This window comes from Furipterus horrens, unplaced genomic scaffold (assembly GCF_987537825.1).
Source record: "Furipterus horrens unplaced genomic scaffold, mFurHor1.1.pri manual_scaffold_2, whole genome shotgun sequence".
Lineage (NCBI taxonomy): Eukaryota > Metazoa > Chordata > Mammalia > Chiroptera > Furipteridae > Furipterus > Furipterus horrens.
In genome coordinates this window covers 43,324,018-43,394,759 of record NW_028327172.1, presented here as the reverse complement: position 1 = coordinate 43,394,759, position 70,742 = coordinate 43,324,018, and the positions used below count along the sequence as shown (strand labels likewise).

The 70,742-nt window shown below is 36.8% G+C and overlaps 3 protein-coding genes and 3 pseudogenes across 3 annotated transcripts; 2 read left to right on the top strand and 4 right to left on the bottom strand.

Annotated features, from left to right (window-relative positions):
• The first annotated feature begins 10,791 nt into the window (after positions 1–10,791).
• On the top strand, positions 10,792–11,728 carry LOC150018366 (olfactory receptor 51A7-like). Its single transcript, XM_090267739.1, is given in 2 exon segments — positions 10,792–11,552; positions 11,554–11,728. Coding segments are annotated over 2 exon segments (936 nt in total).
• An 11,279-nt stretch (positions 11,729–23,007) lies between these two features.
• On the bottom strand, positions 23,008–26,262 carry OR51G2 (olfactory receptor family 51 subfamily G member 2; annotated as a pseudogene).
• Positions 23,525–25,334, top strand: LOC150018365 (pyruvate kinase PKM pseudogene; annotated as a pseudogene).
• Positions 26,263–32,158: 5,896 nt separating the features above from the next.
• Positions 32,159–33,118, bottom strand: LOC150018363 (olfactory receptor 51G1). Its single transcript, XM_090267738.1, has one exon. The coding sequence runs from the start codon at positions 33,116–33,118 to the stop codon at positions 32,159–32,161; it is 960 nt and encodes a 319-aa protein (XP_090123864.1).
• A 9,726-nt stretch (positions 33,119–42,844) lies between these two features.
• LOC150018362 (olfactory receptor 51A4-like) lies at positions 42,845–43,779 on the bottom strand (annotated as a pseudogene).
• A 14,626-nt stretch (positions 43,780–58,405) lies between these two features.
• Positions 58,406–59,341, bottom strand: LOC150018361 (olfactory receptor 51A4-like). Its single transcript, XM_090267737.1, has one exon. It carries the CDS (start codon positions 59,339–59,341, stop codon positions 58,406–58,408), a length of 936 nt encoding a protein of 311 aa, XP_090123863.1.
• Positions 59,342–70,742: the final 11,401 nt, after the last annotated feature.

Here is a 70,742-nt window from a genome sequence, read left to right as displayed (position 1 = left end):
TTGAAATATAATTTACATATAGTATGATGCAGAAATCTGAAGTGATCAGCTCAAATGATTTTTACCTACATATGCAACCAAGTACCATTCAACCAGGGAAGTGCTAAAATCTCTAAATCTGATTATGAATTTATCTTTTTTGTTTTGCTTCTGTTACTTCTTTTACATTTTGAAGATTTTTGATTGCATGTGTAAGCATTAAGGTTGTTATGAGTTCTTTTATCTTTACAAAACCACCTCTTTTTTCTTGGTTATACATTTTGTGTTAAATTCCATGTGCTCTGATAATAATATGGCTACATTCATCACATATATTTGCATGTATTACATATTCTTTTATACTTTTAACCTATCTGTCATTATAGTTCACATGCAACTTTTGTAATCAGAATGCCATTTAAATCAGTGTGACAAGTGCTGTCTTGTAATTCAGTTCTTTAGCCAATTTCATTTATTATAATTATTACTATATTTATTTTATGTCCATTATTGTTTTGTTTCTTCATTGTCCCATCTGTTTTCTCTGTTATAGCTTTGTTCACTTCTTTTGAATCTTTAAGTCAAATCAATACAAGTATGTTTCGGTATTCTATTTTATTTACTCAGTTGGCACTTTGACCATATGTTTTTTGTTTGTTTTATATTGCTCCTTGGATTATGGTATGAAACCTTAATTTATAGGGTCCATCATGAAATAATATCATACTGCCCCATAGGTAATGTAAACACTTTCAATAATTTAATTCCATTTATCTAATTTTTAACCTGTATGCAATTATTGCCAAATACATATTTTTACATATGTTATGAATCTCTCAAAACATTGTCATTATTTTACTTTAGAATGTAAATTTTTTTCCCAGGAATTAAGAATAGAAAATAATATTTTATGTTTAATCACATTACCATTCTTAACATTCTTCATTCTTTTTTGTTTATGAGATTTCACCTTGTATTAGTTTACTTCAGCCAGAAAACTTCTTTAGCATTTATTGTGTGCATGTCTAACAGTGATGAATTTTCTCAGGTTTTATTTATCTGTAAATGTATATTCTTTCTGAAAGATAATTTAAAATATTTACTAACCTTCTCCATAGAAAAAGAAACTCCCAAACCCATCTCTTCCAGTAGTTATTAGTTTGGATCTACTATTTAAGGTAGGGTTCATTAGAGAAAGGACTCTTAGATAAAGATTAGCATGAAGAATTTTTTTCCCCTTTCTCTCTCTGTCTCTTTGTGTGTGCATATGTGTACACTTTCAGTAAAAACACCTGTAAGGATGTGGAAAAATTCCCAAGTAGGTCACTGGAAAGGATGGTAGGCGGGGCCACCCTTACCTTCTATATCTTTGTTCCTAGACACATGTGTGCTAATTATTGAGATCTAGTTCCCTATAATGATTGTTGATGTATTGTATGAGGTCTGTCTGGAAAAAGTCCAGCCATGGCAACTGATTGTCAGCTTTGTCACAACAAAACACCTGCTCACACATCACATCTCATGCTGCGTTTTTTTAGAAACATCAAATCACCCAGGGGACTCAGCCTCACTACAGCCCAGATTTGGCACCCTGCAACTCCTGGCTTTTCCCAAAACTAAAATCACCTTTGAAGGGAAGAGATTTCAGACTGTCCATGAGATTCAGGAAAATATGCCTGGGCAGCTGATGGTGATTAGGAGAACTGTGTGAGGTCCCAAGTGCTTGCTATGAAAGGGACTGAGGCATCATTGTACTATGTATAGTATTTCTTGTACCTTCTTTAATAAATGTCTCTATTTTTCATATTACATGGCTGGATACCTTCTGGACAGACCTCATACATACTGTATCTGGAATACGTTGTCCCATCTTTATAAGATGACAACTGAACTGCACCTGTTACATTTATGTAACAGCTTAGAAATTTAGGTGGTGCAATATGTGATAGGATCATAGCTATGTGTTGACTATTGCAATTATTTGCTCTAAATTGTATCTCTTTGTGTGAGGTAATGTTACATGAGACCTGTGTTAGCAGACCAGACATTCTGGATCCTAATTGGCTGTTGCCTTGCAAAAAGAAAAAAGATGTATATTCATTATGTGTCAATTCCTGTCAAATTGATTTACTGCCCCTTCCAGGGTGAAATAATTTTCCATAAAGTGGCTTATTTCTACTCCATGGAGAATGCTACTGTTACATTAAGTGCTTAACATGGTTTTTCGTGACTGCTACATTGATGGTTAGTTGAAAATAAAATTTGATTAGCCTTGTACACTAACCATTTATGCTATCATAGCTACTGCATTGTGCCAGCACTGGGGTTACTTAGGTTAGAAGCTAGGTGATATCATTTTTCAGACCCATTCTGTGTACTTGGTTGTTTATGTCATTTTCTATGATATAAAGAACAAGATAAGCATCAATCTGCCCTATTTAGAGATACAGAACATCATTATGACAAATTCTCCTCTATCACAGCTGGAGTTAACCACTGTTTTACTTTCTGTCATTATTGATTGTATTTGTCATTTCTAAAGTTTCATATAAATTGAATTAAGCACCATATAACCTTTTATGTCTGACTACTTTTACTTAGCGTCAGGTTTTTAAATTTCATTCATGTTGTTGCATGTATTTGAAATTTATTCTTCTATATTATTGCAAAATCTTTCATTATATTCACATACTATCTTTTTCAAAATTTTGTTGTATTTTGCATCATTAAAAATATAAATTTTATAAATAAATCAAACATTTTTTTAAAATATGAATTTTAAACAGACTTTTTGACTGATGGCTAAAACTCATCAGCTCATTCAAATTTAGCATCTGTCTCATCTTCAGTAGCTTTTTCAGAACTTCTGCCTTCACCATGAAGCATTATGAGATTTCCCCAATTCAAACTTGGGCTTCTTCAGCATTTTTACTTTTCTAATGAACATATCATAGAAAAGGTAAATAGATGGTCAAATCTTTTTCTATGTCTTTTCTAATGATGTCTGGAATCAATTTGTTGATTCCCTGCTAGCTTCCGTCTAAGGGTCCTTTAGCTGGTCTAGGTGGGTAGAGAAACCTTGCTTGTGTCACTATCATCAGTGTTCTCCTGGGTTTGCTGTCTATTTCTATGACTCCTGGTCTTTCTCCGTACAGGCCTTGGCTTTTGTAAGTCAAAAGCTAATAACAGACTTCATTTCTTTCTGCCAATTAAATAAACAAACAAATAAATAATTAGTTAATAAATTCTATCAGCTTCAATCAAGGTCTGCCACATTTTAACTAGAGAGTACATTTTGTCACAGTTAAGATCTACACTATGGAAGATGGTCAGGTAGATTTTGCCATAAACATCCTCATAATTAGCTTAAATTTTCTAAATGCAACTCCATTGTTCCACACAGCAGGAAGACTTGTTTAAAAATATGGACTTTGATACCATCAGACCCAATTCTACTTGTCTGAATCCTTGTGACTATTTATTTCTAGTATATCTAATATTGAACCTAATTGGTGCTTTCATATCATACTGATATTTCTTAGAAAATGGATCAACAGCTTTCTTCTTGGTTCATTTTTTGGTGCCTTTTTAAAGTTACTTATTCTTGTCCATTTCCATGGCACTTCTCAGAGAACGTCTCACATTTTTTATATTCACCTATCAATGGCTTTGACTTATTTCAAGTTTTTGAGTACTCTTCATAAATTTGTTGTAAATATTCATGTAGAAGTAATTGTGTGCACAGTAATTCTGTTAATTTCTTTTGAGTAGATGCCTAGGAGTGTAAATGCTGTGTGACATGATAAGTTGATACTTAACTTGCTTGATTTAAGTTTATATATCATAGTGAAAAGAAATTATTTTTCTATTTTTCTTTTTACTGGTACCTATTGTCATTATTAGTCAGTTATTTTGTAATTTGTGTTAAATTTTCTTTGTATGATAGTAAGATGATTATTGATTTCTTCTTTACTTTTCTATTTGCCTCATAATCATTTTTCTTCCTTTCTTTTTTACATTCTTTCAATGTGCTTTTGTTTTAATGTAGTTTTTAAAGACTATATATTATTACATATTTTTTATTTTGTTTTTAGTTCAGTACCTACCTCTCTGTATTTTAACTAGGAAATTTAATACATTTAAATTTCCTGTGGTAATTTATTTATTTAGAATTCTTTCTGCCATTTTATTTTATATCCTTTATTTTATTTAATGTGCTTTCTTTTATTTTCCCCTCTTTTTTTGCTTTCATTTGAGTACCTCAAATCATACTCAAAACTGTTTATTATTTATTCTCAAAGACACTTCCTTAAATTCAGATCCAAATTCAAGTTTATTTTTCCTGTTGATTTGTTGTTACTATTTAAAAATTTCCTAATAGGTGCCGATTCAGAATTAGGTTTTATCATTTTGCTTCGGAGTTACTCTTCAGTGCTGTTTTTGAATTTACCGATTGTCACAAATCTACACAATAGCCATCTTGAACTTGGTTCAAGTGCAGGAAAAGAATGTGTTTATTTCATTAACTAGGTAAGACTGGTGGCTTATGTAAGCAATATTGATCACTCACTTTACAGCCATCTTTTATGAACTGGTAGCATATAATTGTGAATCCTCTGTAGAAAAAAAGACTGTGAAGATAATTTGAGAGCAAGTTGAATTTTTGGTAGCTAATCTCAAGAAATTAGGGCATGGAAGAGAGTTACATAGTAAAAGAGAATTAGCCAATAAATGATATGTTATCAGGCAAGTAACCACTGAGTCTTACTCCTTCTGGATAACTACCAGAGCCTGTTCCGATCATGTGCCTCAAAGTCATCCCTCCGAAGGGATAAAAAAGCTGGATTATTTATCAATTTTCATGTGTGTGTTAGTGGTTTAGAGCTGTTCCAGGTGTATTTCTATTCTAAAGCACTTGAAATATAATGTTAAGTCAAAAGAGGACAGGATGGTCAGCAAAAATATCCTCTAGAATGGCCCATTCTGATTTTTAACAAGATAGTTTGGTTCAGATGCCTTCATCTCCCATGGAGAATAGTTCATCTCACTTATCAGGTGATAGTTGATTGTTTTGTCCAAAAATGAAACCCAGCAATGAGTAAGCTTATCCCTGTTCATTGTTTTTAATTTCTATTTCTTTTCTTATTCACAGAGAAGTGTATCATGTATTTAAGCCTTGTTATGTCTTTTAAAATTATACTTTTGATTTTTATCAAATACCATTCTAATTATTATTAATATATGACCTGAATTCATTATTCAGACCAAACTTTCTCTTAAATAAGGAACATCTATATGTGTTTTTAAATACCTAAAACAAATATAAATCTGCATGTATGTATATTTTACTTAAACTCTCATCAAAATTTCATACACCTTCTTTACCTCCACAAACTATTATTTAATTTAGGTACTGAAACACTATATGACTTGTATAAAATTATAAAGATGTAAATAAAACACAAAAGATAGCCTTTAAATAGCTTTTAGTGGATGCAATATATAATGTAAAAGCCATGTAATTTTGGGCTACCTAGTTGGAAATCCAGTAGCGAATGGCAGGACATGTCTATTTCAATGCTTATCTAATGACTTTTGCCAAACACAGATCAAAGGAATAAATTCATTTTGCCAAACATGTATCAAAGGAATAAATGCATTAATTAGTAAGTCATTTTATAGTTTGTGAAGTGCTTGCATAAATATTTGATACTTGTGTATTATGATGTCCGTTTTGTAGATAACTTAACTGAGGTAAAAAAAGTAAAGTGTATGACCTCAAATTGAAACTGAAGTATTTGGATTACAAATAATCTGCTCTTTTAACTATGTTGCATAATCTCAATGAATGCTACATGTCCTGCTTCCACTATCAATGTGATTTCTAGCATTTACCTCAAGCTGAGTAGTTTTCCAATGTTTTACCTTACAGATATTTTTAGTTCTAGTTGGAGATCCTGGGTATCAAAAATTATAATATTAGGCTCAATCCTTTTCCTGTAAATTCCCTGGGAGGTCCTAGGAAGCAGGCTGTTTTTCTATTTCTCCCAAGGGTTAACACCCCTGAGAGAAATAGGAGTAGGTACATCTATATAAGGTGGAGGTCAAAATAAACAGATCTTGCCCTTACCTTTCAGGGACATATAGAGCATCCAGTTTTGGTAAGCGCAAGTAGCTAAAAATCCCTTTGAAAACCTAAATCTAGGGCTTTGTTAAATAGTTTACATCTGAAGAAATGACTATTGGGTGGAAGAGGAAGTGATCTCAGTGTGTGTGTGTGTAAGTGGGGATGGGATTGCATGGCCTGAAAGTTAAAAAAATATTTTATTAACCCTGATACCAACATGGTCCCATTTACTTGATAATAGTATAAATAAAAGTAACTCTTATTGTTAATTAAAAAAAGAAAAACCCCTCTTAAGCTAATCTAGGACTTGATGTGGGGAAGGAATGTTTAGGGAATTTTTTTTGAAGTAATTATTAACTCTGGTAGTCACTGGTTATTTTCATTATGTTAAAGAATATATCATAGCATCTAAAATAACTATTTTAGGTAAACATTGTTATTTACAACATTTAACAGAAGAACAAACATCTGCTTGGAGGCTTAAACAGCTGACCCAAATTCAGTTGCCAAGCTGAAATTTATACCCAGTTTTTTGCATCAGACTTGCAGGCTGATTTTTTTACCTTAACAAATGGGAATTCTAAGAGGTCTGTCTGGGCAATGCTTGATTTAATGACTATCCTCCTTGAAACACTTTCTTCTTTGTTACCCACTTCCTCCTCTCTCCAGAGTTTCTCCCACATTTCTGGATATTTTTGTGCAAGATGCTCTCAACAATATTGCTGCTCCTCATGGTTCTATATGAAATTTAAATTTTGTACTTTGTACATTTTTCCTGGGTGATCTGACCCATTTTCATGACCTCAGGTACCAACTATAATGCCAATATTTATGAATTGACAGCTCTGTTAGGTTATTTCTCCTGAAGTTCAGACTTCATGTCCAGAAGCATACTATGTGTAAGATCAAGTTTACCATTGAAAATGTTGGTGAGTAGAGTGACCATAAGTCGTCGTCGTCGTCGGCAGCCGTCCGTCTCGAGAGACGATGGTGTAGCTTCTTAAGAGTCTATCTGCACCGCCAAGAATGGCTGTGCAGTCCGACTGGGGAGTGACACGGTATCTGTCTCCTCCCGTGTTGAATTGACATCTTGCGACGACGCTGGAGTGTCCTCTCCAGTGAAGCTGAAGCTACAGAGCCTGGGCAGGGTGATATGGAGGGTCTGCTGTTGCCCATGCAGCAGATCCCCCCTCTCTTCGCAGCTGAAGGGTCCAAGGGAAAGACGGAGTCAATACAGCTTGGCTTCAGGTGCGCCGCAGGAGTTGCCGGTGTTGACTACAACGTCAAACCGCCTTAGGGACTCCGGCTCCGGATTTTCTGTTGGGGTTTACTCCCTTAGCCTTTCCCCTGAAGAGGTATGCCACAAGGCAGTGGAGGTTTTTTGGAGTCAGAGTTTTCCTTCTCTGATGTACCCTGACTGGAAGATCGAACCAGCGACACTTAGCTCGCAGGCCGACGCTCAATCCACTGAGCTAAACCAGCCAGGGCAAAAAACAGTCTAATACTGGCATAAGAACAGACATATAGATCAATGGAACAGAATAGGGGGCCGAGAAATAAACCCAGGTCTATATGGTCAACTAATAATTGACAAAGGGGGAAAGAATATCAAATGGAGTGAAAAGAGCCTCTTCAACAATTGTGTTGGGAGAACTGGACAGGGACATGCAAAAAAACGAAACTAGACCACCAACTTACACCATACATGAGAATAAACTCAAGATGGATCAAAGAGTTAAATGTAAGCCATGGCATCATAAAAGTCCTAGAGGAAAAAATAGGCAGGAAAGTTTCAGATATCCCACGCAGCAACATTTTCACTGATGTATCTCCTAAGGCAAGGGAAAGAAAGGAAAGAATAAACAAATGGGGCTACATCAAACTAAAGAGTTTTTGCTCAGCAAAAGAAAACATCAGCAAGATGAAAAGGGAACGAACCATATGGGAAAATATACTTGCCAATGATACCTCAGACAAGGGATTGATCTCCAAAATCTATAAAGAACTTATACAACTCAACACCAAGAAGACAGACAACCCAATTAAAAAATGGGCAAAGGAACTGAACAAACACTTCTACAAAGAGGACATACAGAGGGTCCATAAACATATGAAAGAATGCTCAACATCACTAGCCATCAGAGAGTTGCAAATAAAAACCACAATGAGGTACCACCTCACATCATTCAGAATGGCCATCATCAACAAATCAACAAACAACTTGTGCTGGTGAGGATGTGGAGAAACGGGAACCCTGGTGCACTGCTGGTGGGAATGCAAACTGGTGCAGCCATTATGGAAACAATTTGGAATTTCCTCAAAAACTAAAAATGGAACTGCCTTTTGAACCAGCAATTCCATTGCTAGGATTATATCCAAAAAATCCTGAAACACTAATTCAAAAGAACCTATGCACTCCAAGGTTCATAGCAGCACTATTTACAATAGCCAAGTGCTGGAAACAACCTAAGAGCCCATCTGTAGATGAGTGGATCAAAAAACTGTGGTACATTTACACAATGGAGTACTGTGTAGCAGAAAGAAAGAAGGAACTTCTACCATTTTCAACAACATGGATGGAACTAGACAGAATTATGCTTAGCGAAATAAGCTAGGCAACGAAAGAAAAATACCTTATGCTATCACCTAATACAGGAAACTAATGAACAACACAAACAAATGAGCAAAATTGAACCAGAGGTATGTAAACAAGAAATAAACTAACAGTAACAAGGGGGGAGGCGGGAGGGAGAGGAGGGGGTAAGAAGGGCAAGAGTCTATTCAAAGAACATGTCCGTGGGGACATGGACAACTGGGTTGGGACTGAATGTGGGAGAAGGGGGGCAGGATGCAGGGAAGCAAAAGGGGGAAAAAAGTGAGACAATTGTAATGGAAAAACAAAGAATTTTTAGTGGGGGAAAAAATGAAAATATAAAGAATGGAAATGCAAATTTAGTGAATATTAGAAGGACAAGGATTTTCCTTTGCACTGTATATTTTTCTTCCTACCTGGTTTCTCCAGAGTTTGGCATTCTAAAGAAGTAAGTAATGACATAAGTTTCTTTGCACAAAGCTAGTAATACCAGTTGTTAATAGAGGTTTTTTTCTGACCAAGACTTTGACTGGAATTTCATGCCTAAAGCAGACATGCTTGGGCTCCGGTTGTTACCAAAAAGTCCTGAGGAGCTGGGATTGACTTTTGAAAGTAATAAAAGCCCATGAGATAAAAGGCCTGGTACCTTGGTTGGTTGTGTGTTCCACAGCAATCTTTCCAGGGAAGGAATGAAGGTTGTTTTCCTGAAAGATGGCTAGAAAAGACCTTAAGGCACAATGGAAAACCAGAATGACTTGGAAAAGACAGGTGTGTACAGGCAAGGCTGCATGCCATGTATGTGGCTCAGCTTCTGTGCCCTGAAGGGAAGACTGAAGGTCACCCTAAATGTTCCTTGCATAAGTTTTAGCAAAGCAGAACTAAAGATCATAAGTGATCATTTGCTGCTCTTGTTGTGTTTATGCAAATGAACAAGATATATTAAAAATGGCCTTAATGCAGTCCCTTTAATGACAAGGAGGGTAATCTTAGGGAGAAAAATCATGATTCAAGGAAAATCACAATGCTCAGTGGTAGACTATAAAGTAGTGTAGCTAACCGTCTTTAAACTTTCTTTTCATTTAAAATATATTTTCATTTGAATGTTAAACTATGTCTGTGGTATCATCAAAGATGTTTAATTTACAGACAAGAAGAATGTCAAATGCCTTGCAATTGGATGTCTTTCCAATAAGACAGTCCTACAGATTTAGCGACTTGTTTGTGGGTTATGTTGCATAAATTAACATGTGTTTTCTGTTTTCATAGAGCATAAGCCTATGATCTCATTTCTAAGTGATTTCTGTACGTATAAGCCTCAATTCTGTTTGCATTGCTGCCTTATGAGACTCAACTGTTTGGCTGAACTAAGTGGCTGGGTTGGTGAAGTATGTAGTGGTCTGAGGGCTTCACTTTAAAACTGGTTTCTCTTTTCTGTCCTAATGGCTTGGACAGAAAGAGCCCAGAGGTCTGAGAGGGGGGAAACCTAAGCTATTTCCCTCAGCCCAAACTAAGTATAATGGGCAAAAGGGTTTTGGACAGGTGAGATGTGCCTGGCACACCTTCCTGCAAAGAAGCCCTTTTTTTCCCTAATGAGGGACACTGAAAAATTAATACCTGCTTTTTGTCATCTAGTGGTTATGGATTGAATGTCTTTTAACCCTGTTGCCAAACCTGTTGTTCCCAGAATACAACAAGGATGCCAGCCTGTTAAACCAAGCATGCCGTTGTCCGGGGACAGCCTACTGACTTGGAGTCTGCATGATTCTTCCCCATGTGGGAAGGCCACAAGTTTGATTCCTGATCAGGGCACATGCCTGGGTTGTAGGCCAGGTCCCTAGTTGGGAGCATGTAAGAGAAAACCTATCGATTAATCAATGTTTCTCTTATACATCAAGGTTTCTCTCTCTCCCTTTCTCCTTCCCTTCCTCCTTTCTGAAAATAAAATCTTAAAAAATTACAATATGCTAAATATGTTTCTGAGTACAATATATAAAAGAACTGCTTATTCCTACCACACTGAATTTTATCCAAAAACTTGACTGGTTTTTGCTTATGCAATTTCAAATCTGGATAAAAAGTCATATGTCCACTCATGTCTATTTTCAATAACTCCGAGGTCCAGGTTTTTTTTTTTTTTTTTCTGATTGGAATCCCAGGACTGGAACATGTCCACATCTGGATCTCCATTCCTATTTGCCTCATGTACCTGGTTGCCATCATGGGCAACAGCACCATTCTCTTCATTATAAAGACAGAGCCTTCACTTCATGAGCTCATGTATTATTTCCTTGCCATCTTGGCCATCTCTGACCTGGGCCTCTCCTTTTCCTTCCTGCCTAATATGCTGAGAATCTTCTTGTTTAATGCCATGGGAATTTCACATGATGCCTGCTTTGCTCAAGAATTCTTCATTCATGGATTTGCTGTCATGAAATCCTCAGTGCTTCTAGTCATGTCTTTGGATCACTTTCTTGCCATTCGTAATCCACCGAGATATAGTTCTCTCCTCACTAGCAGCAGAGTTCCTAAAATGGGAATGACCTTAGCCATCAGGAGCATTCTCTTAGTGCTTCCATTCCCCTTTACTCTAAGAAGACTAAAATATTGCCAGAAGAATCTCCTGTCTCACTCATACTGACTGCATCAGGATATCATAAAGCTGGCCTGCTCTGACAATAAGATTAATGTAATATATGGCTTCTTTGTTGCTCTCTGTACTATGCAGGACTTGACATTAATTGTTGTGTCTTACATGCTAATCTTGAAGACAGTGCTCAGCATTGCATCTCTGGCAGAAAGACTCAAGGTTCTTAATACCTGTGTCTTCCGCTTCTGTGCTGTGCTTATTTTCTATCACTGTGGCTGCCATGAACCACTTTGCAAAGCACAAAAGCCTCCTTGCTGTAGTTATCATTGCTGATATATTCTTGTTGTTACCACCCCTGATGAACCCCATTGTGTATTGTGTAAAGACTCAACAGATCTGGGAAAAGGTCTTGGGGAAGTTGTTGACCATATGCAGGAGATGAGAACTTGAATATTGAGGTAATAAATGATCAAACAGTAAGTATTTATTGTCACTGACTATGTTTTCAGTGCCATGGTGGTCACTATTTCATGGAAAACTAAGGCAGAGTGTGAAAAGCTGTGCTGTATAGAATTTATAATAAAGTCCAGAATATGATTTTAAACAGAAAATATGAAACAACCAAGGGATATATAATATGATTCACAGAGGTTTAACATTTTAAGAGTAGTTGAAACAAAACACTATGTAGTAGAGCAGGTAGATTTGTGTCATTTTAAAGAAGGGATAAAGTTTGGACAGATTGAGATTATTTTTCAAGTAGTATCTATTAAGTTTATAAGTATGCAATGCACAGTCAGTACACTGTGGGGGAGAAGTAGACTAGCAAGAACATAGTAGCTATTAAGGATGTTCATCTGGCAGGTATAGAAAGTATAATTTGGTGAATAATGGAAAATAATTTTGCATGATATAGATGAAGCAGATTTTGGTGTGCTAGGAAAGTCTTGAAATGTCTAAATTAGGAGGTCCAGAAGAGACAGTTTCATCTCTATAGCAAACAACTAAGATGAAATATCAAAATTTAAGAATGGCATCTCTGCAAGCATGAGTAATATGGACAGATTTGAGAGAGATGAAGAAAGGAGATAATTCTACTAAAGTGGTGATTCTGGGAATGGGAAGAAAAAAAGAGAATAAAATCATTTAGGGTTTTTGTTGCTGTTGTTTTGCTTCCAGTCTGCTGTCTTTCTGACCACAACCAAGAAAGGTTCTCTGGTCTTAAGAATTCTTGTGATTATATTGGATTACCTGGATAATATAGGATAATCTCCCTATCTCAAAAATCTCTAGTTTAAGTACTGTGCAAAAATTATCTGTTGTAATGTAAGGTAATATAATCACAAATTTTAGTGATTAAGACATTGAAATCTTTTGGGGGGAGGAGAATGAGAAGATTTAATATGCCTTAGACAACAGCATTTCCTCAACTTCTCTTTCTCTCATTAAGCTATTTTGCAAGATCTGGCTTAAATATACTTCTATTATTACTTTGCTAACATCTGCCTGCTTCAAGTATAATAATTTCATATCTCAATTTTGTTTCCCTTCACCATGTACTGATTTCTACAACATAATTTTAACAATCATTAACCTTTAATTGTTTAAATATTGCTTTCCTTTGTCATCTTATAAGTTCCATGACTTATGAATTCCTGTATATCTTATTTTTTGCATTGCTTAATGCATCTTGGGCAAAGTAGGGCTCCATTAATATTTGTTAGCCATTTTGGAATTTCATGAGTTACCAGCATTTAATAAAAGTACTGATCATTTCTAAGCTCAAAATTTTGAGCATCTCTGTGGACAGAGGCCTGGAATACTGTCAATCATCTCAGGTTAGAGCACATAATCACTCACTTAGGCAGTTCCTTTCCTGCTGTTACAATCATGCCAAACCTAAATCTGTCTGCCAGATTTTGCTGTCTGCTTTGCTAAAGGCCAGGAAATTTACCTCCCCTATTACTCCTCTCAACCCAACTTTATTCTTACATCTGTGTTTACTATCTCACCTTATTTTCCATATCCAAACTGACACAATTTCTGTAGAATTTTTCTCCCGACTATTTATCATTTTTCTTGTTCTCTTTATTTTTTCTACAAGAATCTTCATCTCCAATCATCATCCTCCCTGTGCAAGAACTTTTTAATGGCCTTCTAATTTGACCCCTTACATCGATCTCAGCCTCCAATTTGTTCTCCATTTTTCAGCCAGTTATCTTTAGTAAAACTAAGAAAGGTTACTCACTCACTTAAAACACTCTCATTCTCTCCTACTATAATTGGGGTCAAAAACAAAGGCCATGCATGGACCCTCCCAAAATATTCATGATCTGGCAGCTTCTTCCTTATCTCATGCCAAGGGTTTAAAAACTACTTGACCTCTTTCATTGTAGGCATTATAAAAATTTAGGGTGCCATAAGCAATAGCCAGAGAACAAAGACTTTTACAAGAGGGGAGGAGCCATAGAATTCATAGATTACAAATCCATCATTTTCAGAGTAAGAGACCAGATCACAGAACAGAGCAGTCACGTTCCCAAGCCCATGCAACAAATGGTAATCAGAATGGAACTCAGGAAGATCCAAGATGGCGGAGGAGTAAGTGGAAGCTACACTAACCCCCTCCCAGGACCAGTCTGGATTTACAACTTAATTTTGGAGAAATCATCTGGAATAACCAACGGAACACTAGCTGGAAAGAAGTCTTATAACCACGGAGAGACAGAAAAGGCCGCTACATCACAACGTGACCGGTAGGGAGTGCGGAGACGCGGAAGGGCTGGCTGGGCTCACACGGGTGGCTGCTGAAGGGACTGAGAAACAGCTCAGCAGCCGGGGATTCCCCCTGAGAAGGGCAGGGTCTAAACCCCCAGCTGGGCTTCCCAGCCTACAGCGACAGAGTGGAAAGTAAAATAGTATCAGCTGTGAAAAGCGAAAAGCCACAGGCTTTCTTGCTAGCCGGAGAGAAACAGCAGGAGAAAAAGAGCTCTTAAGTGGATCACATACGAAAATATTTTGGCCGCCACTTACCCTGGGCTCAAGCAGAGGGAAGGCAGAGAGGACTGGAGACACTTGGGGAGAGTTTGGCACGGTGGCTTTGATGGGAGACCTGGAGGAGCAGCTGACTGGGTCCCAGTGCTGACTCATCCCCAGTACTGCGGGAAGACCATTCCCCTCCAAGTGGCGTCAGCCTGAGGGGAAGCAAAAGCCCTGCCTGCAGGAATTAAGCTGCCACACCCACAGTCCTTAAGCCTGACAGCTAATCACAGATTGAATAGATTAACAATCAAAGAAGACAGACAACAACAGTAGATCCCTGGAAGTCTCCAACAGGCTGCCTAGGGCCAGACTGGTACATGATCTGATGCCACCAGAGGCAGATCCAGGAAGTGCAGATCATTCCAAGAAGCACCAACAAACAATAGGAGTCAAAAAAATGGGGAGACAGAGAAACAACCTCCCATCAAAAGGAAAGGTAGAATCCCCAGAAAGAGTGCTAAATGAAATAGAGGGGAGCGAACTATCAGATATGGAATTCAAAACATGGATTATGGAGAAGCTGAATGAGCTCAGCGGAAACTTCAAAGAACTCCAGAAAAACTACAAGGAACTCACAGAAAATTACGTGAGCATGAAAAAGGACATAGAAGCTATCAATAAGAGCCAGGAGGAAATGAAAAATACGATCTCTGAATTGAAGAACACAGTAGAAGGAATTAAAAGCAGGCTAGAGGAAGCAGAAGATCGGATCAGCGAGCTGGAGGACAACCTACACAAAAACTCCCAGACAATGCAACAAAATGAAAAAAGACTGAACAAGACTGAAGAGGTTCTAAGACAGCTGCAGGACAACATGAAACGTAATAATATCCGTATCATAGGAATTCCAGAAGGAGAAGAAGAAGAGCAAGGGATAGAAAACCTCTTTGAAAAACTAATGACAGAAAACTTTCCTAACATGACGAGAGAAAGAGTCACGCAAGTCCAGGAAGCACAGAGGGTCCCAATGAAGATGAACCCCAACAGGCCCACCTCAAGACACATCATAATTAAAATGGCAACATTCAAAGACAAAGAGAGGATCCTAAAAGCAGCAAGAGAAAAACAACTAATAACATACAAGGGTACTCCAATAAGGCTATCATCAGATTTCTCAGCAGAAACACTACAAGCCAGAAGGGAATGGCAAAAAGTATTCCAAGCAATGAAAAACAAAGGCCTACAACCTAGAATACTATACCCAGCAAAGCTCTCATTCAAAATGGAGGGTGAAATAAGGAGCTTCCAAGACAAAAGAAGGCTAAAAGAATACATCTCCACCAAACCAGCAATGCAAGAGATGCTAAAAGGTCTGCTCTAAGAAGATAAAGAAACAGAGAGAGACAGAGAAGAACACGAGTACAAAGGGGAAAAATGACAATGAATAAGTACTTATCGGTAATAACCTTAAATGTAAATGGATTAAACGCTCCAATTAAAAGACATAGGGTAGCTGAATGGATTAGAAAGAATGACCCACATATATGCTGTCTACAAGAGACCCACCTTAGAACAAAAGATCTACACAGACTGAAAGTAAAGGGATGGAAAAATGTATTCCAAGCAAATGGACATGAAAAATAAGCCGGGGTAGCAATACTTATATCAGACAAAACAGATTTCACAGCAAAGTCCATAAAAAGAGACAAAGAAGGGCATTTCATAATACTTAAGGGAAAAATCCATCAAGAAGATATAACCCTTATAAATATATATGCACCAAACTTAGGAGCACCCAAATATGTAAGGAAACTTTTGAAAGACTCCAAGAAAGATATAGACAACAACACACTCATAGTAGGGGACTTTAACACCCCATTGTCAACAATGGACAGATCTTCGAAGCAAAGAAACACCAAAGATATGGAGGCACTGAACAACACCCTAGATCAAATGGACTTAGTCGATATATATAGAAGTTTTCACCCCAAAGAAGCAAAATATACATACTTCTCAAGTGCACATGGAACATTTTCAAAGATAGACCACATGGTAGGACACAAAACAAGCCTTAACAAATTCAAGAAAATTGAAATTATATCAAGCATCTTCTCAGATCACAATGGCTTAAAATTGGAAATCAACCTCAAGGAAAAAACTCAAAAACATTCAAACTCATGGAGAATGAATAACATGCTATTAAATAATGAATGGGTTAACAATGACATCAAGGAAGAAATCAAAAAGTTTCTGGAAACTAATGATAATGAACACACAACAACCCAAAACCTATGGGATACAGCGAAAGCAGTCCTAAGAGGAAAGTTCATAGCAATACAGGCCTACCTAAAAAAGCTAGAGGAATATCTAATAAAAAATTTAACCCTACAGCTACAAGATCTAGAGGAAGAACAACAAGCAAAGCCCAGATCAAGTAGAAGGAAGGAAATCATCAAGATCAGAGCAGAATTAAATGACATAGAGTCTAAACTAACAATTCAAAAGATCAACAAAAGTAGGAGCTGGTTCTTTGAAAAAATAAACAAAATTGACAAGCCTTTAAGCAGGCTCATCAAGAAAAAAAGAGAGAGGACCCAAATAAATAAAATCAGAAATGAAAGAGGAGAAATCACAACTGATACCACAGAAATACAAAGGATTATAAGAAATTTTTATGAACAACTGTATGGCAAGAAATTTGACAACCTAGAGGAAATGGACAGATTCCTGGAAACCTATAGTCTTCCCAAACTGAATCAAGAAGAAGCAGAAAGTCTGAATAGACCAATAACAGCTAGTGAAATTGAAGCAGTAATCAAAAAAACTCCCAGCACACAAAAGCCCTGGACCGGATGGCTTCACAAGTGAATTCTACAAAACATTTAGGAAAGAACTAACTCCTATCCTTCTCAGACTATTCCAAAAGATACAAGAAGAGGGAAGACTGCCAAACTCATTCTATGAAGCCAGTATAACCCTAATTCCAAAACCAGGTCAAGACACAACAAAGAAAGAAAACTACAGGCCAATATCGCTGATGAACATAGATGCTAAAATCCTCAACAAAATATTGGCAAACCGGATCCAGCAACACATTAGAAAGATCATACACCACGATCAAGTAGGATTCATCCCAGGGATGCAAGGATGGTTTAACATTCGTAAATCAATAAACGTAATACACCACATAAACAAAATGAAAGACAAAAACCACATGATAATATCAATAGATGCGGAAAAAGCATTTGATAAAGTACAACACCCATTTATGATAAAAACTCTCAGCAAAATGGGAATAGAGGGAGCATACCTCAACATAATAAAGGCCATATATGAGAAACCTGAAGCCAACATCATACTCAATGGGCAAAAACTGAGAGCATTCCCCCTGAGATCAGGAACAAGACAAGGATGTCCGCTCTCCCCACTCCTATTCAACATAGTCTTGGAAGTTCTAGCCACCGCAATCAGACAAGAAAGAGAAATAAAAGGCATCCAAATTGGAAAAGAGGAAGTAAAACTGTCATTATTTGCAGATGACATGATAGTGTACATAGAAAACCCTATAGACTCCACAAAAAAACTACTCGACCTAATAAGTGAATTCGGCAAAATAGCAGGATACAAAGTCAATATTAAGAAATCAAAGGCATTTTTATACACCAACAATAAAAACTCAGAGATAGAAACTGAAAGAAAAATTCAATTTACCATAGCAACAAGAAAAATAAAATACCTAGGAATAAACTTAACCAAGGAGGTAAAAGACCTGTACTCAGAAAACTACATAACATTGAAGAAAGAAATTAAAGAAGATACAAATAAATGGAAGCATATACCATGCTCATGGATGGGGAGAATCAACATCATTAAAATGTCCATACTACCCAAAGCAATTTATAGATTCAATGCAATCCCTATTAAAATACCAGCAACATATTTCACAGACCTAGAACAAATACTTCAAAAATTTATATGGAACCAAAAAAGAGCCCGAATAGCCACAGCAATTTTGAGGAAGAAGAACACAGTAGGAGGAATCACAATACCTGATATCAAACTATACTACAAGGCCACGGTAATCAAAACAGTCTGGTACTGGCATAAAAACAGACATATAGATCAATGGAACAGAATAGAGAGCCCAGAAATAAACCCAGGTTCATATGGTCAACTAATATTTGACAAAGGGGGAAAGAACATCAAATGGAGTGAAAAGAGCCTCTTCAACAAATGGTGTTGGGAGAACTGGACAGGGACATGCAAAAAAATGAAACTAGACCACCAACTTACACTATACACCAGAATAAACTCAAAATGGATCAAAGACTTAAATGTAAGCCGTGATACCATAAAAGTCCTAGAGGAAAAAATAGGCAGGAAAATTTCAGATATCCCACGTAGCAACATTTTCACTGATATATCTCCTAAGGCAAGGGAAATAAAGGAAAGAATAAACAAATGGGACTACATCAAACTAAAAAGTTTCTGCTCAGCTAAAGAAAACATCAGCAAGATGAAAAGGAAACCAACCATATGGGAAAATATATTCGCCAGAATGGAACTCAGAAAGTTTCCATAGGTTCATATATTTGACTCTTAACATCAACCTATTAAAAAAGATATTATTATAAGCCCTGATAAAGTCTGAAACAAAAATCTGATGTGCAAAAGAAAGGGAGAAATTAGACCAAAGGGAAAGAACTTTTTTGGTTCAGAGAATGTCAGACATGCTCTTCTTTTCTAGGACTTACAAAGGGTAGGGCCCTGTAGGTTTGGTCCTGGACATGCTAACTGGAAGAACTGAAATCATAAACAATGAGATAAGAGAGGACTTGGGATTTCACCCTCATTTTTATTTTTGGTAAGACTGGTAGAAGGAAGTAAAATCATGGATGGATAAACTTATTGCTCTGAAGAGAAAAGGTCATGGAACTGAGACACAAATTAACTGCATACACTTAATTAACAAGGTATTATTTTTCCATATATTACCAAATATAGCATGTATAATGTCTCATTTATTAACAAAAATTATATGAAGTAGACACTACTCTCATCTAAAATTTATAGCTCAGAGAAATTGAGCAATTGCTAAAATTGCAGACCTGAGGACTGGACGCAGGCTCTTTTGGGGCAACTGCCTTTATTATAAAGTCTCATCTGAGCCATTGTGTTCCAGGGAGGGAGCTCCTATGATGCTAATAAAAAATTGTTGATCAACAGATAAAGAAGTACTGGGAAAATTGCCCTGGACTACAACTATTATCCAATTAACCTTTTTTCCCCAAATCCTTCACCTACTCTTTCTTTTCCTTATAAAAACAACAACTTGAGATGAGATGTTAAGACAGTTTTGAGAGTACATGACCCACCATCTTCTCAGATTGCAGGCATCTGACTAAAGCACCCATAAAGATTCAGTTCAATCTTTGTCTCTACTTATTGGTTCTAGTAGTGACAGGCAGCAAGAATGCTGACTTTTCTGGTTTCATCACCAGAGTGATCACTTTGTAAGTTATATAAATATCTAATCACTATGTTGTAAACCTGAAACAAATACAGTACTGTGTGTCAACTCAAATTGGAAAAAAAATAAAACCAACGCATTTAGTAATATCAATCCCACATTCTGTAGCTGAGTAGCCATGTCCCTTATGTTAGAGTTTGCCACAGATCACAGCCTGGCTCTTGTTATTTGTCTTCCACCACTTTACTTCACTCATTTACCTGACTGCACAGTCTCTGAGGGATTTGTGTTTATCATTCAAGTTTTAGGCCTTCTGTGAGAGAGGGAAAGTTTCTTTGGTCTTGCTTTCCTACCCACTTAATATCACCAGTCATGAATTCATTCCTATATTATTGCCTTCTCTTGCAAGCTGTTGGTTTATAGATAGAAATGCCTTATCAAATCTACTTTTTAATAAGAATAGTAAGAATTATATCTCACAATTATTATCCATTTATCAAGTACCATATATTGCACCGAAGTCTATACAATATGTGGTACAATACCACATTTATTCCTGTATTAATCTATTAGGAAAGTATTGTTACTTATCTCTGTTTCACAGATGAAGAAGTAGAAGTTTGCAGAGGTAAAAAAAAAAAAAAAAGTTTCCTGGGACACACAGCAAGTAAGTGATGGAATTTGGATCCCAGGAGATCCTGTTAGTTGACCCTATTGCAGAGCCTGAGGTCCTAACCACTTTACACTCTCCATGATACATAGCCATATAGAGCCCAGTATTTTCAAAATGCAATTAATTCCTTCCTTTAAGCCTGTTCCTTATAAAGTATTCTTTAACTTACTAAGTAGTACTCTTATACACTTAATTTTTCAAAACTGAAACCAGGGACTAATCTTCATTCATTCTTTCCTCTTAGTCCACACATCTAATAAACAGCCAAGTCATGAAATTCTTTTTCTCCTAAATATCTAATAATACTGTTCTCTTTATCCCCCCACTCATTCTCTCATGGTACTTATAACAATTTCTTGTTTGGGTGGCTGTAACATTTTCCCTTTGTCTCTTCCTTATCAATGCTTTTCACCTCTTCACTAACCAATTCTCTACATTATAGACAGAGTGAATATCGTAAAATGTAAATGTGACTATTTTACTTTCCCAGCTAAATGCTTCATTGGCTTTCCATTACCTGAAGGCATAGTTCCTAAACTTTGGTTTGACTCATGTATCTTATCAGTTTTTGCCTCACTCATAGTCTAGTCTTCTGCCAAACTCTTTATTCTTTCTGCTACTACTATCTAGGGCTTATCTCAATTCTATAAATTTGTATACTCTTTATCCTTTTATTTATTCCATCCATTCTTCCATTTCTTTTTTGGAGTAGAAAGGGAGGAAAATGTAATGATGTAAGAGCATCTGATAAATAAGAAAAGGCCAAAACCTATAAGTTCTATAAAACACCATTAATTAAAAAAAATAACAACAGAAGGCTATTGAGGTTACAAGTAGAATGAGAAAGCATATTTTCACTTTCAAATCTATTGGGTAGCCCTGGCCAATTAGCTTAGTTAGTTAGAGTGTCATCCTGATATGCCAAGGTTGTGGGTTTGATACCTAGTCAGGGCATATAGAAGAATCAACCAATAAATTCATAACTAAGTGGAACAACAAATCAATTTTTTTCTCTTTCTCTCTCTTAAGTAAAAAAAAGAAATTATTCAAAATGTGATGGGAAGAGTAAGAGAGAACTAAAAGAAACAGGCAGAAGGCTATTACACTGATCTTGGTGAATATGTCAGGTAATGGAGAGAGTCAGAGATTCACAACTAGGTGGAAAATAGTGTCATGCACTTGAGGTAGAAAATAATAATTCAACTTTAATTCTATTGGGCAGAGGTGTCTAATAGCTTTGTTTGAGGGTCTGTGAATTTGTTTTTCTTTCTGTCTAGAAGTTTTTGCCACCAAGTCCATACTATCTTATCTACATAAGATAGTATGGACAGGGCCTATTCCTTGTATAGAACAACACCTGGAACAGAAAGTATGCATTCTGTACTTGCTATGAGAAGAGATAAATAAATGAAATAATGCATGTGGTTAATGTTGGTGTCTGGAAAAGTATCCATGGGTCTCCTTAACCTTGGGGCTGTTTCAGGGCTTCCTCTTTTATTAATCATACATTGCTGGTGATATGTTTTACTCTGTGTAATTAAGTTTTATTTTAGGAATAAAGTAGTTAAATTTATTGTGAGATGAAAAACATGCTAAGATTTTTCTTTTAAACCTTTATATATATCATATATTTAAATTGTGTAGACAGCCTTGTTGGTTAGATGTTGGTAGGTTTCTTTCAGCAACACGCTCATAGTGGGGGAATTTAACACCCCATTGTCAACACTGAACAGATCTTCCAAGAAAAAAAACACCAAGTATATTGAGGTATTTAACAACACTCTAGATCAAATGGAGTTCATTGATATATACAGAATCCTTCACCCCAAAGAAGCAAAATACATATTCTTTTCAAATGCCCATGGAACATTTTCTAAGATAGACCACATGATAGGACACAAAACAAACCTCCACAAATTCAATAAATTTGAAATTATATCAAGTATTTTCTCAGACCACAATGACTTGAAACTGGAAACCAACCTCAAGGAAAAAACCCAAAGCTTTTTTTGACAGCATCTTACCTAGACCTGCTTTCCTCACAATACCTTTTTATCTGGGGCAATGTGGAGGTACAATTGTAATACAAAGTTAAGTGGGTATAAGAAATCATCTCTTTTTGGTTCACTGACTCATGGCTTTTCTGATATGAGTAGTGTCTCAGCCTATTTCCACTTGTCCCCCACTCTCTACCCATGTTTTCTGCTCTTTCCTGATATGCAAGAGGTCAACAATGACACCCAAAACAACTTCAGATATTTCTCTGAATGTATTTCCTCTCTCACACTTCTGCCTCAGCTTGTCAAAAGGTGTTCCTTCACTGGACCATAATTCTTTACTTTCACTTCCTAATTTCTACATGTCCCTTAAGGCTCTGCAGTCAGGGAAACCTTTCTTGACACTCTCTTCTCCCTACTAGAGTGCATATCTCTCTTTTTGCTCCTAAATAAACTTCTTTTTATTATGAACAATACAATTTCCTGTATATATTTGTTGAGTACATACGTATCAACCTCCTTCAAACATGCATGCTTGATATCATAAGGATAGAGGAGTACATTTAAGGAAATAGTGTCTCTGAGGCTAGACACAGCTATTAACAGAAGACATTGGTAACATGATCTTGGATCTGTTTGGTCTTCGTGCTATAGATGATGGAGTTCATCAGGGGAGGGAATAGAAGATACACAAAGACCATGATCACTTGGACCAGATGAGGTGCCTGCTTCCCAAAACAATGGATGATGGACAAGCCAATCATGGGATAGGAGAAGAGGAGCACAGCATGGATGTGGGAAACACAGGTGTTAAGAACTTTAAATCTCTCCTCCCTGGATGCAATGAATAGCACGGTATGCAGAATCAGGGCATAAGAAAAGAGAATGAGCAGTGAGTCTATACCCACTATGGAAACAATGACAAACATACCATAGATGCTGTTGGCTTTGATGTCTGTCTGCACAGGCTAATTTCATCACTTCTTGATGCAGAAAATAGGAATCCGAAAGGACCAGGGAACCACAGTAAGGGAATCTTTTGAACATAAAAGGCAATGGGAAGCACTGAAGCGACGCTCCCGGAGACTCCAAATCTCTCTGCAATAGCTCGAGGCGGAGCACGCCAGAGGACTTCAGAAGCCATGTTGAAGCCCCATAGTAATGTCGGGACTGCCTTCATTCAGACCCAGCAGCTGCATGCAGCCATGGCCGACACATTCCTGGAGCACATGTGCTGCCTGGACATTGACTCCGCACCCATCACAGCCCAGAACACTGGCATTATCTGTACCATCGGCCCAGCTTCCCGATCGGTGGAGATGTTGAAGGAGATGATTAAGTCGGGAATGAATGTGGCTTGTCTGAACTTCTCTCATGGAACTCACGAGTACCATGCAGAGACCATCAAGAACATGTGCACAGCCACAGAAAGCTTTGCTTCTGATCCCATTCTCTACTTGCCAGTTGCTGTGGCCCTGGACACTAAAGGACCTGAGATCTGAACCGGGCTCATCAAGGGCAGTGGCACCGCAGAGGTGGAGCTGAAGAAAGGGGCCACTCTCAAGATCACTCTGAATAATGCCTACATGGAAAAGTGTGGCAAAAACACCCCGTGGCTGGACTACAAGAACATTTGCAAGGTGGTGTAAGTGGGCAGCAAGATCTACGTGGATGATGGGTTCATTTCTCTGCAGGGGAAGGAGAAAGGTGCCGACTTCCTGGTAATAGAGGTGGAGAATGGTGGCTCTCTGGGCAGCAAGAAGGGTGTGAACCTCCCTGGGGCCGCTGTGGACCTGCCTGCTGTGTTAGAAAAGGACATACAGGATCTGAAGTTCGGGGTAGAGCAGGATGTAGATATGGTGTTCGCATCTTTCATCCACAAGGCATCTGATGTCCATGAAGTCAGGAAGGTCCTGGGAGAAAAAGGAAAGAACATCAAGATAATCAGCAAAATCGAGAATCATGAGGGGCTTCGGAGGTTTGATGAGATACTAGAAGCCAGTGATGGGATCATGGTGGCTCGTGGTGACCTAGGCATTGAGATTCCTGCAGAGAAGTTCTTCCTTTCTCAAAAGATGATGATCAGGTGGTGCAACCGAGCTGGGAAGACTGTTATCTGTGCCACTCAGATGTTGGAGAGTATGATCAAGAAGCCCCGTGCCACCCGGGCGGAGGGAAGCGATGTGGCCAGTGCTGTCCTGGATGGAGCTGACTGCATCATGCTGTCTGGGGAGACAGCCAAAAGGGACTACACCCTGGAGGCTGTGCGCATGCAGCACCTGATTGCCCGCGAGGCAGAGGCCGCCATCTACCACTTGCAATTATTTGAGGAACTCCGCCACCTGGCGCCCTTTACCAGCGACCCCACAGAAGCCGCTGCCGTGGGTACCGTGGAGGCCTCCTTCAAGTGCTGCAGTGGGGCCGTAATCATCCTCACCAAGTCTGGCAGTCTGCTCACCAGGTGGCCAGGTACGGCCCCCGTGCCCCAATTATTGCTGTCACCCGTAATCACCAGACAGCTCGCCAGGCCCATCTGTACCGTGGCATCCTCCCCGTGGTGCCTAAGGACCCAGTGCAGGAGACCTGGGCTGAGAGTGTGGACCTCCGAGTCAACTTGGCCATGAATGTTGGCAAGGCCCGAGGCTTCTTCAAGAAGGGAGATGTGGTCATTGTGCTGACCAGCTGGCGTCCTGGCTCTGGCTTCACCAACACCATGCGTGTCGTACCTGTGCCGTGATGGGCCCCAGAGCCTCTTCAGCCCCTGTCTCATCCCCTTCCCCCAACCCATCCATTAGGACAGCAATGCTTATAGTTCTCACTTAGGGCTGTAGTGTGGCATTGGTGGGCTGGGACACCAGGGAAGAAGATGAATGCCTCTGTAAAATATGGCTATTTTTAAGCCCCTGCCCAGGTGAGGTATCCCAGAGCCAGGCTGCCCATCTTATGATCCCACCAAAGCAAGAGAGGCAGGGCTGCAGGACTGGAGGCGCCAGAGCTTAACATAGAGGGCAACAGCTCCTGCTGCTTCTCCTTTGTGCAGTCCGTCCAGTTCCTGTAGAAATGTACACTCAGAGAACCCCCAAGCCTGGCCTGGGGCCAGGAGTTAGCCAGCTAGAGAGGGCAGTGGTTCCAGATTCAGCAGACTCTGGCCCTGGCCTTCACTTGCTTCTCCAACCCCATCAGCCTTCCCCACTCCCACCCTGTTGTGCACTTCTGTTCCTGCATTCTACTCAGCTGTCACTGCAGACGAACACTCCACCCTCCACCTTCATTTTCCCCACTCCTGCAGCCACCTCCAGGCCTGTTGCTATAGAGCCTACCTGTGTGTCAATAAACAGCAGCTGAAGCAAAAAAAAAAAAAAAGGCAATGGGAAAATGAGTGCTACACTGCAAGCCAGGGAAGCCAGGCCAATTCTGCCAATAACTGTATTGGTGAGAGTGGAAGTGTAGTGCAAGGGGTGACAGATGGCCACAAAGCTGTCAAAGGCCATTGACAGTAGCACAGAGGACTCTAGGAAGGACAAACAATGAATGAAAAAGAGTTGGGCAAAACAAGCATCATGACCAATATCTCATGCCCCAATTCAAAAGATGCTCAGCACTGTAGGAAGTGTGCACAGAGAAAGACCCAGGTCAGTCAGAGTCAGCATAGACAGGAAGAAGTACATTGGCTCATGGAGTGAGGGCTCTGTTTTAATGACAAAAACAATTGTACAGTTGCCCAGGATGGAAACCAGGTATATGAAACATAATGGAATGGAGATGCAGAAGTGCATGTGTTCCAGCCTGGGAATGTCACTCAGCAGGAAGGTGGAGGAAATGTTACCGTTGTTTTCCAGAGATCCGAATGTCATTGTGTGTGAAGGAAAGGGGGTGTTGAATTCCTATCAAATTCCTGAAGTAATTGAATTGAGAAGAAGCTGCTGATTGCACCTGGAAATAAAGTAAAAAAAAAAAAAAAAAATTAGAATTGTACAACTCCTCCAAAGGTCATCTGCTTTTGGATTCTGGTTCCCTCTTATAATTTTTTTAGAAAAATTATTTCTTTAGATTCTTGCTCCTTGAGAATAAGAGATCTGATCATCTTTACTATTTCTGTTGGTTATACTTAACTTTGCCTACCTCTTGTTAGAAGATCTTTAATTAATTTTTCCTCACATGTATCTTTCCTGCCAGGACTCTCACTAACATTTCCAACTTTCTTTTAACTTCTCTTCATTTCTCTTCTCTTACCTTACTTCCTTTGCTATTCCTTCTTCCTTTGCTATTCTTTCTTTCTTTCTTTTTTCTTTCTTTCTTTCTTTCTCTCAAACCACATATAATTGTTAACCTTAAATGCAGACAAATTCTTCACTCACCTGTTATTGAAGTCTAGCTTAATCCAGATGAGCATAAGTGTTACTCAACTCACCAAATTCCAAAGAGAACTGGAGAATATGTGAATAGCTGTAACATTATTCTTGATGGCTGGAGTAAGAAATCAAAGCTCTGATTTTTACAGTTGTCAGTAACAAAGGCGGATTAAGGTCAGTTGAGGCTCTAGGTGCAGAAGAAAAAAAAAAGAGAGAGATAGGGAAAATAAAAATACAAGTTTACCATATTTTTAAATAAATAAAAAATATTATGTACTTTTAATGTTTTATTTCCAATAAAATTTGAATATAATACATGTATAATGTAATTAATAGTAGTATAATAATAATCACAAAGTTCTGATATTTCATTTTTCTAGCTATCAATGAAAAGAAAAATATAAAATTTAATAGTCTGAATGATTAGAATACTAGAGAAGAGATTTTTCATTATAATGCAATAAATAAATGATTAATTAAAATTAAAAAATTATTCATAAACTACAAAAATCCAGGCACTGATGTAATAACAGGAATTAATTTTATCTTAATATAATTTCAACAACAGGAATTAACTTTATTTTAAAATAATTTCAACTTACCTGAATATTTATTTATATACACAGGAAACTATTTTTAAAAGCATAAATGAAACAAGTACATATCCACAAACTTATTTACATCCCTGCATATTTGTGTATATCATAAGTCTGCACTGCAGAAGAACCTTTGTAAGTACAAAGTAGCAAATAGGATCCTGTTGCCCTGATGAGTGGCAGCGCAGCCGCGTGGGGCCTATGCAGTGTAGTATGTGTATAGTATGCAGCGTAGTAATGAAATAATGAAAATAAGCGAATATAAACATATTATCAGGTTTTACTGCTGATTGTAAACTTGTATGTAATTAAAATTGCACATATGAAACCCAACTTGGTGTCATTAGAATAAAGTGTAAAGTTGGGGTTTTGCAGGGCCTTTCAGAAGTCAGGGCCCAGGGCGTGGCCTTGTGCACCCACGTTAAATCTGCTTCTGGTCAGTAACTGGCATTCTCTACAGGTCTAGGAATCAACTGATGTGAATGTTCGGGAGGAGAGACTGAAGTCCCATCAATGATGGGCACGATGCCAATAATAAAGCAGAGTCCATAAGGCAATGATGCTGGTAGGGTCATTCTTCTTCAGATAAAGAAAAAAGGCTCAGGAGGGGACAGTCACGAGGCAGAGGCCACATGTTGTTTTAAGCCTCCTGACTTCTAGAGCATTGATCATCCTATTCCCAATTAATAATCCCATTAGAGTAAGAGCTTAAAGTGAGCGGGGGCTTTGCTTTGTTTATTTCTATAAAGACAATGCTTAGAATGTGCCCTGGTATACAGTACGTGTTCAACAACTTTTAAAAATGAATAAATAAGAGTTAAGTTTTATTTTGCTAGCTGGTGCTAACTTACTTGGTCCATGTTTTATCTACTTAAAATAATTCTATGAATAAGGTTCTATCAATACTATGATATTTTATATGAGGAAATAAAGACTAAGAGACAATTAATATTTCTTAGATCAAAGACAGTACATGGCCGAAATGGGATGTGAACTGAGATCTAATTTTTTCTAGACTCTAGGTGCTAAAAATCAAATACACTTTCTTCTCACATTGATGACAATTCACCATCAGCTAGCAGCAGTGAGCACAAAATGAAGGGCTTAGTAAGGACAGGCAAACTACGTGGTGGTTAACAATATAATTCATTAATACTAAGGCAGAAAATATTTTTGACATGAAAATGAAGTAGGATGGTGAAAAAGAACTATAATATCTAATGAACATTCACTATTTATTGGAACATTGTAAAAGAAATAGCATGAGACCTTAGAAAAGCCTTGCAGGTTAATATTATTACCTCAATTTTCAAATGAAGAGAGAGAGGCTTAGAAGATTTGATAGTACAGTATATGCCTAATGTCTTACAGCCATCAGTGACAGAGTTGAAATTCAAAGGCACATTCTGAAAATTTGGAAGCATTTAGGTTAACAGATCTAAGCAGTGAACAGATATGAGAAAGCTGTTGTCTCCTTTCTCAGCCAGTGTTAAAACCAGACCTGGAATGCCATGAAGTCAGTTCTCTCTCTTTTTTTTTTTTTTTGTAATTATTATTATTTTATTTTTTTAATGTGTTTTATTGATTACAGTGTTACATTTGTTCCAATTTCCCTTCCCTCTGCTCCCCTCCACCCGGTGGCCCCCCTCCCTCCCCTTGTCCCCCCCTTTTAGTCCATGTCCATTGGTTGTACATATAGTTCTTCTCAACCTCTCTCTGTCTATTCCATTCCCTCCTACGATGTTTCTCAGTTCTCTCTGATTACAGCAGTCTCCACCTTGGGCAGGCAACCTCTACAGCCTTTCTTGTGCCTCAAACTTCTTTCTCTTCTCCCTCGCTCCAAATCTCTGGCTGAACCTTCTGAGACCTCTTCTTGGTCCACAGCTCTGCCCACTATACTGACTCTTCTCATACCAAGGCTGGGTCCAGGGGCTCCAGGTCCTGCCTGGGGAAGAAGGAAGGCTAAAACTAGAGTTGCTGGCCCTGGAGTTATGAAGAGAATGGAGGGTGAATGCTCAACTCCATGATTTTTATGCAGCTGCCTGAGGTCCCCACTGAGAACCTTTTAAGGATCTTTAATCAATTCCCTTCTCTGACTATCTCTCTCAACTTTATTATCTCAGACCTTGGGAATAGGGGAAAGAGAGGAGAAGAGAATGATCTTGTGAAATACGGGGAAAGGGAGCCCAGAGGATGTTATGCTCTTGTAGCTATATCTGAAAGATCTGGAGAAAGTTTTAAAACAACCTCCACCACTTCAGAAAAGCAGAGTAGATGATGTTAATAGTGGTTTATGTGTAATGTTTTATAACTGTATAGTTTATGCACATTGGATGAGACAGTGTGCATGTTGTACATATATAATCATATGCAACATTTAAGAAGCTTTTAATTAATGGCTTTCCTATCACTAAAGAGGAAGCAAGAAGTCAGGCTGAGTTCTTGGAAATATTATGATAGTATAGATGCTTATTCTTGGTACCCTGTGTAACCCCATGCCTGCATTCAGGAGCTCCATTTCCTTTTCCTGTCTCTGATCTACTCAGAACCTAGCCCTGTGTTTCTAGACATCAGGGGGCTAATTAGAAAAAGTCATATATTCTCATAACTTTTGGGCAACCTAAGCCCCTGCAAAGAGTAATTAAATCCAAGAAGGAGTTTTATATGTTAATACAGGGATATGAAGAGTTATTCCTCCATTTTCAGACTCTGAAACCTGATGGAGAAGACATTTTAGAGAGAAGAATCAAGAACGATTTAAGTTTTATTATCTTTCTTATTGGAGTCCTTTTGGTAATACAAAGGTTTAAATAGTAAGGAATGCCCTAGAATCCCTAATCCAATCATAAGAGATTATTCCAATTTATTGGCTTGACTAGACACTTTGGCATGTGGTGGGCATCCTTTTGTGGCCACATTTTATTAATCTCTGGTTGAGCATGTACAAACATTTATGTATTATGAAGCAGTATTTTTCAAATCATAGTCCCCAGATAATTAGGATCAGAATCACCTGGGATGCTTGTTAACATGCAGATCTGTGGGCCTCATCCTTACAGAATCAAAACTGACATATGCGACAACTACAAAGGTTTAGGCATTTTCATATATCTTTTTTATGATTTAGTTTCAACTCTGATTTCAGAATATTCTATTTTCTCTATAATTAAAAAGGCATCTTCACTTTCAGCCTGGAATTTATTCCAAAATACAGTTACCTCTTGTATGAGATTTCTAGGGCTGCAGTAACAAAATACCACAGACTGAGTGGCTTTAACAATAGAAATTTATTTTCTCACAGCTCTGTAGCTAGAAGTCCAAGATCAAGGTGCCAGCAGGTTTGGTTTCTTCTGAGGCCTTTCTCCTTTGCTTGTAGGTGGCCACCTTTTTCTGTGTCCATACATGACTTTTCCTCTGTGTATCAGTATTATTGGTGTCTCTTCTTTTTATAAAGACACCAGTTGTATTGGATTTGGGCCCACCCTAATAGCCTAATTTTAATTTAATCACCTCCATTTTAACTTTATCTTTTTAAAGACTTTACCTTCAAATATATTTTGAAGTACTGAGGGTTGGAACTTCAACCATTTTGGTGGTGGTGGGGCATAATTTAGCTCTAACACATGTTTATCTATACTTTCTATCATTTTGTTTATCTAATGAATATTTTATGATATAACTAATACTCCTACTCGCAAGTAATACTTATTTACAACCTCTGAGCCAAGCACTGAAAAGAGACAGGTAATATTAGATGTGTTTTGGTAGAAAATACCTTTGAATCATTCAGATGTTGTGGAGAGAAAGAAAGAAAAAGAGAGATTGAGATAAAAACTGAGAAAGAGAGACTGAATTAATCTTATGACAGCTTTGATTAGAAGGGCCATAGAGTTTATCCTTTTACAAGGAAGACAACTCCATCTACTTTAAATTTTAGGATGAAGCTTCTTAAAGGAAAAGTTATATATAATGTGTAAAGAGATAAAAGAAAAATCTGTCTTCTAGCCAAGAAAAGAGTGGAGAAAAGAAGCACAGTTGAGAAAGAAAAGCAGACAGAGAATATCTAAGGGGATGTCTCATACACAAAGATGGTTCCTTGAGGAGACACAGAACTAGGGGAGAATATAAAAATGATCTGTAGGAAATATTATTGGATTGGACTGGAAGAACTGAAACTAAAATGAGCATTTAAAAATTTTTCAGTATCGTTTTTATTGTTATTATTACATCATTTTCATGATCATTAATTAGTAGAAGTTTATGAGGAAGACAGATGATTTAAATATAAAATAATTAACATTTCCTCCCTGCACATTCTAGTTGTAGTGTGAGTAAAGTTGTTCTCATCTATATTTATCTGGTGCCTGCAGTATATAGTTCTCACAAACACTCCATGCTATTTTCACATTTCTTTGTCTCTTTATCTCTATTACTGCAATAAAGATCCCTCAGTAATCCCCAATGTTAGGACATGTGGTAAACTGGAGTTCAGAAATACTAAACAGCAGAAAGTCTAAATATTTGTGGAGAATTGATATGTGCTAGGCACTATTAAAGATTAGCATGAATTATCTCATTTAACCTTCATAACATTCTTCCAGGAAAGATATTGTAATTATTTCCATACTCATTCTTTATTTGAGGAAACTAAAGAACAGAGAGGTAGATAATTTTCTTAAGGCCACACATGCATTATGTTGCACTGTTAATTCACTTTTTTGTTGATCATTGGAGTTTGTTATTTTGCTGTAGCATAGCTAAAACAAAAAATATCTATGTACTTTATGCCGCAAACTTCGTCTTTACCGAAAACAGCTAAGTGATTTAATAAACTCAAACTTCTTAGCAATGCGTTGGCGGATTTGCTTGGTCTTGATGCTGTAGATGATGGGGTTCATGAGAGGTGGTACCAGCAGATACACATAAGACATGAGAAGGTGAACAATGTGGGGAAGATGTTCACCAAAGCGGTGCACAAGAGACAAGCCAATCATGGGGATGTAGAAAAGTAGTACTGCACACATATGGGAGACGCAGGTGTTGAGGGCCCGAAGTCGCTCCTGGCGGGAAGCAATTTTTAGTACCGTACGGAGGATAAGGGCATAGGAAAGGAAGATAAGCAGTGAGTCCATACCCACAGTGCAGGCTACAACAAAGAGTCCATAAATGTGATTAACAATGATGCTAGAACAGGCCAGCTTCATAATCTCTAGGTGCAGACAATAGGCATGGGCCAGCACATGGGAGTGGCAGTACTGGAAGCGCTTCAGGAGGAATGGCAAGGGTAGAATGAGCAGCGCACTTCTAAACACTGAGCTCAGCCCCATCTTGACAATACGTGCAGGTGTCAAGACTGTGGAGTAGCGCAAGGGGTTGCAGATGGCCACATAACGATCAATGGACATGGACAATAGAACTGAAGACTCTACTAGAGACAAGGTATGGATGAAGAAGAGCTGAGTGAAGCAGGCAGGAATACCAATCTCTCTGGCATCAAACCAGAAGATGCCCAGCACAGTGGGCAGTGTAGAAAGGCAAAGCCCCAAGTCTGTGAGGGCCAGCATGGCCAAGAAATAGTACATGGGTTCATGGAGGGTGACATCAGTATGGATGACATGGAGAATGGTAACATTTCCTACAATAACTGTCAAATAGATGGAGCAGAAGGGAATAGAGATCCAGCCGTGGAGATCTTCAAGACCCTGGAAGCCAGTCAGGAAGAAAGTGGCTTTTTGGAGGCTGCTATTATAAAGAATTGTCATGGCTTCACAATCTTGGATTCACCAACCTTCAATACAGAATCAGATTCCTGAAGAATGACAGATCACTCACCTAAGTATCCTGGGACCTGAGAGTCAGGATGGGTCTGCAGATGAAATGGGAAGGAATTGGAGGACCTGATATACTAGCTTTTTCTGGAGGGCCTAGGAAGGGGACTTTTAGAGGAAATTTATTTTGATTTTTAAAAAATATTTATTTTTAGAACAGTTTTATGTTCACAAAAAATTGAAAAATAATACAGTGAGTTCCCTGAACCCAGACTCTTTAATTATTAATATCTACATTTGTATGGCATATTTGTTACAATAATTAAACCAATATTGTTATTAATTAAAGTCCCTACTTTATTTATATTTCTAGAAGGGATTTCTATAGCTCATGATGCCATGTGATCACCCCTATGGCAGTAGGTCCAGCACTGTTGGGCTCTTAGTGGTTCAATGAGGTCATCTCAGATGGAACATTTTTCATGTGTTCTTCCCTGAAAAAAATTAAAAATCTCCAGTTCAATCAGTAAAGCATTCATTCAGAATTTATATTATATATATGGGGGAATTAGTACTGCACATTGTTTTTCATAATTGACTACTAAGATCAGGTGCATATCATGTGCCTTCAAATGTATTTATAATTTAGTTGGGTATTGTGTTTCATTCCATGAAGCCTAGCCTGCAGGGGAGTGCAAAGGAAGCACTGAGTAAATGTTTGTTGAACTCCTTGAACTTGTCATGTGTGACCAGAATGATGCCTTTCCTAAATCTACATAAAATCCTTTCGTGGCTCGGGAGGAAAATGATGACATGCAAATCTGAAATCTGGAACTGAGAAATGCCTGAAAAGAAGTAGGGCCTCCACAAAACAAGTAATTCTATGAAAGGGTTCTTTGGGACTTACTTTTGATAGATATCAGGAGATATATGTGTTTCTAGCATGCGAGTGGTTAAGCTGGGGCTAGATGTAGACATGGGATGATATGCACCAGATCTGAAACAGAAATAACAAAAAAGAAACCTGAAATGGCCATAAAAAGCCTCTAGTCTTTAGCTTATAAAGAGGAAATGAAACCTTTAGGTTCTCAGAGTGAGCTATGCCTCTGGGCTTGGATCAATATGACATGCAAGTATTGATCTGTCTCTCTAATAACTGACCTGGAATCTCCTTTACTTCTGCTTTTGGACCTTTTATTCAACTACACTTATTGCAAGTCACACTGCAATGGGTTTATGTATGTTAATATGGTGTGACAAGTATATTTTATTGCACGCATAAAGAGCTTAAAATAGCTAGTACTTATTTAATATGTTTATGACTCTTTACTAAGTGCCTAATGTATATTAAGCATTTCTACTCTCACAACACTCTGAGATGAGTTCTACTCTAAGGAGCATATTACAGGTGAGAAAATGGTGGCACAAAAAGGTGAAGAGACCTGAGTGTAGTTACAGAGCAAGGAAGCGATGAAGATGGAATTCAAACCTTGTATACTGCAAAGTTTGTACTATTGTCCTATATTATATTTCCTCCTCCTACTGAAAAGTCAAGCAAGTAGAAAATTAATTTAAAAAAAACCCCAAACTGTAATTTTTATGCCTTGGCACATCTGGATAGGCATTTCCATTACATGCAAAATATTAGATGGACCAAAATGGGTAACAGTAGAGGAAACATATTTTGGGGATTGAGTTTAGTTTGGAACATTCTGAATGTAAGCTTAAAAAAGAATTCTTAGAGAGAGTATCTAGAGAATGTTACATGTTGCGATCTTTGGTTTACATGAGGGTTTAGATACAGGGCATCTCCCATGAATAGGCAATTGCTAGCAGATGCGGTGTGGAAAGGAAAGACAAGAGTTCAGTCCATAAACCTGGAAACCATTTTAAATGAGGATAAGACATAAGACTTTAACTAGAAAAACTCTGGAAACTATTTTAAATGAGGACAGGACATAAAACTTTAACTAGAAAAGAGACAGAGAATGGAGAATCAGAGAAACAGGATGGGGATAGCAGTCTATAGCATCACTAAAGTCAAATCACCACTGCTGGTTACAAAAAAGAGATGATGTAAGATGCAGGTTTTTTAAAAAGAATTCCACTTAAATGATGGTGAGGTCATTGTTGGTTTTTCAGAGGACATTTTAATAAATTGGGAAAAGACTCTAAAGGCTTAAATTATTGGTGGGTAGGGAGGAGTTAGTAAAAAGTATATATTATTTGTAATTTTCTTCTAAGAGAAAATCTATAGGGTGGGTGAAGATGTCAGGTATTTTAAGAAAAAGAGAAAGGAAGTTGAGAGTACTCTTTCAAAAGACTTCCTTTTTTTCCTCATTAAGGTAGAGGGACATTGAAGGGCTGAGGATAAAAATAAATAAATAAAAGAAGAAAAGTCCACATCCAGATTTTGCCATTCACACTTCAAATCAAAGCAAATAATAATAATATAATGATTAATATAGTAATAAAACCCTTCTTGTGTTATGGTTCAATAGGAGAAACAGATATAAAGAGAGACATCTAAGAAAGAGGAAAAATGAAGGAGAGAAGTGGAGACTTGAACAGAATATGGGCGGTGGAGAAAAAGGAACTATTTTAGGATTTAGAGAGCAAGCTATTGATAGTATAGACAACAATGCAATCTTACTCTAACATTGAGAGAAAAAAATGACAAAAATTTTTTGAAAGGAATGATAATAAAGAAGGGGAAATTTCCCATCAATTGAGGGAGATGCAAACAAGAGTTTAAATATATGAGTGGCTTGTCAGCTACCAGTCTTACAGTAAAACTGGTTTCCACGCATTGCACACTGAGCCATTTCAGAATTTGTGAAGTAGAAGGAACATGTAGTGGTCATTTATTTCATCCAGATGGGAAAGGCTCATTAAGCCTGTTTAGTGAGCAGCTGCTTTCATAGTATTCCATCTCAGTTATTATCTTTCTTCCACATATATTCCTTGCACATTATATTTTGGGTCTGAGGAAGAGGCAAGTGTGCCAGGTAGGGGGTTGAAGAAAGAAATCAAAGGAAGACAACTAGCACCAGAGAGATGGAATTACTCTATTACTGGAGTCTTGCAACCCATGCACAGGTCTGGAACTTAATACAGTTTGCTGAATAAATGTATGAATGAATGGATAAAAAAAAGAGATGAGATGCAGTAAGGATTAAGTAGAACAACTTTAGTGCAGTGATTCTACATATTCTTTTCTAAAGCAGTCACCTGCATGTTAATGGATCAGAGAAAGTGTCAGCTAATTTCACCACTAGATGATATCATACACCCTTGATTCTCCCTTCCTTCAGTTCCAATTTATTGAGGTAAAGGGATGTCACCCCAAAGTTTATGGCAGAAGCAGAGGAGAGATAGGCTGAGCAGTGATTTTGATAACACTCTGACTCTTATATAATTGCAGAAAAGCTATTTAAGGTTATCAGCATCTGTGTTGATGACAATTTGCAAAATTACTGCCAAGGACAATCATGACCTTATATGAGTATAAGCTTGATTGTTAAAAAATACTGCCAAATCCATTTTAATATTTAATTGTCTTAATACAATTTAAAAGATGAAAGAACTAATGTTCCCAAAGATGAGAAAAAAGATCAGAGGTAGCAAGGATTAAGCCAAATGATTAAGATGACTTTTAAAAAATTGAATTTATTGGAGTGACATTAGTTAATAAAATTATGTAGGTTTAGGGCATACAATTCTATAATACATTATCTGTATATTGTATTGTGTACTCACTGCCCCAAGTGAAGTTTCCTTAGAACATCTCATACAGGGACAAAGTAGGACTAGACCAGCAGCTCTCCTATCCCCAGTTTATCTGCCACTAAAAACTCTTCACTAATTTGATGTGGGGATTTAGCAAGTAGCTAAACTGAGATCTCAGTGAATGGTCCTGGTTACATGTGCCCCCAGGTACCTCTGTGTTCCTGGCTGTTCTTTGTGATTCTTCCTATACATACCTGAGCATCAGCAGCTGGAGAGAAAGGGACAGGAGTGCATACTTCCCCTCAGTCAGAGTGGGTGGTAGCTCAGCTACATGAATATTCCCTGCTTAAAACTCAGAGTCTTTTTGAAGAGCCCAGCAGTTTCACTCCAGGAGCCTTTGCTGTGGCTGAGAATTCCCTGAAGAGGTCTCCAGACTCTTAGCTGGGGATAGAAGTCATGAGAGGCTGAGAAATCCCAATTCTGATATGTGGTCTAGGAATACCTTCAAGATGTTGGGATGTCTCTATTTACGGATTTCAATTTCTGAAACTGGATAAGAAAGACTTAGCTAGGCCTTGAGAGCAGAATTATGAGAGAGAGAGAGAGAGAGAGAGAGAGAGAGAGAGAGAGAGAGAGAGAGAGAGAGAGAGAGATTGATTTTGATTCAGATTAAAGGATAAAGTTGATTCCAACCTTATCTTCGATACCTTCTAACCATGTGTCCATGCAACCTAGGACATGTTACTTAATCTCTTAGAGTATTTCCTTATATCTTAAAAAGGGAGCCTCTTCCCTCTTTTCACACAGACCTTGGTACTATCAGGCACTGTCATATGTTTTAGAGTCAACTGCTAGTGTAATTTGGTTTGCACTTAGGGAGAACGATGGCCTTTGGTCTTAACTATAGGCTTCTTAATTGTTATTGACAATTTCTTGTGTTTCCTCCCTAGTATACATGTGGTCTGGGTCATAATTCAGACACTTGTAATCCAAAATGCCAGTTTAATACCTTCAAATGGTTCACCAACCCATTTTATCTACCTGCATCTATACTGAGAGTTCTTCCAAAATTAACTTAAACAATTGGAGGAAACACCTGAACAAAATATCTGATAGTGGAATCTCAGGAAGCACCATTATTAAAATAATTGGGAGAATGACCATAATTCTAGTTTGCCAAGAATGGGCCTAATTTACACTTACTGTGTTGATTTCCCATCCAGTTTAGAATCTGTCCTATATTTTTCATTTTACCACAATTATTATATGTAACTGTATTAAAATCAGCCAGGATGGGCTTCTAGATCTTCCCTTTGTGCTTCAAGTTTCTGCTGCAGCTTTATCCAATGGCCTATGAGATACATGTACAGTGAGCATGGTTTCTACTTGAACACATTTCTAAACCTGATAGATAACCAGTGTTTTCTCATCTCTCTTTCTTTGACCGTTTCCAATGCAATATTAGTAAAGCTGCAAAGGCAGCAGGCAGAGCCACTGCTGATAAAATAAAATTCAATGGTATACAAGCTTGCAAATACAGCTAACTCCTCCTAGTTTTGATTGGTGGTAGGAGATATATTTGACAATGCTATGCCTTCCAGATACTCTCTCTCTTTTTCTCCCTTTTAAACCAATTAGTGATATGCTTTTTGTGCCAAAGCCTGTAAAATGAATGAAACCAGTAGCCTTGAGTTAATAGAAAATAATTTGAATACATGAACAAAAAATGCTCAGGGAAAATTCTCTCTTATGACTTTCAATTATACAGAACATTATTGTTAACTATAATCACAACACTGTGTATTAAATCTCCCGAAATTATTCCTCTTCTAATTGGAACTTTGTACCTTTTGACAAACATCTTCCCATTTTGCCCTGGAAGCCACCAGTCTACATTCTACTCTCTGTTTCTACAAGTTTAGTGTTTGGTTTAAAAAAATTTTTTTTTTTATTCTACATAGAAGTGATGTCTTTCTGTGTCTGACTTATTTCACTTAACATTATACCCTCAACGTCCATTCATCTTGTCACAAGTGGCAGGATTTCCTTCTTTATCATGGTTGAATAATATTTTATTATATATGTATATACCACTTTCTTTATCCATTTATCTATTGATAGACACTTAGGTTTTTTCTATATCTTGGCTTTTGTGAATAATGCTGCAATAAATACTGGAATAAAGATGTCTTTTTGTTATCCTGTTTTTATTTCTTTTAGATATACACCCAGAAGTAGAACCACTGTGTCATATGGTAGTTCTACTTCTAATTTTTTGAAAAAACCTCCATACTGTTTTCTATAGTGGCTCCATCAATTTATATTCCCCCCAAGAGAGCACAAAAGATCCTTTTTCTCCACATCTTTGCCAGCACTTGCTCTCTCTTATCTTTCTGTTTTAGATTTGTATTTCCCTGATGATTGGTGATGTTGAACATCTTTTCATGTACCCATTGGCCTTTTGTGTATCTTCTAGAAAAAATGTTATTCAGCTCATCTACCCATTTTAAAAATCAGGTTGCTTGGTTTTTGTTACAGAATTGTATGCATTTTGGATATTAAAGTTTTATCAGATGTATAGTTTGCAAATATTTTCACCCATTAGGTTGGCTGTCTTTTCATTATGTTACTTGTTTCTTTTGCTGTGCAGAAAATGCTGTGACTTGATATAGTCTCACTTAATTTTTCTTTTGTTGTCAGTTGGGGAATCTGCACATGATGCTTTCCTATTGGCTCATGGGAGGACTTCCTGATGAAATTTACAACACAGTCACACAATGTCCCTGTAATGTTCTGTGAGAATTTAATTTTCTTTTTTCCTGATCTCTTTCCTCTCTCCAGTCAAGGAAATTCTGATTTAGTATTCTGGGTGCTGTAAGAGTAATGGCTATTTTTGGCAGCATCCTGCACAGCTATGGAAGCTTAGCACTTACCACCTGATCTTCTTTTCCTTTGCAGAAGGACCCAAGGGCTAAGATGGTCTTGCTTAGTCCTAGACTTTGCTGCTTTGGGGAGGGGTGATGTGGACAAAGTCAAGATTGTTTCTCTTACTCCCTTTCATCTAAACTTTTTTTCTCTCTAGTGGAGGGCTGGAACTTCTTCTCTGGAAATTTGAACTTCTTCTGTCTGTGATTGACTGCCATGGTCAGTGTTTTCCAGGAACTAGCAGACCAAAATCAAGAGGGGTTCACAGGCTGTTGGGGAGCCAGTACTAAAGTCCATAACCTATAACCCAAAGCACAAGTTACTGCAACCCTTGTGAGTCCCTTGGCATATGGTATAGGATCCCACAATTCTATGAAAACATGTTTGTTCATGGGTGAATGCTTAAATTTTTTTGGGGGGGGGATTCTAAGGAGAGACCTCATCTGTCACCATGATGCTGATATAACTCCATAAATCAATTAGTTATTTAAGTTGTGAATTATTTATTCCAATACATGACTAAAGGTAAAGTTTTAAAACATTTATTCTATTTTGATTTTATTCTGTAAAACACCTGGCCTTATTGTGAATGCTCTTTTGAGTTCAGTCAGGAAGCTCAACAGTAGATATACATTTAAAAAAATGTAGAGATGTAATCAATACACTTTATTATAGTACAACAATATGGTAAAACAATGTCCTTATGAAACTGAGAAACTCTACTTGGAATTGTTCAAACATAGTTTATGATTATAGCCAGGCAATTTTTTTTCTAGTCTATTTTCTTTGCATACATATTTAGAGTAACTGATTTAGAAAATTTTTGAGACAAAGCTGATATTTAATTTAAAAATATAAAAATTTTAGTATCATAGTACATACTTTCTTTTCTGCTGATTACCTTCAATCAGATTTTAAGATAGGTGAGCTAATGAAAGAATACTTGGTAAACCAGACTAATTTGGTGTGACAGATGTGAACACATACTTTTCATCTTCCACTTGGACATAATTTCTTGGGGTGACCCGGCAATCAGTGAACAAGTAGTGGTATAAGTAATTTTGGATCTTTCTGATCAATGGGAAAATCTTTCATAAAGCAGTCTTTTCCCTGAGCCCCCAGTCAGCCTGGCAGAGACTTCATTATCTGTGAAACATTGTCTAATGTCTCCCTTTACTCAATCCTGGTTTTGTCCCTTCTCTTTCACACATTTAAATTCTTTGCATACTGATTCCATCTTAACATCTGCTTCCTAGACAACCCAGATTCTAAATTTTTACATGTATTTTGTTCAAAGTAGTTTAGACATCTTTAATCAAAGTATTAAAGCATTGGAATACCAAAACATTTAGCTTTTATGTTTTCAGCAAGTGGAAATTATTTGCTAACCCAAAGCTTGCAAACAGAGCTGTACATGGACTACAGATTGCTTTATTTTTATAGAAAATTTTATATTTGAAAATACCTTCAGTTTAAAACTGTTTCACTGGCCAACCAATATACTAAAATAATTTTCCAATTAATATTCTAATATATTTATATAGAAGTACATATATATAATTATTAAATATGTATATGAAGAATTATGAAATATATTATTTTAAAATATGAATATATATTATATAATTGTATTTACTTCTGTAGTCCTGTTAATTCTCAAGTGTCTAATTACTACTTTTAAATGTTTTCATTGAAATAAAAGCTAATGTGTTTTAAGAAATTAGAAAACTAACACAAAGTATGTCTAGACAAAATTAGAGATTGTTAATAAGTTGAAGTTGATTAACGTAATTGAAAAAACATGTAGTAGAAAGCTAAAAGTATACATAATTGCCAAATAAGGAGATTATTGCACATCTGAGTTGAGAAATGCAAATATTGTTCAATAGCATAAATTCCATCAACATATATGCCATTCTATGATTATATAAGTATAAACAGAATATGAGACAAGATTTGAAAAGGGTTCCCACCATTGCCAAGGGTCTGGGTGAACTATTGGAAATTTGACTGTGGGTTGTTAAACATCCTGCAATAAGCAGAATTCCCAGTCTGTTGATTTCCTGACTTAAATGCAGGGAATGCATCTTTTCAGAAACATTGTTAGCTGTTAATACTAGTTGCCTGAAGGACTAGTGTTATTTGTTCATGTCTGGGGTATAAACAGATGAAAAAGAAAAGAAAAGTCAAGAAACAAAAGAATAATTTTAAATAATTGTGTAACATGTATTCAGTTTAAATGCATGCTGATATATATATATATATATATATATATATATATATATATATATATATACACACACACATATATATCACTATACATAAATAAATTAATGATGAATTCATGAGAATTGAGAAAGTTTAGGCAGAAAATGTATGGAGCTCTTAAAATGTTTCTCTTTTAAGAAACACACACTTATAGGCTGAGAAAGAGTAGCTATTAATAGGGAGATTGAAAAAATGGAAATATATAGAAGGTATATCAAGGTCTGAAAATGCAGGAAGATATGGAATTTCTTTTTTAGGAGTTATGATTAAATTTTTATAGGGAGGAAAGACTGGCTTGTTTGGGGGAAGAGAAATGGAATAAATTGGTAGAATATATACAGAAGACTTTGGGTCAGATGGTAAAAAATGAGAGTAGTCATGTTTCATTGCCTTTTTTGAATAATCAAAATGCATTAATATTTATAAAGAAAACATGCAGATAAGGAATAGAGTAGATATATTAAAGAACCTGACAAATGCTTGGTGTGATCTCTGTGAGAAATGGATGTGGGGCTGAATAGAAGAGTAAAATAACAGCATTCTAAGTGGTATTTGATGATCAGCCAAGATAGGAGATGCTGTGGCACCAATTTGAACAACCCCATGATGTCTCCAGCAGTGCTCAGCAGGATACTAAAGGTACTGGGTGGGTATCAAAAGCCATTGACTCTATGAGCTCTGTCTGATTATGAAACCCAAAGCCATTCTACTATATTATGCTTTATTCCAGCCACACATTCAAAGTTTATTTAGTTATCACTTATAAATGTATTGCCTTTCTCATTCCTTTGATCAACTTCATTTTGGACAAAGTTTCCCCAGAACTTTTTCTCGGATTTGACAGGTCTTCACACAGTACACAATGGGGTTCATCAAGGGTGGCACTAGTAGGAAAACATCTGCCATGAGGATGTGGATCAGAGGAGACACATCCCTGGCAAAACGGTGGAGCATTGCTGCACTCAGCATGGGTACATAGAAGATAAGCACAGCCCAGATGTGAGAAATGCAGGTGTTGAGGGCTTTCAACTGCTCTCTGGGGGTTGCAATGCTCAGGACTGTCTTTAAGATTATTATGTAGGGAAAAGTAATAAACAATAAATCCAGAATGGTAGAGAGAGCAGAAAAGAGTCCATAGACAACGTTGACTCTGTTGTCAGAGCATGCCAGCTTCATGACATCCTGGTGGAGACAGTAGGAGTGTGAGAGCAGGTTTTGATGACAGTATATTAGCCATTGTAAGAGAAACGGCAGTGGAAGGATCAAAAGAACATTTTTAGAAGTCAATAAAATCCAAGTTTTGATGACTCGAGAACTGGTTAAGATTGTGCTGTTTCTCAGAGGGTTGTGGATGGCCACATATCAGTTGAATGCCCTTACAGATAGCACAGAAGCTTCAGTGACTGTGAATAAATGGATAAAGAACTCCTGGGCAAAGCAGGCAGCTGCATGAATTTCTTGGACACTAAATAGGAATAGGCCCAAAGTGGTGGGTAAAGAAGAGAGGGACAACCCTAAGTCAGAGATGGAGAGCATGGAAAGGAAATAGTAGATAGGTTCATGGAGACTTGGTTCTGTTTTGATAAGAAAGAGAATGGTAAAGTTTCCCAGGAGAGAAAAAAAGTACACGGATGAGAAAGAAATGGATATTCAAATGTGACTCTTCTCCATCCAGGGATCCCAGTAAAGAAGAATCTAAGAACTTCAATGTTTGTGTCATTAAGAGGAGACATGACATGAAAAGATACCTAACAAGGTGCTTACCTCAGTGCAGTGGGAAATTTCCTAAATGATGTTCCTTTCTGGTATGATGTAGGTCACAGATATTAAGGTGACAATCAGAGACTTTTTAAGATAGTCTATGTTTCTATTGTCAGTTCAGGCTAACAGGAAAGTCAAACACAGAAACAAATGTGAAGAATATGATTTGCTTCTTCATTTAGGAATTTGTTTTAATTTTGTAAAAATTGTCCATAAATTTGGACTTTGCACATTTAACAATCCCCAAAATCCTTTGACTACATGCAATTACCCAGGACCAGATCTCTTAATACCAGGTCACCAATTTTGTGGTTCTCTTATTTCAGTTTTATAAAAACAAAATCTTAAAGGGAAAAGTAAAATTTTATAAACTGGGGAGGGAGATAGACTTCATAAATTATTTCATACCTATATTCAAACCTTTCTATCTCTAATAAGATAACATTTGAAGTAATGAAAGAAATAAAAGTTCATAATTATACAATTATACAGTTAAAATAGACCTTAAAAATGCAGTCTTCCTTTCTTGTTTGTACAGAATTGCTCTAAATCAATAGGTCACCATCAGCTAACATATCATACCTCATTGCTGGTATTGGTATATTAACTACTACCCAAAGCTTTCTACTTCATGGTTGAACACTCATATTGTTTTTGTCCCTAGAATTAAGTTGATAAGTGTTTCTAAAAGTTTCCATCTTCTTTTCTCTGCAGGTACAGAATCTACTGTCATTAATACAAAATAGCTTCTTTTTTTAAACATATTTTCCTTATTATTACTAATTAATGCCTGTTTTCCCCCATTACAAATCTATAAGGGTAGGGAATCATGGTTATACTGTTCACAACTGCATTTACAGTGCCTAGTATAGTAACTGGAACATAGCTGGAGCTTCATAATTACTTATTTAATTGAACATAATATCTTAAAGTTGAAGACAGTAATACTTCCCTTCATTAGCTATCTTTTTTTTCTGACTAAACTTCCTGTATTCTATTAAACATGTGTGTAAATTTTTGTTGTTAGTTTTGCTTAAAATTATTCATTTGGTGCTTCTCAAACAAACAAAAAAATTGGTGCCCCTTAACATATGAAAACAATTCCTTGATTATTGGCTCAAGAGACTATCTTTTCCAAAATCATTATGTTATACGTTCTTTTTACCATTTTATTCAGGATCTAGAAATTACTGAATCACTATTCACTCATCCACACAATCTTCCACAATTTAATTACCTGTCAGGGTTGACTCAGACTTTTCCAAGAATATTCAGAATTTGGAAGAACCTTGGCTTTTAAGAAAGTGCAATCTCTTAGTGTTTCTATGTCAACTGTCTGCTGTTTTGTTGGATTTTTCTCTTCTTTCTAACCTTTAAATAAGTAAATATCCAGGATACTGTCCAAGTACCTAGTTTCCTTGGGGACCTATAACTTATTAAGTGTTTGGAACTGAAGCGAAAAGCCAAGGTGATGAATAAGGACATGATATCCATCATCTTATGAATGTACCCATCTTCCATAACTCTTTATCTGAGCCATAGAACTTTTATGCTCGATATGACTAAAATTATCTCATGTCAATAGAATGTGGCCATTGTGTTCTGGCCTTTGTCTCACCATTGAATTGAGAACCGTAATTTCTTGCTTCTTTGTTTTTTCTTTCTTTCTTTTCTTTTTTTTAAAATAGTTTTTCTATTACAGTTGTTTCATTCCCCCCCCACCTGCCCATTGCTCTCCCTGTCTTGCTGACCCCTGCTCTCCCACAGTCAGTTCTTACCCTGTTGTCCATGTCCATGAGTCATTTATACTAGTTCCTTGACTAGACCCTTCACCTTCTTTCCTCTTTCCCCCTTCCCCCCTCCCCTCTGGTCATTGTCAGACTGTTCCTTGTTTACTGGTCTCTGGTTCTATTTTGCTCATTTCTTTTGTTCATTAGTTCCCTGTATAAGGTGAGATCACACGGTATTTGTCTTTTACTGCCTGACTTACTTCACTAAGCATAATACTCTCCAGTTCCATCCATGTTGTTGCAAAAGGTATGAGTTTCTTCTTTCTTTCTGCTGCATAGTATCCCATGTATAAACGTACCAGTTTTTTGATCCACTCATCTATTGATGGTGCATTGTTTTTTTAAAAAAAATTATTTATTTTATTTTTAGAGTGAGGGGAAAGGAGAAAGAGAGGAAGAGAAACACCACTGTGTAGTTGCCTCTCACTCGCACCCCCAACTGGGGACCTGACATGCAACCTAATAATGTGCCATGACTGGGAATCGAAACAGCGACACTTTGCTCACAGGCTGACGCTCAATCCACTGAGCCACAGCAGCCAGGGCCATTTTTTTTTTAAGTAGTCATTATTGTGATTTAATGTAAATATAGGGGATAAGCACCATACATTTAATTATTTTATATAGTTACTATTAATTTAACTTTATTATAATAATATGACACCCTCTAAATAATTTATGTAAATTTTCTCATTAATGTCTTATGCTATTATTTTGTTCATTTCATAGATAAGAAAATAAGTCTAAGAGAGCTTTAATAACTTGTCCAAGGTCATATATCTATCTTCCAGGAGACACAAAGTATAATCATGATTTATATTTGAAATATAAATCTTTCTCACATATATCACCCAAGCTGAGCAATTCTAAAACTTCCCTGGACACACATTACCACCAACATGTACATTCCATCTCTCCTTGGTAGTTCTGTAAGGTTCTCAGTCTCCATGGGGATCTTCTGAGTTACTTTTGTTTCTACATCTAGCGCATCTCTTCAGGATACAAAAAGATAGAAAATGCAATGAAAATTTTGTCAAATATTGTCAAAGAGTAGAATTATATCTTACCTTCATGTGATTTTTTTTTTACCAATGTGACACTTCACCTTAAAGTCAATGATAGGAGAAACATTAGAAGCAGGAAAGAATTCCCTAGACTCCTCATTTCTTCTTTGTAAGAACGGTTTTATAAAGCCCAGAAAGTCTTTTGGGATGACAACAAGCAAGAGTCGTTTGGAGAATAAAACCATACTTTGTGGAAAATCTTCCATGGGGATGATTCAAGGGACATTGATTTAGCACTGAGCTCATAGTGCAGTGTCAGGCTGAAGAAATTGAGTTTGATAATATATTAGAGACTATATTCAAATTCAATAGCTCCTCATCAATTTTTTGCTCTTAGCTCATTGCCAGCACATCCTGGGACAAGTCTGCTAGGCATTTTGAATCCCAAGTTCAGAAAAAGAGCAAGCGATCAATATTGTATATTAGTTTTCATCTAATTTGAAATTATATACCTCTATTTATATGTTTATAATGGCCATTTGTATTCCTCTTTTTGAAGCCTGTGTTCAAGTCTTTTCCATTTTCTATTGAGTTATTGTCTTTCCCAAATTAAGTTGCAAAAGTTTTGTATGTTTGTTTTGTTTTTTATAAATATAAGCTAAGCCATTTGTTGGTTATATACAGCATAATTTTCTCCGACTTTATTGCTTAGTTTTTTAACTCTTTTTATTCAATCAGTGAAGTCAGCCTTGTTAGGCTATGTAGATTTATACTATATTTACTTTGAAGGCAGGAGATTCTCTTTGGAACAAATATGAGCAAACCATAGGTCAACAACCATATGTAACTACCTGTCAATATAATATAAATCATACCTAATTTATTCAATATAATAACCTTATAATCTAGTTAGAGAGAGACAAATTAATTATGGATTCTTAATTTTTGTCTATAATTTTCATAAGTCTTCTAACTACCATTAGTACACAATCATGCATAAGTTCTCATACATTTGGCAATAATAAAGTGCTTGAGTGAATTGTTTCTTGATGCAAAGAAAAATCATCCTAGGAGATCCAAGATGGCGGAGGAGTAAGTGGAAGCTACACTAACCTCCTCCCAGGACCAGTCTGGATTTACAACTTAATTTTGGAGAAATCATCTGGAATAACCAACGGAACACTAGCTGGAAAGAAGTCTTATAACCACGGAGAGACAGAAAAGGCCGCTACATCACAACGTGACTGGTAGGGAGTGCGGAGACGCGGAAGGGCTGGCTGGGCTCACACGGGTGGCTGCTGAAGGGACTGAGAAACAGCTCAGCAGCCGGGGATTCCCCCTGAGAAGGGCAGGGTCTAAACCCCCAGCTGGGCTTCCCAGCCTACAGCGACAGAGTGGAAAGTAAAATAGTATCAGCTGTGAAAAGCGAAAAGCCACAGGCTTTCTTGCTAGCCGGAGAGAAACAGCAGGAGAAAAAGAGCTCTTAAGTGGATCACATACGAAAATATTTTGGCCCCCACTTACCCTGGGCTCAAGCAGAGGGAAGGCAGAGAGGACTGGAGACACTTGGGGAGAATTTTGGCACGGTGGCTTTGAGGGGAGAACTGGAGGAGCAGCTGACTGGGTCCCAGTGCTGACTCATCCCCAGTACTGCGGGTAGACCATTCCAGGCCAAGTGGCGTCAGCCTGAGGGGAAGCAAAAGCCCTGCCTACAGGAATTAAGCTGCCACACCCACAGTCCTTAAGCCTGACAGCTAATCACAGATTGAATAGATTAACAATCAAAGAAGACAGACAACAGCAGTAGATCCCTGGAAGTCTCCAACAGGCTGCCTAGGGCCAGACTGGTACATGATCTGATGCCACCAGAGGCAGATCCAGGAAGTGCAGATCATTCCAAGAAGCACCAACAAACAATAGGAGTCAAAAAAATGGGGAGACAGAGAAACAACCTCCCATCAAAAGGAAAGGTAGAATCCCCAGAAAGAGTGCTAAATGAAATAGAGGGGAGCGAACTATCAGATATGGAATTCAAAACATGGATTATGGAGAAGCTGAATGAGCTCAGCGGAAACTTCAAAGAACTCCAGAAAAACTACAAGGAACTCACAGAAAATTACGTGAGCATGAAAAAGGACATAGAAGCTATCAATAAGAGCCAGGAGGAAATGAAAAATACGATCTCTGAATTGAAGAACACAGTAGAAGGAATTAAAAGCAGGCTAGAGGAAGCAGAAGATCGGATCAGCGAGCTGGAGGACAACCTACACAAAAACTCCCAGACAATGCAACAAAATGAAAAAAGACTGAACAAGACTGAAGAGGTTCTAAGACAGCTGCAGGACAACATGAAACGTAATAATATCCGTATCATAGGAATTCCAGAAGGAGAAGAAGAAGAGCAAGGGATAGAAAACCTCTTTGAAAAACTAATGACAGAAAACTTTCCTAACATGACGAGAGAAAGAGTCACGCAAGTCCAGGAAGCACAGAGGGTCCCAATGAAGATGAACCCCAACAGGCCCACCTCAAGACACATCATAATTAAAATGGCAACATTCAAAGACAAAGAGAGGATCCTAAAAGCAGCAAGAGAAAAACAACTAATAACATACAAGGGTACTCCAATAAGGCTATCATCAGATTTCTCAGCAGAAACACTACAAGCCAGAAGGGAATGGCAAAAAGTATTCCAAGCAATGAAAAACAAAGGCCTACAACCTAGAATACTATACCCAGCAAAGCTCTCATTCAAAATGGAGGGTGAAATAAGGAGCTTCCAAGACAAAAGAAGGCTAAAAGAATACATCTCCACCAAACCAGCAATGCAAGAGATGCTAAAAGGTCTGCTCTAAGAAGATAAAGAAACAGAGAGAGACAGAGAAGAACACGAGTACAAAGGGGAAAAATGACAATGAATAAGTACTTATCGGTAATAACCTTAAATGTAAATGGATTAAACGCTCCAATTAAAAGACATAGGGTAGCTGAATGGATTAGAAAGAATGACCCACATATATGCTGTCTACAAGAGACCCACCTTAGAACAAAAGATCTACACAGACTGAAAGTAAAGGGATGGAAAAATGTATTCCAAGCAAATGGACATGAAAAAAAAGCCGGGGTAGCAATACTTATATCAGACAAAACAGATTTCACAGCAAAGTCCATAAAAAGAGACAAAGAAGGGCATTTCATAATACTTAAGGGAAAAATCCATCAAGAAGATATAACCCTTATAAATATATATGCACCAAACTTAGGAGCACCCAAATATGTAAGGAAACTTTTGAAAGACTCCAAGAAAGATATAGACAACAACACACTCATAGTAGGGGACTTTAACACCCCATTGTCAACAATGGACAGATCTTCGAAGCAAAGAAACACCAAAGATATGGAGGCACTGAACAACACCCTAGATCAAATGGACTTAGTCGATATATATAGAAGTTTTCACCCCAAAGAAGCAAAATATACATACTTCTCAAGTGCACATGGAACATTTTCAAAGATAGACCACATGGTAGGACACAAAACAAGCCTTAACAAATTCAAGAAAATTGAAATTATATCAAGCATCTTCTCAGATCACAATGGCTTAAAATTGGAAATCAACCTCAAGGAAAAAACTCAAAAACATTCAAACTCATGGAGAATGAATAACATGCTATTAAATAATGAATGGGTTAACAATGACATCAAGGAAGAAATCAAAAAGTTTCTGGAAACTAATGATAATGAACACACAACAACCCAAAACCTATGGGATACAGCGAAAGCAGTCCTAAGAGGAAAGTTCATAGCAATACAGGCCTACCTAAAAAAGCTAGAGGAATATCTAATAAAAAATTTAACCCTACAGCTACAAGATCTAGAGGAAGAACAACAAGCAAAGCCCAGATCAAGTAGAAGGAAGGAAATCATCAAGATCAGAGCAGAATTAAATGACATAGAGTCTAAACTAACAATTCAAAAGATCAACAAAAGTAGGAGCTGGTTCTTTGAAAAAATAAACAAAATTGACAAGCCTTTAAGCAGGCTCATCAAGAAAAAAAGAGAGAGGACCCAAATAAATAAAATCAGAAATGAAAGAGGAGAAATCACAACTGATACCACAGAAATACAAAGGATTATAAGAAATTTTTATGAACAACTGTATGGCAAGAAATTTGACAACCTAGAGGAAATGGACAGATTCCTGGAAACCTATAGTCTTCCCAAACTGAATCAAGAAGAAGCAGAAAGTCTGAATAGACCAATAACAGCTAGTGAAATTGAAGCAGTAATCAAAAAAACTCCCAGCACACAAAAGCCCTGGACCGGATGGCTTCACAAGTGAATTCTACAAAACATTTAGGAAAGAACTAACTCCTATCCTTCTCAGACTATTCCAAAAGATACAAGAAGAGGGAAGACTGCCAAACTCATTCTATGAAGCCAGTATAACCCTAATTCCAAAACCAGGTCAAGACACAACAAAGAAAGAAAACTACAGGCCAATATCGCTGATGAACATAGATGCTAAAATCCTCAACAAAATATTGGCAAACCGGATCCAGCAACACATTAGAAAGATCATACACCACGATCAAGTAGGATTCATCCCAGGGATGCAAGGATGGTTTAACATTCGTAAATCAATAAACGTAATACACCACATAAACAAAATGAAAGACAAAAACCACATGATAATATCAATAGATGCGGAAAAAGCATTTGATAAAGTACAACACCCATTTATGATAAAAACTCTCAGCAAAATGGGAATAGAGGGAGCATACCTCAACATAATAAAGGCCATATATGAGAAACCTGAAGCCAACATCATACTCAATGGGCAAAAACTGAGAGCATTCCCCCTGAGATCAGGAACAAGACAAGGATGTCCGCTCTCCCCACTCCTATTCAACATAGTCTTGGAAGTTCTAGCCACCGCAATCAGACAAGAAAGAGAAATAAAAGGCATCCAAATTGGAAAAGAGGAAGTAAAACTGTCATTATTTGCAGATGACATGATAGTGTACATAGAAAACCCTATAGACTCCACAAAAAAACTACTCGACCTAATAAGTGAATTCGGCAAAATAGCAGGATACAAAGTCAATATTAAGAAATCAAAGGCATTTTTATACACCAACAATAAAAACTCAGAGATAGAAACTGAAAGAAAAATTCAATTTACCATAGCAACAAGAAAAATAAAATACCTAGGAATAAACTTAACCAAGGAGGTAAAAGACCTGTACTCAGAAAACTACATAACATTGAAGAAAGAAATTAAAGAAGATACAAATAAATGGAAGCATATACCATGCTCATGGATGGGGAGAATCAACATCATTAAAATGTCCATACTACCCAAAGCAATTTATAGATTCAATGCAATCCCTATTAAAATACCAGCAACATATTTCACAGACCTAGAACAAATACTTCAAAAATTTATATGGAACCAAAAAAGAGCCCGAATAGCCACAGCAATTTTGAGGAAGAAGAACACAGTAGGAGGAATCACAATACCTGATATCAAACTATACTACAAGGCCACGGTAATCAAAACAGTCTGGTACTGGCATAAAAACAGACATATAGATCAATGGAACAGAATAGAGAGCCCAGAAATAAACCCAGGTTCATATGGTCAACTAATATTTGACAAAGGGGGAAAGAACATCAAATGGAGTGAAAAGAGCCTCTTCAACAAATGGTGTTGGGAGAACTGGACAGGGACATGCAAAAAAATGAAACTAGACCACCAACTTACACTATACACCAGAATAAACTCAAAATGGATCAAAGACTTAAATGTAAGCCGTGATACCATAAAAGTCCTAGAGGAAAAAATAGGCAGGAAAATTTCAGATATCCCACGTAGCAACATTTTCACTGATATATCTCCTAAGGCAAGGGAAATAAAGGAAAGAATAAACAAATGGGACTACATCAAACTAAAAAGTTTCTGCTCAGCTAAAGAAAACATCAGCAAGATGAAAAGGAAACCAACCATATGGGAAAATATATTCGCCAATGACATCTCAGACAAGGGATTGATCTCTAAAATATATAAAGAACTCATACGACTCAACACCAAGAAGACAGACAACCCAATTAAAAAATGGGCAAAGGACCTGAACAAACACTTCTCCAAAGAAGACATACGGAGGGCCCATAGACATATGAAAATATGCTCAACATCACTAGCCATCAGAGAGATGCAAATAAAAACCACAATGAGATACCACCTCACACCAGTCAGAATGGCCATAATCAACAAATCAACAAACAACTTGTGCTGGAGAGGATGCGGAGAAACGGGAACCCTGGTGCATTGCTGGTGGGAATGCAGACTGGTGCAGCCACTATGGAAAACAGTTTGGAATTTCCTCAAAAAACTAAAAATGGAACTGCCTTTTGAACCAGCAATTCCATTACTGGGATTATATCCGAAAAATCCTGAAACACCAATTCAAAAGAACCTATGCACTCCAATGTTCATAGCAGCACTATTTACAATAGCCAAGTGCTGGAAACAACCTAAATGCCCATCTGTAGATGAGTGGATCAAAAAACTGTGGTACATTTACACAATGGAGTTCTATGTAGCAGAAAGAAAGAAGGAACTTCTACCATTTGCAACAACATGGATGGAACTAGAGAGAATTATGCTTAGCGAAATAAGCCAGGCAACGAAAGAAAAATACGTTATGCTGTCACCTATTACAGGAAACTAATGAACAACACAAACAAATGAGCAAAATTGAACCAGAGGGCATAAGCCTATGACCGCATTACCTGAGTGATTGTCTGTACGCATAAGCCTCACTTAATCCTCTTTGCAGCGCTGCCTCCGGAGACTCAACAGTTTGGCTGAACTAAATGGCTGAGTTGGTGAAGAATGGGGTGGTCTGTGGGCTTCACTTTAAAACTGAATTCTCTTTTCTATCCTAATGGCTTGGACAGAAAGGGCCCAGAGGTCTGAGAGGGGGGAAACATAAACTATTTCCCTCAGCCCAAACTAAATAAAATGGGCAAAAGGGTTTTGGACAGGAGAGATGTGCCTAGCACACCTTCCTCCAAAGAAGCCCTTTTTTTTTGTTTTTGTTTTTGTTTTTTATCTCCTAATGTGGAACATTGAAAAATTAATCCCTGCCTTTTGCCACCTAGTAGTTATGGATTGAATGATGCTTTTTAACCCTTTTTGCCAAATCTGTTGCCCCCAGAACACAACAAGGATGCCAGCCTGCTAAACCAAGCACGCCGTTGTCCGGAGACAGCCAACTGACCTGGAGTCTGCACAATCCTTCCCCATGTGGGAAGGCCACCCTCCCCTCCACACCCCCACTGTTATTAGGGATTTCTGGACCCAAGGGTAGGTAGGACGACGACCATGTCCAGCTTGAAGCAGCTAGAGGAGCTTGAGACCTTCGCCCATTGTCCTTTACAAGATTACAAAGGGTCTTAATATCTGAGAGGGAGGGATAGTTATTTTTTACGAACCATGGGTATGGACTTGGGGGGGGATGCTGGGGGAGGGAGATACTGGGTGGAGGGGAGTAAAGGGGAAAAAATTGGAACTACTGTAACAACATAATCAATAAAATATACTTTAAAAAAAAAAAGAAATTGAAAAAAAAATAATAAAATAAGATGGTAAGACTAGAAATAAAAAAAAAAAAAAAAAAGAAAAATCATCCTAAGATTTTGTTAAAATAAATATGATTCAATATATTTTGTGTGAATCAAATTACAATATTGTTTAACAAGTTTCTGGATGATGTCTATGTTGGTGATCCGAGAAGACATGCCGATCAGTTATCAGTCTTCTACTACATGGTTTTGGTAGATGAAGAAAATTCGTTAGTCATATTGAATTTGCTTGAGTGAGATTAGTTTTGTCTAGAAAAAAGGAAAAACGTAAGGCTTATAATCAACCATTTAAAAAAAACTTTAAAGTATAACTCTTATAAGACTGCCAAGAAGAGAAAAATTTCTGATACAAATTATCTTATCTTCCATTACATTGACCAAAGGGCATCTCTGTTGTGTTAAAATGACAATGCAGTTTGTCTTACACTTTAAAATTTAATACTATTTTTTTTTCAGTTATGCCACACTTATTTTTTCTTATTTATTTATTCATCCTGGATTCTCTTCAGATATTCTTGTATGTCTGCCCCATATTCTGAATAATCATTTTCTTCCTAGTTATCACCTTAGTATATTGACTGAGGCATAAATCAAAACAGAAGGGATGACCTGACTCAGTTGATTGGGTGCTGTCCTGAAAACCGAAAGGTTGCAGATATGGTTCCCAGTCAGGGCACGAACCTATGTTGCAGGTTCGGCAATAGGGAAGGCAACCAATTGATGTTTCTCCATCACATCGATGTTTCTCCCCTTTTCTTCCTCCTTCCCCTTTCTCTAAGGAAAAATAATGGGACAATATAGGGTCTCTTGGCCTTTTCTTGAATTTTGAGGAGACTGACGCTTTAATATTTTTTCATGGACTTTTAGGTTTACTGTTTGTTTTGAGGGAGGGGTTTAACTTTCACTTCTAATATTAAAGGAGTTATCTTCTGCTCTTTGGTTTAAAAGAATTTTGTGAAATCATGCATAACTATCATACTGTATTGAACTTTTAAATTTTTGTTGTGATCATATATTTTAAATTTGTTCTTGGTGTAAAGAATTTAAATGTGTATTTTTAAAAATTATGATATGTTTTAAGAATGGCAATAATATTAAACAATGGAAGGAGAAATCTTTCAGTCCTATATACTTCAAAAACACAAACTGAGAAAACTCATGCAGAGCACAGACACATGAATATGCACACATATGCACAAATATATTAAACATATTTAATATGTGGTATGTATGACATTTCAGATTACTGGGAAATAATAATTCATTAAATTCAATTCACCGAGTTAATTATATTCAGTTAATTGAAATGTATTAAAAAGTATTTTCTCATTGCATTAAATTTTTTATAAACATGTAGTAATGTGATTGTAACAAAGTAGGTATTAAACAAATGGCTTTTGAATAAACTAATGTCACTCATGTACAGTATCTTATGAACATTTTAACAGACACTTATAATGAAAATTTCTGCACTGTTTCAGGGATCAACAATTTATCAGCAGCATGCAAAGACAAAAAGGGAAATTGTAGGAAAGTAAGTCCAAGTGAAAACTGAGAATCTCAGGGGAAAAAATCTTATTAAGAAATAGTCATGCAAAAATAAAAACAGAGTGTGTATGAGAGGAAATTGATAGAAAAAGAAGAAAAAGAAAATAATGCAAAGAAACTATGTTCTAAATGTGCACAAAGTCCTTTTTGTTCCCATTGTCTCTGCATGGTGCAGCAAACATTTGTTTACCAAACATTCGCTCTTCCCATATTCTTGTGAATTGTCTTCTTTCTCTTTAAGGCCTTAGACCTTTACCCTCCTTTCTCCTTTAACTCAGAATTACATATAAGCCCACAGTGTGTCGCAGACCTTCTGGTCCCTGAACCCTGGAAACATCTGCATCAGTAAGAGAGATCACTTCTGTGTCAGGCCAGGATTTTGGGATATTTTGGAGAGTTTGAGAAAATAAAATATTGCCCAAATGTATACTTACCTGAAGGAATAACTTGAAGGAGATAATTTCTTGGTTATAGTTCCCTATACAAGAGATAGCATATAATAGTAGCTTTTAAATGTCCAATCTGAGAGTCTATATGGAAATCTTTAGCACTGCAAACTTAAAAAGTCCCATCTGGTAAATGAACATTCTTTCTGCATTTGTGTAAATAGTAAGGCCAAATCTAACGAGGGAAGCCTTTTTTTTTGTAATTAAGAATAAACTTTCTTAGAAATTATATTTGATTAAAATGAGGGAGAGTGTAGGGAAAAACTTTACATGTTTAGAACACATCCTTATGGGTTACTGTTTCTGATTTTGATTATGTGAAGACTTTGTGTTTTCATTGCTTGTGAGCTGTTTTCCAGCTCTGTAAGTTGAGATACTAATAGCTGTTAAAAAGAAAATTCAACTTAGAAAATTTAAAGAGCTAATTGGCTGATTCTTGAATCAGGCAGCATCCCATCTAATAAAAAGAGAGGTGCTCTGAGAAGTTGTGTAAAATGGAAAAATTTTGTAGGCAGAAGTAGGGTGAGGCAAAGAAGTCTTTAGCAAAGAAAGCACTGTTTCAGGGCAGATCATCTTCTTTTGGGTGAAGGGAAAGGCAGAGATTTTATCATGCAGATAATCTCACTGGTGCTAATTAGGCAGCTTCAGACTGACTGGTTAAAGGTCACATTTTGGGGAAGGGTTGAAGTTGCCATTAAGTTGCTGTCTTGGGGGCAAATGACTCCATTATGGGCTTGTTATTTTTGTTTTTAATATACTAATCAAAGTTATTCATAATAGTAGACATGCAAATAAGTTCTCTCTGGTGGAAAATCAATTGACATGTGTTCTTCAAGTTGGAAGAAGCCATATTTATACTCATTTGCAAATTAATGTACACATTCTCATCTATAAATGTATCTTTTATATGGGCTCTCCTTTGAACTGATTGTATCCTTTCCCTGCTTCTTTCATTAAAAATAAATCAAACAAGCTCTTTAGTAAATGTTCATTTTATGTTTTTGTGAGAACTGTAATGTTTTGTTTTTTGAAGATTAGTCTTTATCAGGGTTTACATTCTTGATGGGAGAGACACAAATAAATTACATACAGTATAATGGAATTAGTCAGAACTCCCATAGGAACTTGAAAGATGGGAAACTTTCTACCCTGCATAATTTAGAAAGTGATATTTTAATGTTTAGGAAGGATATATTAAAACTAAAGTTAATGAATGAATTAAATTTTTTCTAGTTTTTAAAATTCTGCATGTGTGCATTTTAAACAAAATGAATGGTTTTATGTGTGTGTGTGTGCCATTGCCCATCACAATTTCCCTTTCTTAGAGCATACACATATCTCATGAAAGTAAAATGATAGGTTAAAGGGGATATCTTAAAAAACAGGACGTAATCCTCTGTACCTATCCAGTTGTCCTATAAATGTAAACTGTTAGGGTGATCAGTGACGTAGGCTGTGGAAGAATTCACAAAGAGAAGAAAGTGCAGAGAGTAAAGGTTTTATTTTACTTTGCCAAGAGAGGGAAAGGGCTAGGACCCGCACCAGCACCAGCACTGAGGGATTAGGGCTTTGAGTCTTTATTGGGCAATAGGGTGGTTGTAGAGCAGGATGTTTCAGCTAGGCTGCAACTTGTTTCAATGTTATCTTTGGGTGCAGGGTCGGGTGGTGGCTGTGCTCTGCGTGTCCTGTTTCATAAATTCCTGGAGCTTCTGTGCCATCAGGGTGTTCCCAGTAATTTTCTAGTCCTGAGGATAAAGGCTCATAAAACAATTAAGGTCAGTCATGATTTATGGAAACCAACCAGCTCTGGGAAAGAGGGCCTAGGAAAGTGGCTTTTGTCCTATTATAAACTGTTAATTCTCAAATGTGCACATAAAATATTACTTTAAGCAGGATAAAGAAGGCAAACATATGTTGTGTTCCTAATACTGGTAAAGCAAGCTGGGTGAAAGTGGAGCCTCAGAATACATTTTATGTTTACATAAGACCCTTAATCCTAAATCCTAATCCAACAAATTTGCAGGGTTGATTCTTCACTCTTAATAAACATTGAGAGATGATATTTTAAAGTAATTAATATACTCATAATTCCTTATTGATTCATTCTGTTTGTTCTATGTCATTAATTGATTAGGTTTTTAGTGTAGTTAAGCACTTCTGTCAGCTGCGTTTCTGACATAGTTTCACTAAAACCAGAGTTCTTATCTGCTGACTCTTCACACAGTATACAATAGGGTTCATCAATGGAGGAACCAGGAGGAAAATATCAGCCATGAGAATCCTAATAATTGGGGAACTGTGTTTGGCAAAGCGGTAGATAACAGCTAGGGAGATAATAAGAATGTAGATGATGAGTACAGCACAGATATGGGAGACACATGTATTGAGGACCTTGAACCTTTTTTCTTGTGATGCTATGCTCAATACTACTTTCAATATCAGCATGTAGGATAGGAAAATAAATGTTAAGTCTAACATGCTTGTGAGAGCCACAAATAAACCATAGATGACATTGACCTTGTTGTCAGAGCAGGCCAGGTTCATGACATCCTGATGTAGGCAATAGGAATGGGAAAGGAGGTTTTTCTTACAGTACCTAAGACGTTTTAATGTGAAAGAGAAAGGGAGGACCAACAAAACAATTTTGAGAGAAAAAGCAAACCCAATTTTAGCTACTCTGGCACTGGTCAGAATGGAGGTATATCTCAGAGGATTGTAAATGGCAATAAAGCGATCAAAAGACATGATGAGAAGCACCGATGATTCCATAGCTGAGAATCCATGAATAAAAAACTCTTGGGCAATACAGGCATCTAAGGAAATTCCTGGAGCATTGAACAAGAATATCCTTAGCATGGTAGGCAAAGAGGAGAGGGACAACCCGAGGTCAGAGACACTCAGCATGGAAAGGAAATAGTACATGGGTTCATGCAGAGAAGTCTCTGTTTTTATGAAAAATAGGATGGTACAGTTCCCCCAGATTGCAACAAGGTACATGAGGCAAATGGGGATGGAGATCCAAACGTAGGCAGTCTCCATCCCTGGGATCCCAATCAGGAAGAAGGTAGAAATTTCAGAGGTGTTGAAGATGTACATGCCAGGTAGATAGGGAAGCAAGGTGAGAGGCTCAGGAGAGGCTCCCTGTAGTGCTCTAAGTAGAGTGGCTCAACTGCCTGACTCTCTTATTGCAGTCTTTGAGGTCTTAGGAATCCAAGTGATATACACACAATTCTTATACATAAACCTACATTTAAAAAAAAGAGTAAATATTAAAATCAAACTAAAAACAAAAACTGAGAGAAAAGGAAAACAAATTTTTATGAAAATGAAACCTTGATGTGCATTACAACAGATATGGGTTGCAATAGAAATTATTATAATGAATATAGGTTATAACAGATATAAGTTATGTACAAGGACTAATTGGTCAACTGAAATACTTCTGTAGGTGCCTATTTTCCAATAAAAGAACTTGAGATTTCTTTTATTATATAAATATTACAATCTATGTACTGTTAAAAATTGCTTTAAAATTTTCATAAATTTACATAAATTTCAGAGTTGAGTAATGTATTTTGTACAATGTCTTCTAATGTAAACATAGGTTTTATTTCTTTTCTTCAAATCTTCTTTTATGTCTCTCAAAAAATATTTGGTCATTTTATTCATAAGGATTTTTATATCTTTTGTAAAATCTATCCTTAGAATCCTTATGAATCTGTTGCTATTATTTATAGGATCATATATTCTCTATTATCTTCTTAATGACTGCTAGTTATATAGGGCAACACTACAGATCCTTGTTGCTAAAATGTGTCATCAGTCCATGCTGGTCATTGTCTTTTATAATCTCCCTTCCTACCATAGATTCCTAAATGATTCTGTATCGTCTTTTTTCCCCTTAACTCTGGATACACCTCCATGAAGAAATCCTTCAAAAAACACTCCTCAGTTGATTTTTCATGTACATCTATCTCTTGCTGGGTGGCACATATCTTTAATTTCTCTTAGTTAAGATTTTCCCCTCTTCTAGTATTTAGGATGTTCTCTTTATCTTAGATGTTCTGCATTTCAATATGCAGTACACAGGTGGAAATTTATAATTAACTTATTTTACTTGGAACTTAGCAATTTCAACCTGAAAGTTAATGTATTTTTTTATTTTTGAACATCCTCTGCCATTATAACTTTCAACACTGTCTATTCAGCAATATATCTATCTGGAAAATGTTGAATTTTCTCATTAGATTGCTTCATGTTTTCAAATTCTTTGTTTATATTTGTTCCATTTTGGTGTATTCTTTAGTACTACCTTCTCATTTAATAATTCTCTTCATTTATGTCTGATCACAAATGTATTCCAACTATTGAGTTTTATTTCAATTATTCCTCCTTTTCGAATGAAGGTTGCTTTGATATCCTTTAATTTCAATTTATATCTAACAATCCTCTGATAATTTTTATTCATTGTATTGTTATTATGCAGCATTTGTTTTTGAAGGTCTTAAGCATGCCCACTTTGAAATTTGTTTTAAGTTGCTTTACTATCTGCCTTTCTTATTATAATGTACTCTTACTTCATGTTAGCATTCATATTTGTTTTAGAATTTTACTTGTAATTTCATTTTGTTTGCTTGATGCTTTTTGCTTATGCCCTCACGATTAGATGTAGTGGTTAGCTTTTTCTCACTTTCTAAAGTTTGTCAATTACACTATGTGTTTTTATAATGGTTAGTGAGATCTTGTTTTAAAAGAAAATTGAGTGCAGATTTGACCATTTATTTCTCAGTTATCTCAACACTACTGTAAGAACTGTGTTGCTCAGAGTACCACGAGGAGGCAGCGAGCAGACAAAAAGAAGTTTATTGAGGAAACTAGCAAGCCGGGAGGAAGCTGTGCCGCGAATGACCTGACTCTGGGGTTCTAGGGAAGGAGGGGCTGTTTTATAGGGGGAAGAAAAAAGAAACTATTGAATTCAGTCGTTATCTCACAGATGTGAGTCTAGGGTTCATCAAGGCCAAATGGAACTCGGTTTGATGTACCTCACTATTTTGGGAAACTCCCAGACAGCTGCAAGTGGGCGGGGAGTGGAGGGACGGCGTGGGAACCAAGGCTGTCAGCTACCTTATTGTAGGGAGCTGACTTGGCCTACGACAATAGTTGTCTGCACCCTCCATGAGGGTTAACAGCTTTGTGTCCCAAACAGGGTGCCTTAGAATGGTCCCTTGTCAAATATGCGACACTATCATGCCGAGTCCCACATAGGTGCTAAGCTGCCAATAACCAGTACGACCTCAGGCCAGGAGCCAAGTGGGTTTGTGGATTCAACTTCAACACACAGTTGTGTGTTTAGACACTGCTGCTCATACTATCTACCTATCAATTATGTATTCTATTTATTTTTCTATCTAAGGAGCATGGCAATGTCTTTTTTATCATTCTTATATTATTGTATCTATTATTCCTACATGTTTATTGGGAAGTGAAAATTGATATATCTAATTCTGTTCACTGTACTATACTGTAGTGATTTTCAAGTGGTGTGCTGCAGCAGGCACACTGGTGTGCACAAGAATTTTTAAAACATGCAATACCTGACTATTTAGTCAGAGGTACTGACCTGTTTTCCCTTAGATTGTCAAATAGAAAAAAATGACAACAGTTAACACAACAATAGCTGTCCAGTGCAAATGAATCCAAATGATCTCTTTTTTTGGTCAGATTGGCAAAAAACATATTTTTTGGTGTGCACAGAATTTAAGTAATTAGTTTATGTGTATCATGGGATGAAAAGTGTTGAAAATCACTGCTATTGTAAATAAAATCCCCCATCAAGACTTAGATACAATTTTCAAATATAACCTGTTAGAGGTTATGTTCAGAAAAAAATTGTAGAAAATTATTTGGTCTTTGCTCTTTGTAAAATAATGAATTTACTAATTTATCCAATATTACACTAGAGCTAATTGCAGGTCTCACCATTAATCCTTGTCATGATAATAGTTTTCAGATCTGAAATGTTTGGGCTCTTTTTTAGTACTACTTTCCTTATCTTCACTTACATCTTTGACTATTTTGATACTATGATTCTGTTGTCATGCCAAATTCTTAAAAGCTCATCTTCCTTTCCTCTTAACTATTATTTTCCTGTAATTTTTCTGTCATGCCATCTCAAATTCTAATCACCACAACCTACCACACTCAATTGCTTCTGGGCTGTTGCTCTTCCTGAATTTTTGCTGCCTTCTGAATGGATTTTCTGGGCTTAACCCCACATTCAAATTTCTATACTTATTTTCTTCTGACCACATTCCTTCAATTTCCAGGTTGTGTGTAAACATTTGAGTGATATTAATTCCCCTTAAGAAGGGGATGGCAAGGAGACAGACAGACAGAAAGGAATGTCTAACAACATCTAGATCATGTAATAAATTCTATGCCTCAAAAAGAAAAAAACAAAGAAAAAAATCTAGCCAGTGTTGGATATGTTTCACCTTATTTGGAAACTCTCATACAAATGTATAGAAGGCAATGAATAAACTATAGTTGCTGTGACTAAAACCACTGTGATATCTGTCTGTCTACATACTAATCCAGTTGTGTCACATGATACAACTATCATAGAGGGGTATTCATTAGACCTAGTGTCTTCCAATTTCTGAAATGTACTTCTGGCGCTAATCTGAAAGAAGTAAGATAAATGTTTAAGAAAAAACTCAAGTTTTACTCCCAAACTTGTGTAAGAATTTTATTTGTTTGGTCTCTGTAATGGTACAGTTAAATAGTTATTGAAAGTTCTTTCTCTCCAGAACAGATGGCATCAAAAAATACTTAATGTTAAATTTGTTGAGCCAAGTAAGATATTTGAGGAGAATGCTGGTTTTGCTATCTGGGGTTCCTCTTCTACCAGGTTTGTCTGTTGAACTCACCCAGCTCAGGCTTTATTTCATCCCTCCATAACAAATCTTAATAATTATTTCATGTTTGTATCAGTTCTCTTAATAGAATAAAGCACACTTAAAAGAAAATTTTTAACCAGAATTATATTTACTCTTCATTATAAACCTCTACTTGTTCTGAACTACAAAAAAAGTATCTCTTTTATTAGAAAATGCCATGTCTTTCTGGAAAATCTATGTGTGTACGTATATGTGTGTGTGTGTGTGTCTGTGTGTATGTGTGTATATTGCTTTAAAGTATGACATTTTTAAAGAGTCTAGAGGAAAGCAGAACACTGTACAGAAAACTTTCTAGTATGTTCTCTTTATCTCAGAAGGACCTACTGAAACCCAGGTCTCTAGTTTGCAAAAATATTTAAAAATGCAGTTTAAATAATTAATACGGAATGTTTTTGAAGGATGAAGTTAGAATAAATTTCATAATTTATATGAAAGTTGTTAAATGGAGTTGCTATCATGTTATTATTTTAAAAGTAGAGTGATGTTTTATGTAGTCAGAACGATTTATCAAGACTGTTTCTGGTCTTTAGTATACCCTGAGATTGAAGTAACTATTAAACAGTAAAAATCATAATAGCTTAGGAGGGGTAAGTTTTTGATCAATGAGATCCACAATTAGAAGATGAAGATTTTCTAATACTTACCAAAATGTTGGTGACTGTATTTACAATTCAGGTAAAAAAAGAGATGAACCCAGGAAGAAGTTATTCCCAATCCTAGCTGTTAGGTACAAGGATTGACCATGACAGTCCCATTCTAGTCCTTCTACTCTGTTGCCTTTTTAGTGTGATGAAAGCCTCTGGGGATGATAACTCAGGAAGCTTTACCCAGAGGGACTAAAAAACCCAAAAGTATGTCCTTAAATGAGTTCAGCTGAATTCCCATTACGCATATGAATTAGACATTTATAGTTAATTCCATATGAGTGCCCCACCCCCATTCTAGCAAACAGAATTAATTCATCTCTCACTCGAAATTTCAAGCACCTGTATGTGCTATTATGGAGCAACTGTCACATTTTATTTTTCTAGGTCATAATGTTTGTGCCACTATACTAAGTTTTCAGATTCATTTTTGTTACTTGCTGATAAATGCAATTTACCTTATTAAATAAATGTTTAGTTTTTTCATGTTCAAGAGCAGTTGAATTGAAGAGGCTAGTCATTTATGTCCTTCAAAAACCATTTTTTTAAATGAAAGTATATAGCTTTTTATTGTGATATGCTTGGCAAATAATTTTTCCTTTTGTGTCACTTGTATTTACCTTTGTTGATGATGTTGCTACAGGTTGGGCATCCTTTGACTCAAATGATAAAGTCAACATTTGTGTGTAGAAGTCTACTTGGAGAGTGTGCATAGGTTAATACCTACACAGAGAGAAGGAAATAGAGCTGTGAAGGGAGAAGTTGAACTCCATGTGATTTTAACAAAGGCTTATTCAATCCTGCACAGATCTTTGAAGTTAAGATAACCCTTTAGAATTTTCCTAAATTGATGAAAGACTCTAGGCCTTTTAACTTCACATTGACTGGTCATTGGATATGATCAAGGAGGAGACATGACCTTGGATGAGTGGGTTCCATTCAGAAGACAGCAATTTACAAGAAGAAATACAATGAAACCCATCAGCACTAATACTCCCATAGAGGAATCAGTTCTTCAGGCCTAAGAGGAGAAGGAGACCTGAGTGATGTACCACAGCGTCAGCTACAGTCAGCCCTTGCATGCTTGGATCCACATCCTTGAGTAACACATTTGGATCCAACTTCTCCAAGATTCATATGGGCTTTTTAAAACTGGGAATTGACAGGGAGATGGTTAGTGAGATGACCTACAGCCACTTACAGATACAGCTGTCCTGAGACCACAACTGTTATACATTCTTTCAGTCCTCAACTATTCATTTTCTATCCCTGCCATTATCAGCTAGCACTTAATCTCTGACTACCATAAATTTATCAAAGTATGGCTTTTGCATTTGTCAATTTACCTTATTTCTTAGTCCATTGGGCTACTGTAACAAAAATACCATACACTGGGTGGCTTCAACAACAACAAACATTTATCTCTCACGGTTCTGGGGACTTGGAAGTTCAAGATCAATATGCTGGTAAATTGGGTGTTTGGTGAGCATCCACTTCCTGGTTCATAGACAGTAGTATTTTTGTGTGTGATTACATGGCAAAAAGAAGGCTAGAGAGCACTCTGGTATCTCTTTTATAAGGCTGCTAATCCCATTTATGAGGGCTCTACTCTCATGACCTAATTGTCTCCCAAAAGTCCCACAATCGAATACCATCACATGGGAGTTAGAATTTCAAAATACACATTTTGAGGGAGACACAAATACTCAGTCTATTGTACCTTCAAAACTGGGCAAGAAGTATGAAGGGATGCCAAGGATCACCTAATACCAAACATTGTCCTACTTGGTGTGTTAGTCAAGGTTCTTAAGAGAAACATAAACCAATAACATGTGTATATATATATATATATATATATATATATATATATATATATATGTATGTGTATGTATAATTATTATTATAATATATGTAGCTATAATAATAATTATTGTTATACATTATAAGAAGTTCATTTATGTTATTTGCAAGCTGAGAAATACTGAGATCTGCAGTTGGAAAACTGCTTATGGAGCTTATGGGTGTAGTTCCGGTTCAAGACCAAAGGCCTGAGAACCAGGAGTGCCAGTGGTGTGCATTCTAATCTCAAAGTGAGCAAGCCTGAGAACCAAAAAGAGCCAGTGGTCCACTTTAGTCTGAAAGAAGGAAAAGACCTACATCCTAGCTCAAGACAGTCAGGCAAGAATGTATCCCTCTTATTCTCTGGAACATCAGTTCTTTTGAACTACTCAGGCCTTCAGCTGATTGGATGAGGGTCATCCGTATCCGGGAAGGCAATGTGCTTTACTCAATTTACTGATCTCAAGCAGAAACGCCCCTTCAGCAACACTTAGGATAATATTTGATGAAATATCTGGCCACTTCATGGTCCAGTCAAGTTTACACATAAAATTAAACATCATACTTGGACATACTGAGTAACAGTTGTTCTAATTCATTGTAATTAATAAACTCAAATCATTCATTTTCCGGCATGCCAAATCTTGGAAGTGACAAGGAGGCATCTTTAACGGAAATCTTAATAGGATTCTATGTCCTTGGGTATATTCTTTTTACCTCTGGAACTGAGACATCTAAACAACAATGCTCAGCATGTGGGATGGAAAACACAGATTCCCTGAGCGGGTAACTGGTGGTGTTTAGTGATGATACTAAAGGATTTGGCAGAAAGAGAAGGAGAATTGAAATATTACCTTGATAAAACTTTGACCAACCAAGAGAAGAGCTATGAACTAAGTATTATCCATTAAAATGGTTCCAGGTAGAGTTCACTTACCAGGTTATCTTGCTTATGTAACTGCAGCATTACCTTTTCCTGAGTTTCAGGTTGAATTATCACTGACAAGATGATAAGTTCTCTTCTTGCCTCCTATTTCTTAAATGCAAGGAACCCAAAGTTTCCAGATGGTAGCTAAAGTTTATAATTCTGTGGAAATCTTGCTTTGCCCCTTGAAAGATCACATTTCCTTTGGGAACCAGTACCTCTAATTCTGCAGAGTCCACAGCTGTGAGAACTTAAAGACACAGCATTCCCTGTGACCTGTGTATTCTTTCTTTTGGGGTCACAGTACCTATAAAAGTCTTTGCTTCAATGTGTAAAGTCAATATTTAAGAACATTTTCTCCAGCAAAGAATAAAATATAAGAATGTAACATAAAAGGAAAGAAAAACATTAAAAAAAAAAACCCTCAATACAGATCATGTTGTCAGTGTAATGGGAAATTTTATAAGGATTCTCAGGATTATGGATTTTAAACATCTATAGTAAACATATTCTTATAAAAATTTAAAACATTTTTGATGAAGAGGTAATTCTAAATGTCATTAGAGAAAAATGAATGAACATTTAAAAATTATATAATCTTGACTGCAGAGCAAATTAAATAAGATTTGGAGAAGAAATTGCAATAGGCAGGATTTTGGAAGGCAAAGGAGTTAATGTCTCCTAAGATCCTGGTTAAAATTAATTTAACCTAAGAACTTACTTGAGGAAGATTTCCAGAACCAAGTGAATTAACAGAAAGAGAATATATGAGCCCTTATAAGCTGTGTAAAGTACTAAGATAATTAAAGTAATTCCCAGGATATTACTTTTGCAGGAAGCTAGAGAGTATCGAGTCTAGTTTGGAAAAAGACTAGAGGGGGCTCTGCTAGGGCAATATCTAGAGAAAAAGGTGGAAGTCTAAGAATTTGCCTATACTTGCATATTTAAGACAAGGTAAGAAGGTGACAAAGGCTAGATAATTCAAGGGAAAATAAAACTAATTGAAAACTGAAGAAAATTTAAAAAGCTGTGCAAGTTAAATGAGTATGCAATAATTAGGTACTATACATAGTTACAGCCATAAAATTATGAATATTACTTGCATATTTTCAACTTTTAAAGAAAAATATGAGAAGTTTATCTGTGGTAAGACAATATAAACAATCTGGGATTAAAAAATATATAATCTGTTGAAGGAAATTTTGTGGACACAAAATTCTCATTTTACTAAGTGAAGATTAGAAATATAATGCTTAAGCCCGGGCTGCTGTGGCTCAATGGATTGAGCATCGACCTGCGAGCCAAGTGTCGCTGGTTCGATTCCCAGTCAGGGCACATTACTGGGTTGCACGTCAGGTCCCCAGGTGGCGGCACAAGTGAGAGGCAACCACACAGTGATGTTTCTCTCCCTCTCTTTCTCCTTTCCCCTCTCTCTAAAAATAAAATAAAATAAACAAACAAATAAATAAATAATAATAAGAAAAGAAATATAATGCTTATATTTCTTTGAATGAGAAATGCAACTAAAAAATATATGTTTAACTATTTAGCATCATCAGTAAAAACCCCAAAATAATGATATAAACATAGTAAGAAGGATAAGGATTTCTGGTTTGTGGTTCCAGAGGTAAGGAGCTTGGAAGTCAGTGCCTCATTCTTAACAAGTACAAAAATGAACCAATTAAAAAAAAACTCTCCTAAGATCACTAAAAGAGGTGAAGATACAGGAAAAAACCCTGGTCCCCAAGATAGGAGAGACAGAAGAGTCAATACAGGGAGTCACAGCTTATTGGAGCAGAGACTCACTAACAGGAACCAGTGCTGGGTTAGGAAAACCTGAGATGTAATTGACAAATTTATAGAGGCTCTGTTTGGACAAGCTGAGAGTTATAAACACCAGGTGACCTGGTTATAGGGGAGCTCTAACCATTTGGTAGATTTATCTCCAGAAGTTTATACAAATTTCCATAGTAAGTGTAAGAGAAAAAAATTCCCTTGTGCTTATAGCAAAAGGATGAGAAAATGAATCATTCTGAAATATAAATATGCCAGAGCACTCTCTTCTTCTTACCAAGTCCTGCCTGCAAGAGAAACTATTAATCAGAGCCTAACATGCTGGGATATTATCTGAACCTGACATGGGTGAAGGTATCTGTCTTTCTGTGTACGGCCTATTTTATTTGGCATATTGTCTTCCAGGTCTATTCATGTTGTCATAAATGCTAGGATTTCTTTCAAGGCTGAATAATATCCCATTATATGTATATACCATATTTTTTACCCATTCATCCATCAGTAGACATTTAGATTGTTTTCCATATCTTTTTTTCTTTAAGATTTTTAAAATTTATTTTCAGAGAGAGGGGAAGAGAGAGAGAAAGGGAGAGAAACATCAATGTGTAGGAGAAAGAGCTCGTTGCCTCTCGCATGCACCCAAACAGGGACCTGGCCTGCAACCCAGGCATGTGCTCTGACTGGAAATTGAACTGGTGAACTTTTGGTTCACAGGTCAGCATTCAATCCACTGAGCCACACCAGCCAGGGTGTTTTTCTGTATCTTGACTTTTGTTAATAATGCTTTCTTGAATATGGGAGTGCAGATATCTTTTCAGGATACAAATTTAAATTCTTTTGATACATACCCAAAAGTGGGATTGTTGGGTCAAATGATAATTATAGTTTTATTTTTTTTTCAAGAACATCCATATTGTTTTCCATGGTGGCTGTACCAATTTATATTCCCAACATTTTGTTGTTGTTGCTATTGTTGGTAACAGCCATTCTAATAAGTGTGAGTTAGTAGCTCACTGTCGCTTTGATTTTCATTTCCCTGATGATTAGTGATGTTGAAAAGCTTTTATATACATGTTGGCCAGTTGGTTGTCTTCTTTGGGGAATGTCCAGTCAGTTACTTTGCTTGTTTTTAAATTGGGTTATTTGTTATTTGTCAGTTGAATGCCTTTTTTATATCTTCTAGATATTAACTAACCCCTTATCAGGTACATAATCTGCAGACATTTTTTCCCTACCATAGGTTGTCTTTAAATTTGTCATTGTTCTTTTTGCTATGCAGAAGTTTTTAGTTTGATGTAATTCCACTTGTTTATTTTTACTTTTCTTGCCTGTGCTGTTGGTGCCATATCTAAGAAGCCGTTGCCCTGTCCAATATCTAGAAACTTTATCCCTACTTTCTCTAAGAGTTTTATTGTTTCATGTTACATCTATTTTATCTATTTTGACTTGTATATATTGTGATGTAGAGTCAGTTTCCTTTTTTATGTGTCTATCAAATTTTCCTAATATCATGTGTTGAACAGACTATTTCTCTTTTCCCCATTGTGTAGTCTTGGCGCCCTTGTGGAAGAGCTATTGATTGTATATGTGTGAGCTTATTTCTGGGATCTCTTTATTATTCCATTGGTGTATATATCTGTCTTTATGCTAGAACCATACTGTTTCAATTATCGTAACGTAATAATGTTTTAAAATCAGGATGTGTGATACCTCCAGCTTCATTCTTCTTGTTCACAATTACTCTGGCTATTTCAGGTCTTTTGGTGGTTCCAAATACATCTTAGGAAACATAAACATTTTTGTAATATTAATATTTCCAATCCATGAACAGGTGATGTCCATTGACTTATTTACATCTTTTTTAAATCAGTGTTTTGTACTTTTCTGTGTATGAGTTGTTCACCACCTTAGATAAGTTTATTTCTGAATATTTTATTCTTCATGACACCATTTTAAATGAAATTTTTTCATTTTTTAATATATATTTTGGATATGTCTGTTAATATATACAAATTAAACTTATTTTCATATGCCAATTTTGTATCCTTTTACTTTACTGAATTTACTTTTAAGTTGTAATATTTTTGTGTGTGTATGTGAAGTCTCCAGAGTTTTCTACATATAAAATTATATCATCTGCAAACAAAAATACTTTTACTTCTTCCTTTCTGATTTTGATGCTCTTTATTCATTTTTGCCTCGTTGTTTTGGCTAAGTCTTCTAGTACTATGTTAAAAAGAAGAGGTGAGAGTAGGCGTTTTTATCTTATTCTGGATTTTAAAGGGAATGCTTTTGGCTTTTCACCATTGATAATGATGTCAGCTGTGGGCTTTTCA

What these genes read in the sequence shown, in the direction of transcription:
- LOC150018363 (XM_090267738.1), bottom strand. Translation starts at nt 33,118, where the DNA reads ATGACAATTCTTTATAATAGCAGCCTCCAAAAAGCCACTTTCTTCCTG.
- LOC150018361 (XM_090267737.1), bottom strand. Translation starts at nt 59,341, where the DNA reads ATGTACATCTTCAACACCTCTGAAATTTCTACCTTCTTCCTGATTGGG.